Genomic DNA, 72,089 nt, shown 5'->3' on the forward strand with positions numbered 1-72,089 from the left:
CCTAATTAGATTTAATTGGAACCAGATGGCAAGTAACCTAGATGGCAGGGCGGTTCACGTTCAGGCCGAACAGGTACGCGAAAAGGCGTCATATCCTCTGCATCCAAGTTCCAAAGGAAGCGGGCTCAGAATTATGTTGTTGGCAGTTGGGCAACTTATTATTAAAACGTGACATGATGGTCGCATGCATGACTGGATATATGCACCATGTGTTAAAACTTAAAAGAAGTTAAAATATGAAAGTGTATGTCCCAAAACGGGCAGTGCGTGTGGGTGACTAGCTGTGTGTACACCCGCACACACGCACACACGCACGCACACACACACACACACACACACACACACACACACACACACACACACACACACACACACACACATTCAAATTATTTTCTCTGAGTACCCTAATTAATTTATGCCTATTTGGAAACATGAATAGCCTACTTTTTGAGTAGCCTATTTGGTTTTGAGTAGCCTATTTGGCTATTTCCTTTTGTATATACTTTATACACATTACATTCCTTTACCATCTGCAATATCAAAGTAATTAACACATTGAAGTGTTATTAATGACAAATTTACAATTCAATAATATATGTGAAATGGGGGTGGGGGGTATTCATTTACAAGGCCCATCTACAAGCTCATGTAATTGCAATACCGTTGTTGCAATGCAAGACTGACACGTCACGTTGTGAGTTTATATTTCAGCTATTTGTGGTGCCAACAGATTACTTTGAAAATAACAGTGTATACAGTCAGTCCTAAACATCAGATTTGAAAACAACTACATTTATTTTACCTATGTCGTCTGACTCTGAACAAGGCCAAAGAGATCACATGATGGAGAAAAGGATCAGAATTCAGGAGCATGCACCACTCACCCAATGAAAATACCACACTCTCTCTGGTTTTTAATTCACTTTGGCTGTCATGCTAAATCATCTGCTTTGTTGGGTTCACACATGCACAGAAATCTGAAATATGGGAGAAGCCATGCATCCTCCTGGTTCAGATAGTTGTGATGTTTGCCAGATTGTGGCCCAAACTAGTGGTGTACAGGGTTTTGTTCAGATGTCCTTATTACCTTTCTCTACACTCTTTCCTGTCTCTTTTGGACATAATGTGTTAACTGTTAAGACATTTTTGTCAAATAAATTAACAACTTAATTATAGTTGGTATAAAATTTAAATAAAACAACAACCTTAGAGACACTACCCAAGTAAAGTGTCATGGAAGTCCGGCTTTGACTGTCATGTAGGTGATTACTTACAGTAAATCAATGGTTTTCCACACAGACAAGTAGTTATTCTACGACACAGTAAAATTATCAGTGCTAATGACAGCGTACAAATGGAATCAAATAATGTGCTATACAAATAAACTTGCCTTTGCCTTGCCTTAGAGATCCATTTGGTTCTGTTTATATACTATATACACAGGATTTGATCATTTATTTTCTTTAGTTCTTTTTGCAGTTCATTTCTTTTGACGTGCGAGCACTCAGTTGACTCAGTTGGGTGCATGGTTCTGGCAGAAACGGTATCTTAGAAAAGATCACCAGTAATGAGTAGCCCCAGCAGCAGATCACTCGTGGACGTTTCGGCCTACTCAACAAATCAGAGATCCTAATGAGTGAGATCTAAATAAATCTAAAGTAATGATAAAATATACTACATTAAAAAATAAAATACTACATTACATAGAATACGCAGAATAGGATATGCACAATTGGAGGATCCCACTGGGTCTTCTCCTAGAGCTGTCCTTTTCTTCCCTGACCACTATTGCCGAGATCACTCAGGTGGAAAAGTGGTAGTCCCTGTCCATCACCAGAGGTTGTAGGTTTGAATCCACCGTGGTGCATCCAGCTTTGTTGGGCGTCTGTGCGAACACCCGTGTTCACAAGAGGGAAGCCGGGCAAGGAAAGTGATATTTGTCTTTGCATGTATTTCCTATGGACGGCACCTGTCAGCAAGGAGTGTTGGGCGGGAGGAGTAGGACGAAGGCTCTATGTCCTCCTTTTGGGGGCTCCTCACAGGCAGGTGAGTCAGTAGGATACAACAGCAACGACAACACAGAAATGTGTGTGGGGAGGAATTAATTGGCATAACTAAATTGGGGGGGCGTAAAAGGCCCATTGGTGGACATTAAGGCTTCTGGCTTTGAGAACCGCCCTTTCAGCTTCTAATCAAAAAAGGTTATAATAAATTCTGATCAATAGTTGCACCATCTCAGTGACAAATTAATACAATATCTAGGATCACACTCCTCGGCTATGAGATATCATTCGTGTCATGTATATTATCGGTGTGTGTGTGTGTGTGTGTGTGTGGGGGGGGTGTTGATAGACAATAACACCCTGTCATCTAAGCAGAAGGCATATATCAACAGACAGGGGATGAATGAGCATGTATTTTGTCTTAAAACTGGGATTGATGAGTCTTGTAAATTCTATTCTGTCTTCTTGGAGTTTCGCGATACTTTCGGTACCCTGACCCATAATGTCATGATTAATGCCTTAGAGAAAAGACAGCTACCTCAGGTATTTATCGACATAGTTAAGGATGTATAAAACAAGTTCATCTGTGGAAACTCACAGACCCCGATACCTCGGCATTAAAACAGGCTGCCCATGGAGTGCCATTTACTTGGTACTTTCCATCAATGACTGAATTAAGTGGTTGTGCGACTGGCCCACCCAATGTATTATCCCCAAATCCCATCCAAGGTTACAATTTTAGCATTTAGCAGACGCTCTTAATCCAGAGCGATTTACATTAAGCAAGAACAAAAAAGCTTATAATGAATCGTAAGCTAAGAATGTAACAGTGGAATACCGGTATCTATATAATGAAACTACCGTATGCATACTGTATATATACTAACTATATAGTGCTATGTTTACATAAAATATAAGTCTACATAAAAATCGATCTAAGATACATAAATTCAGACTTTGCATACGCCTGTAGGAGGTCGAGGCTAGGGCAAGTACTACGGCAACTCAGCTAAGATGGAGTCTGAAGAGGTGCGTTTTCAGACTGCAGCGGAAGATTGGGAGTGAATCTGTAGTTCTGATTGCAATAGGAAGTGCATTCCATAGTTTTGGAGCCAGAAGGGAGAACTCTATAAAATAAATAGTTTCTCCTGAATTTCTCTTTATTAAGTGCTAGAGAGAACAGGAGACCCTTGCCACTGAACAATCTGTAGCATTGTATAGTTTAATACCTTTAAAGGACCACTACACCACTTTTCAACCTCTTTTCATATAATCATAACCTCACTAATGTTCATGATAAAATGCCACAATGTTTTTCTACTCAGTCTGTGTCTCATAGGAAGGCTGTGGGCAGTTCAGAAACCCATCCACCAGTGAAATCATCGGTGGGGAATCCAAGATAATAGAAACTGCAGGCTTTCTATTCCTGAAAGCATCTAAATCTAAATATATATATATTTTAAATCTGCCTAACGATGATGTCACTGCACTGGTGGATGGGTTTCTGAACTGCCCTCCTTTCCCTCAAACAGGAAGATAAAGCCGAAAAGGAATGCTTCCTTTTCGGGTTTATCTTCCAGTTTGAGGGAAAGGAAGTTCCAGATGATGGTTCCCATAGATATACTGTATATAAGAAAGCTAGATGGCTCACCCACGCTCTGGCCAATGGAGAGCGACATTGCTACGTGGCGGGCCATCTTACCTCGGGGCAGCATAACATTGTGTCAATGGGGCATGTACTTTTTAAATAACCATAACTTGCTCAATTTTCAACCGATTTCCGATTTCGGTTTGTTAGAAACGTCAGAGACGTCTGCATACTTTATACGACTTTCATCTAAACTATGTCAGAGACTCCGTCTTGAGCCATCTAGCCTTTATATATGTCTATGACTAGAATTTCGTGGCCGCTACGCGGCCACTCAATCCCAGAGTTACTTCGCCACGCACTATGGGAAGAAGGAAATGGCGGGAGTTGACTCCACATCGGATGGGTTATTAGTTATTATTATAGCACAATGACAATGATAACGTTGTGTTGTAGATTGTGAGAAAGGGATTTGAAAGTAGCTCTCAAGTCCATAAAACAAACTAACATAGGCTACTTCTCTATAAGCAGAATCATGAATAGGCCTATTTAATTTATAGAAAAGGAGAAGAGAGAGAGAGAGCAATGTGTTTGTGGCTCAAACTTTGTCCAATATTGTTGAAACAGAACACAAAGATGAGTAGTAGCCTATTTTTTTTTAACACGCAGCACCTCTCTCTCTCTACGTCTCTCTCTCTCTCTCTATCTCTCTCTCGTGTGTGTGCACTGCTGCGCAATGTCACAGACAGACACAGACGCGATCAATAATATATAGCAGAAATAATAGGCAAAATATAACACTTTTCCTCTCTATCTGTGACTGTGATCAGCTCCTCACACATATAACTCCTCTCTCATTCATGTACGCCTGCTCAAATTAGCAGCAACTGTTAGCATAAATTATTTTTTCCCCGTTTGGGGGGGGGGGGGGGGGGGACGCTGTTGGGAGTCAGGTTCGTTGAGGCCCGGTCGTGCTGTCTCACCCCCCGGCCCGGCCCAATGTTGTTCCGCCACTGTAGTAACGGATGGGTTATTGGAAAAGCGAGTTGTAGTGTGTGTAGTTGTGTTGGTCCAAAGCAAACTTCAATTGAAATAAAAGAAATGGTTTTTCATTGTCAGGTCATTAACGCTTTTCATGAGTCAAAAATAAATGTGAAATGCAATGTATAGCCTATTATAAAATCCCAGGTTGATAGAATACACAATCCTCTGTGATCACCAACTCACCAGAACATCTCTCATTAAAAACGTTTGGATTGTCATGTTTGAAAGTATTCTACATGCAACACTGAGCCTGTAAGCTGTGTGATGCTAACGAACTTAAATTGAAATAAAATAAATGGTTTTTCACTTCAATTGAAATAAGATAATTGTTTTGTCATTGTCAGGTCATTAACGCTTTTCATGAGACAAAAATAAATGTAAAATGCAATTTATAGCCTATTATAAAATCCCAGGTTGATATAATACACAATCCTCTGTGATCAGCAACTCACCAGAACATCTCACATTAAAAACGTTTGGATTGTCATAAGCTGTGTGATGCTAACGCGCTAACACCGTTAGCATGGTGTGTCTTAAAAAACGGGCAATCAAGACATGCAAGGTTAGGTTACATGAGTTTATAAAGTTACATCGTGTGTTTTTGTGGTAAACAACTGACGTTAGGTCTGCGCACACTGTACGCTGCTATGGCAACCTGTCATCAAATGCTGCTAACGTTGTGTTCACCACTGTTAGCATGTGCTATCATCAAGCCAAAGCTGAGACAGATATGAAAGTACTACTGGCCAAAATGTCATAGAAAGCACAACACCTAATTTCGGAATGTTATTGTGACCTATTGAGCACAAACAGACCATGATTTGCTTGCTGGACCTATAATTAATTTATTTGCATTAAAATCCTCTGTGATCACCAACTCACCAGAACATCTCACATTAAAAACGTTTGGATTGTCATAAGCTGTGTGATGCTAACGCGCTAACACCGTTAGCATGGTCTGTCTTGGTCAAATAAAAAAGGGGCAATCAAGACACGCAAGGTTACATGAGTTTATAATGTTACATTGTGTGTTTCTGTGGTAAACAACTGACGTTAGGTCTGCGCACACTGTACGCTGCTATGGCAACCTGTCATCAAATGCTGCTAACGTTGTGTTCACCACTGTTAGCATGTGTGCTATCAAGCCAAAGCTGAGATAGATTATGCAACTACTACTGGGGAAAATGTCATACAAAGCCCAACACCTAATTTCGGAATGTTATTGTGACCTATTGAGCACAAACAGACCATCATGATTTGCTTGCTGGACCTATAATTAATTTATTTGCATTAAATGTCCACTCGCCCATCAAAAACGGACAGAACAGAGCTGGTGACGTATGAGGCAGGGTGTTGCCAGGTTTGCGAATTGTAAGCGAGTTGCAGTGTATGCAAGTAGCGTGGTTAAATTCCTTGTTTCTCGGCGTGTTGTGGCACCCGTTTATCTGCTGGCTCGATCATGATTTTCATAAAAGTAATATTTGCCGAGCAAATAAGACACTTGAACGGCTAAAAAATAGGCTATGTCAGTTCGGGGAGCGTGCCGAATTTATTTTGCATATAGAGATGTGTGGTGAAAGTGTGGTTCGGTCGGAGATAGAGCATGAAGAATGAGTATGGGTACACCTTTTCACTTGTATATATAGATGGTTCCTGCCTGATGACTACAAAACACTACTACTACAACATGACATAACAATATCATCCGCTCCAGACCGGTTCGCACTGCTATTTTGTAACACAGAAAGCGGGGTTAACTGCCCACAGCCTTCCTATGAGACACAGACTGAGTAGGAAAAAAGTGTGGTATTTTATCATAAAATTAGTGAGGACCAATTATATGAAGATACGTTGAAAAGTGGTGAAGTGGTCCTTTAACCTTTTAACAACCCCAAAATATCGCTTACATCTTTTTGATTCTGTATCAATCTAACTTGAGATTTTAAAGAAGAAAAAGAAAACAATCCATTTGCTTGTTTATATTGTCTTGAAGAACATCCTTTCTACCTTGACTTGACTCTCAGTGCTCACATTTATTCCTATAGCAATTTTCTCATGTGATTATTCTAGGTTCACAGGGATATTGTCAAAGAAGCTTTTATCTTACATTTGCTTTTCTGTAATATTGGTAATCTAGAAATGGAAGCTTCTTCTCATTAGTCGTCCTGGGTGGGAGCACCAGCTGACTCCCTTGAATTGTAAATGTGAAATGTTGATTCTGCTTGAATAATTAACAGCTCTCACTCATCATCGTCAATCATTACCAGTAAATGCAACTCCTAGACCATGTCTTTTGAAAAAGCCCATTGATTTATTGATTTTTGATCACTACAGAATTTGTTTTTGGGGTGCAACACATGCCACATGTATAAAAGAACAAAATAAATACAGTCACTTGTGTTTTAATTCTTCATATTAGATATAAACATTTACTAGACAAAATTTTGGACATGACAATTGGATCAGACTGTATAAATACTAAGGATGTATGAAGAGTATGGGGTTTGGTCTCAGTTTTGCTGTATACAGAACAGTGAAAAGCTTTTGTGACCACTAATGTAATGCTTAATTTGAACTCTGTCTTATGATGATGTCGCTCACTGACAATAGCTGATCTACAAGTTCACAATGTGTTGCGATGCAGTGAAATGTAAGCTTGTAGATTGGTTATTTTCGTCAAGCGACACAATTGTACAAAGAAGTATAAATCAGGTTTTAGTGGACTATACAAGCAGACACTCTTCGTCAATGCTTGCATAGCCTAGAATTGGGCAAGCTAAACAGCCTTAAATTATAACATAACCTGGTTGCCACCCTACACCAAACACTCTTTCTGAGGCTTTGCCAAGCATTTCTCATGAAATGCCTGAAAAACGGAATAGATTAGAAGATGAAACCTGCAACAATAAAAAGTTTTTCTTTTTCTTTACAAAAATCTTTGTATGTAGGAATGCAGTGTGTCCAGTAAACATATGTAAGGCTTTTTCCTTTTTGTTGCAATGGAAAAAGAGCCCCTGTCACCAGGTGGCCTAGAGGATGGGCTCCACGTATCACGATTGTATTCATTTTGCAGTGCTCTTCATTTCTGTAAACATACTGATATGTATTGAGTAATGATACTCAAGTTGAAATCAAATAGGCAGTCTGTAAAATTGTAAAAATCAACCAAATCTGAGTTTCGATGGGGGATGATGCATCCAGCATATGGGTACTTTTCCTATGGCTGGTGGTAATTTTAGCTTTTGCCTAATTTCAGTGACAGCAGTACAATTAACTGCAAGACAGTGCATTATAAACTACTCTCTTCCCAGATGTCACTGAATTTAAATTCAAAACAAATATTTACGTATAGCTCTCTGTCTGAGATGATTCCAACACCATTCCAAGCAGTCTTTCACAAACTCAGTGGCACACATACACATGTATCAATGGAAGGAAGCATGCTCCTGTGGTGGGTAAAATAATAGAATCACATACTGTACATCCCATGCAACAATACTAAACAGATTTTTTGGAGGGCTTCTCTTTTGTTACCCACCTAAGGATGCAAAAGGTAAGAGATTATATTTTTTTCCGACACATAATATATGCATGCAAATAACCTACTCTTCTTGTTCCATTTGTATGAGAACACCTGGAACAAACAGGAGCCTCTCTATTCTCCAAGAGCTCAAGAAGCCTGGACAGTATACAGTTACAATTATCATAGGAGTTATTGTTTGTTACTATTATGCAAAGCATACGGTAGCTGCAGCAGTGAAAATTGGGGTATCTAAATACTGCAGAAACATAATTTAATGCAGTGTTCCACCGATATACAAGCTAGAGTTGAATGAGAAATGTATAGGATTTACTGTGCACAACTCACATTGGCAGGTTTTTTGAAATATAAATGTATGATATTGTATAGCTAGATTCAAAATTATTCAGCATTTGACATTCTCATGCATACAACCACAAGAAGCAAGTCCATTGAAAAATAGTCCAAGCATAATTAGTATTATTTTTTTTCCTGTGGAAATGGCAGAGAACTTAATAAGACATTAAAACATGTGCTGCTGTCCAGTGTGTAGATACAGACAGGGAGACATGAGCAAGCTCACTTCTGCATGTCACATTGCAAGAGGAGGACAATGGACGGGTCGCTCTTCGCTGCCTCTTTGAATTCGTCCAAAGAGATCTGTTGATCGTTGTTCTTATCCATCTTGCTGAAGATCCTGTCCACCCTCTGCTCAGGTGTCAGGCCATCCTCGTTCATCTTCATCATGATCACAGTGCCCACCATTTTGTAAATTGCCTGTGCACAGGGGGTGAGGCACAGAGAGATGGTACTGTAGCTCAGTGTTGAAAGAAAAGTTGCATTTGTTCAGGACATTTAATGATTCTTATGGTGCGCTCCCTTCAGATTGTTAACCTTTATTTATCAGTCTTTCAGCAACACTCTGCTTCACATTCATGCAGGTAGTTACACCAATACACATTGCACACCTGGCGACCGCCTAGTTAAACTACAGCCTCCTGCTAAATGTCCATTGAGCAATTAAGGAATTGCCGTTGCTGTGGCAGATATAGATGTAGCATGGTGACAAAGGGGATTCCATCATGGATTGAGGATTATTGATCAGATAATCTCTTACCTCAATTATCTCCAGCATCTCCACCCTGGTGATTTTGCCATCACCATCCAGGTCATACATGTTGAAGGCCCAGTTGAGTTTCTGCTCAAAACTGCCACGGGATGTGATCGACAGGGCACAGATGAACTCTCGGAAATCAATGGTTCCATCGCCATTTTTGTCAAAGGTTCTGAAGGCATGCTGTGCAAATTTTGATGCATCACCATAGGGAAAGAACTGAAAAAGAGATAGAGGGGGTTTAATCATGTGTTTCTATCCAAAGATTCAGCAAATTGGACTACCAAAAAAGGTGATATTGAAAAACAGTTACTGGTAAAAGAAAATAATGGTTAAATAAAAAGTCTAAAACACTGTTGAGAGTGAAGACAGTAACAGAAGACATTACAAATGGCAATATGGTATCATAATTCTTGGACACTTCGACAGACCTTCAGGAAGCCAAGGGATAAGGAGTGTTCACAGACCTTGACATAAAGCTGCTGGAACTCATCCAGGTTGAGCCTGCCAGTAGGACAGTCCTTCAGGAAGCCTTTGTACCACTGCTTGAGCTCGTGTTCATTAAATTCTGTGTTCTTCACAAGATCCTCCATCACCTCAGGAGTCAGCTTGCTGTTCTGTTTACCCATGGTTCCTGTGGGATGCAAGAACATGTTAATAACGCATTTATGTAGACCTATGCTTGAGTGGTGTGACAGTATGAAAATGTTCTCTGCTCAGTGAGAGAACCACACCTTTTCAATTCTTGTGAATGTGTTGGCTGTTTTTGATGAGCACCAAATGGTTCCTTGATTCCACTGATCTATTTCTGGTTCCCTGAGCCTGTTTTTACTGCTCTGAATGACAGTACACACTTACTACACTGACCTGAATCATTACTGTCAGCAGAATCAGTTCATCAAATGTTCGATCTGTGCTATCAAGTTTCTATTACTACCACTGTCCTATAACCTAAAGTACATGCTGTACATGCCAATGACAACAAAGTCACTGCACATTTGGGTGTCCTATATGAGCTGCAATAACGCTTGTCAGCCTAAGACAAACACTGGCCCCTCAAGGAGCCAGTGTAGCCTTTACTGTACATGTGAGTCAGCTCACAGCTCTTTGCTGCATAATTGATTTGTCAATCAATTTACCCTAGCTTAATGATTAGGTAATTCATCAAGAGACGAATTAGCTGATTGTATCAGTGAATCCACAGACCATACCAATTGGTCTGCAGTTGTTGGTTCACACTGCAGGCAGTGCAGGCATGAAGGTCCCTACAATATTGACTAGCCAACATTGTCTGGGTTCATGCATATGTGTCAAATGAGATAATGTGGATCTGAATGCGTCAATTCTCGATATGTACCATAATGTGGCAAATGAGACTGCAGAATCGCGGTGGAACCCATAGAGCATGCGATTGCAAGGTTGTCCACCACCTGAACCATATTATGATCCAAGTCTCTGGCAGCAGCAGCAGCAGTGCTGGACAGCTCTAAGCACACTGCAATGGCTTGGGCCTTTTTTATAGCAAATAGCAGAAATGCGTTGTGTAGCCTAAAAAAACCCAGTAGGCTATAAAGCACATTACAGCTCTTGAATTACATAAGCTATCAATTGATTATGACTGACGAGGCCAAATTATAATTATAAAACAATCAATTCTTAATCTTTTAAACAGGCTACAATGACCTTGAGGGGGGAAATCTTGCAGGAGGATGACAAAACGAAAATATGCTCTGAGCTGGAATATTGGTTTGTCTAAAAAGAATGCTTGTCGTTCACGAAATTTGCGCATTTCGCGAAATATATCCGCTAACTCAACGCGGTCACTCAACGCAACGACTTATAAATAGAGAAAAGTGGCAACAAATGTATTACATCATTTGAGCCACATCATCCCAGTTATGTTGTTAATGCTAACTACCTCAGATTGGGGCAAGAGGGGCGCCACTGCATTCCGATAGAAACGACGCAGTGAGAGAGAATACTGCTGATAACAGCCTGCCATCCTTTTTTTAATTACATCTTTCCATGCGTGCATCGGATGAAAAATATGTCAACATTTCATTTCCAACGGCACGGACATAAAAAAAAATACAAGACAGATAAACTCAATGTCTTTATAAAATATCAATATATATGCAGATCTATTCTAATCTAATAAAACAATTTGGATGTCATTTTGTTCATTCCCACAAATTATATGTCGATGTTTTTTGCTTATTTTCAAGCGAAACGTAATGCTTTCATTTTAAGGAATGCGCAGGTGGTAAAACCTCTCCCCGACTGCATGCCAACCCAGTCTTCACACACTCATTCAAGGGGTAAAAAACCCCAAATCTCATAAATTAGAAATAATCCAACATAAACGCTCAGTCAAATCAAGTATAATTTGACATAGCCTACATCCCACTGCCGATAAGATACATCTGCAGGCAATTACATCTTACTTACCTTATTACAAGAGATTCTATATTGCTATAAATCTGCACTGGTGCCTACAGAGGAGAATGGCAAGCCCCGTCCGTTGAATGCGTTTACCCAAATGGGATTATTCTCCCCCAAATCAGCTTCTTAAAATGCTGAATGATTTCTTGATTTCCCGACGTTATTCCAGATGAGGCGCAGCAGCCAGGGACCGATCCCACGCTTGTCTTTGGTCTTTAGGCTCTGCGACTATATGGCACATGTACGGCGTCAACCGTGTGCATCACATTCACACACAGATCATAAGTTCACTGTTGCTCTTCATGTGCTATAGCCTCTAACACCACACATCTATACGGGCTGACGTCCACAGCTCCTTGAGCAATGCAAGGCCCAAGTTATATAATTAGAGAATGATCGTTGTTGTTGGCCAAAAATATAAATAGTCTATACATTGCAGGTCAGGAAGAAGTTTCACACCTCGTATAGCGACAACTATTATGGCCAAGCCTGCTGGCTCTATAGTGAACCGGTGCTTGGGGGATTGAAGGCAATGTTAAGAATGTTTCTTATAGCTATCATTTAGGTTGAATGGAATCACAATCACATTTGCATAATCCATTCTACCATAATTCTTGCTGATAATGCGCAATGCTCAGATGATATCCTCAACCAATTGTAACTTTGGTGGCAAACATAACACACACACACACACACACACACACACACACACACACACACACACACACGCACACACACACACACACACACACATTTTTTTTTACTTGATTAATTAATTTAATACTCACATACAGTACAGTATACACATGGTTTCATTTACATTTCACAAACACAAAAAGCAAACAGTCAAATACATACAGTAGATAACTTTAGCACCAGAATAGAATATGATCCACTCAGCTTCCTCTAAAATTCTTCATAATGATTTTTCAAAATAAAACACCCTAGGTTGATCTCACTTGGCATGGCTTACATGTATTTCAGCATCTTACAGCAGCATTCACTTACAAAGGTTATTTGATTAAAAAAGGATGCATACTGTATGCCACAAATGGCATACAAAAGCAATACTATAGCCTTTAGGTTCTTGTGTGACATTTATGGTGTTTGTCAGTCATTCTTTACCTCGGCTTCAACACTAATGCTCGTTAAAAACATATAAACATTGGAGATTTAAAAAAAATCTGTTTTTCATGAGTATACATGATAGGCTATGGGGAGACACTGTAAAATCCTGAGTGTTGATTTAACCAAATACTAGTTAAATCACCCAGGATTTTTGCAGTGGAGTTGGTCTGTATTAATCTTGCATATTCAAACATAGATATTGTATAACATTCACAATGCTCTCCCTTATATCACGAGAGTACAGTATATCAGAGAATTCCTTTGTCTTTCTATATTGGCTATCATTTGTCTTGTTTAGGCTATATTGTTTTGTACTAAAATGATATTACAAAGAATGATTATTTCACTAACCAAATGGCCTTTCTTTTTTACAGTGATGTGAAAAAATAGTATCAAAATGATTTTTTTAACCTCTTGATAATAAAACCACCATAGCAAACAATGTACGGCTTCCCATTGGATTGTAGAATTGATGCGTCTTGAACTTAATAAACAAGGTAAACCTTGTGAGTTTTCAGAAAAGTGAACACTTGAAGTATAATTTGTATCGTATAATACATTATCTTGTCAAGCAATAAAAGCACCGCATCACAAGCAAAGTAAAATGTGCAGTGTTAATTTAACTGTAAATGAACACACACACATATTTTACTGTGCAGCTGTACTGTAAGTCTGTGGTACTGAGTTACAGTAGGAGACCTGCAGGGTAGTACTAATAGACTCTTAGACTTACACTGTTCTTGTCTCCTCTGTTACATGTGTGTTGGGTATACAATCCACAAGCTGAGAATTGTTAACTCCAAATCTGTGCTAAAATCATACAAAAATGAAGACTTGAATTACTATTAAGAAAAACAAGGCTGAATATTTGGATCATCAACACAAGACATTATGAAATGCAAAATTGTCAGTGAAATGTATTGTTTGTATCATTCCACATCCACTTTGTGAAAGAAAATGATGAACGGGGTGTTTTCAGAACTTCGTCTGCTTTAGTTTATCGATGTGGTAGCAGAGTTTCAAAGCTGGCCCCAGCTTCAGTCCAAGGTATTTCATTATCATGTCGCTCTTAAGGAGCAACAAAGCATTACCGTCAATTTCCTGTGAAAAACAGAGCTTTGTGTTAAAATAATGAGAAATATACTGTATCACAACATGTGCTATAGGTATATGTACATTCACTCATGTATGCTCTGTTGAATATTTATTCTAGCTGCAGGTTAAATCAAGAGAGACATGAGGCATCTTGTTTTTCTGCCCCGACATGTTCTGTTATCATTTATACTCTGTTCTATTGTGTCTCGGCTTGTCATCTTGAATTTGTTGTTCCTTATTCTGCTCCTTTTGTACTTTACACTTAAAAGTAAAGCAATTTTTTTATCTCTTTTTTATGAATTAGTAATGAGCAGACCTGCCCCGTCAAATAATTTATATCGAATCTGATTGGCCAAATGTTACCTATATAGTCGACTGGTAGTCGAATCATGAAAAAAGGAGAAAAGAAAACTGATTGAATGATGGGAAAAACCCGTTATGCAATAGAATAAACAGAGGATCATTCCATTTTATATATATATATATATATATATATATATATATAATATTGCATGATTTGACCGATTAGTCGACTAATCGAGGTCAGGCCTATAATGAGGATATTTCTTTTTATTTTGATCATTTAATGCTATTATTGTCTCCACCAGGCCGAAGGCATGGGGAGAGAGTATGTTTTGCACTCCGTACGTGTGTGTCCGTCTGTTACCAGCTAACCAGGTCGATGCCAAACATTGCACACACACTCCCTAGATGCAACATGAACCTCTGACCCAAATTCTCCAGAATGGCCTATTATAGCGCCACCAGGAGGCCGAATTTTGTAAAACACATTTTTTTATATTACTCCTCCAAAAATCCTGCAAAATGTTACACAGTATCTCTATAGTCATGTGTTCAAGACGGTTCTGTCCGATATTTCATATTCTAACATTAGCTTTAAAAAATTGCAGGATTGGCCCGTTTTGAACAAAAAGCCTCAAATCATGAACGCTGTGTGAAATTTACATGAAATCTTTCATGCACTTTCATACTAGGCTGAGGAATATATATCCCACCCTTTTCACATTGGCCTGTTATAGCACCACCAACAGGTGGATTTCAGCAAAACACATTTTTGGAACAAAATGCCTCAAATGTAAGAACAAATGCTACCCTTTTCACATTGGCCTATTATAGCGCCACCAGGAGGCCACAACCTGACCTGGCCTGGTGGAGACTTGTGCCCCGAGGGGCACTTTTGCTAGTATGGCAATGCAATGCATTGCCATACTAGCAAACTTCTTTTTACTCTTTTTACTCAACTATAATATTTCTCAATACTGTAAATTACATTCTGTGTATCAAAGGTGCTATTATTATATCATTCATTCATCACAAATTCAAGTCTTCCATAAACATGGTAAAACCTACATGCTTTCTAAAGACGTCTGCATGAGGGCCCAGGGCCTGAGGGTCAGCATCTCTAATAAACCAGACAACATCCTCCACAGACCAGGTAGATGGGTCCTTACTAGGAGGGGCCTTGGAGTCCTGGGACTCAGAAGTTGCATTATAACCTCCTGGCAGGACAAAAGGGGAGAGGGGGTTAGATAGATAGGCTACGCTAGATGGAAGGAGGCAGAGGGAGAAAGGGGATGGAAGGAAGCAGAGAGAGTCTATTACAAGTGGTTCTCAAACCTTTTCATGTCGAGGACCACAAATTAATTATGTATTTGGCCACAGACAATCATCTGAAAAGGTGTGAACCCCCATGAGAGAAGCTTTGTGTTGTTAAAATATTCAATATGAAAAATATTCAAGATTTGACACATTTATTATTATTATTCCATTTTTTGGGGGCCTTTATTTGATAGTGTACGGTAAGTTGACAGGAAATGGGGGGAGAGAGATGAGGAGTGACACAAAGCAAAGGTCGTAGGGATCGGGAGTCAATTAGCAGCCTAGGTGACCGCGGACCAACACATCAAGATTGTTTGAAATTTGTAGATCTACAAGCTCACAACGCATTGCACGCATTGCCGCACGCAGTGCCGCGTTATGAGCTATTTCCAAATAGCCCATGTACGTATATAGGGTTAAAGTGGCTGGCTATACTGTTTCTGATGCTATATTAATTTTAATTAATTATTATTTAGCTGGGGACCCCCTGGAACCACTTCAAGGACCTTCCTGAACCCACTTTAAGGACCACTGGTCTATTATTACCGTACACATGATAACACTGCTTCTCATGAACCACTCACTCACCTGTCCTGTTGTTTTCCAGGAACGTGTTGGGGCTGCTGGATGTCTGCCTGCACATGCCCATGGGGGCAGAGCCGTTGGAGAACTGCTGTGATGAGCGGAACCCATAGGAGGGCTTTGGTGTGTACGAGGAGGTTATGGAACTGAAAGCAGAATCACCTGGATCCACCGAGTAGCGCTTCACATCTGATTGGTCTAGATGGTACTCCTCAGCCATAGACGTTTCAGCTGTGTGTGTGTGTGTGTGTGTGTGTGTGTGTGTGTTGGAAATAAGACAGAAACCATTAACTTTGCAATAAACTTCATACTTCATAGATACGTTTTAGTTTTAGATCTGATATCAACTTAGCATTGAATTGTCTTCTGTGGTATACACATTTACAATTATTAATCATTTATTTCTGATGTGCGTATCTCTATTTGTTTAATTTCTATTAAAACAACTTTGCATTGAATTTTGTAACAATATTTCCCAGTAGATTCATTGCAGTTTGTAGAAGCACTGCAGGGATTTCTCCTTTAAAAGACTAATCTATAAGGACAGGATAGTACACCGTTATGCTGTGTGATGGGCTGGTCACTGAAGAGGTTTTCACAATGCAAGCTGCGGCATAGCTTCTTCAGAAAACGTAGCACATAGCCGATACTGTTCACTACAGGGAGACTCAGAAGGTGCTGTTTCCCATCAAATGTAGCTGGAAAAAGCAAAGCATATGAACACACAAAATAAACCACATTAATCCTGGCGTCCCAATAGGTGAAAATTCAAAGAAATAGCCTAGGCCTATATGCTTAATTAATACAATTCAGACGCTGGTGTCACATGGTGAAAATTGCAGGCTCACCAAAATGACAAGTTCACCATGCTCTGCCCTTTTTGTTGTACAACGGTGTCAGGCTTAAACCACTTTAACCCTGGTGTCCCAATTTTGTCATTATAGGGGGAGGGCGTAGTGACGCGTTCAGTAGGATTTTGGCTTATTGGGAGCCATCTTCCTGCCTACATGTAGGCTAGTAGGATGCTAGGCTACTTGGCTGCCAGTCTGTAGTTCGTAAGTTTGCTTGTCAGTGACACTGGTGTGTACACTACTGCAGTACGCCATCTTCCATCTCTCCTATCTTTGACTTGTCACAACTCTTCTACTCTATGGCTCTGGATCGACAGGGGTATTATTATTATTCGCCGTTAGAAAATGTTCGGGTGTTCTGATCTGATAGCCGCCTCCCCTCCCCTCACGTCAAAACAGTTCTCAATGTTTACATCTTACTTGACGAGAAGACATGTGGACATGGAACCAGGGAGAGAGGGAAAAACACCACGAAAGTGACGAGTGATCAGTCAAACATGTGTAAATAAATAATCTGTCTGTATGCGATCTGACCATTATTATTTTGAATACACTGTCATGCTCGTTTGAGGACAGGTAGAGAGCAGAGCATACATGTATTTGGACTTTGGGAATGGTGCTGAAGGTTATGTTATTTTGTCATCTGACACCCAAACCATAGTGTTTATTTAATTATTTTATATCTACAATGGTATATGTGAGGCTGGAAAATGTAGCCTAGCAATAGCAGCCTACTACTATAGCCTACTAGCCTACTGGTAGGCAGGAAAATGGCAACCAGAATAACCCGTTCTGAGCGAAACTCCTCCCTACGCTAGGTGGAAATAAAAATAGGAAAACAGACAATTTGTCAATTTCTTTTGCTGATCTACATGCTCACAATGCATCACACTGTGATGCAGTGTGCTTGTAGATCAGCTATTATTTTTTAATCTTTTAGACATTTCTTTATGGTTAAGTGGCTCAGTGGTTAAAAACGTATGGCTCCTTGTGTGATACCTGATATCTTCTCTCCCCCGTAGCCTTGTGTAAGGAGAGTGAACACGGCTTTCTGCTGGAAGGCGCTGTCGATGCAGCCTTGGACGGCCTGCTGGAGCACCACAGAGGGCCTGTCTGGCCCAAAGTGATCCGGGAGCTGCTGGACCTTCTTCCTGTCCAGGTTGGGGCCTGTGTTGGCTTGCTTGTTAATGTAGATACAGACTGGAGGCAGTAAAGTGGTAGACGGAGGGCAAAATAAAGTACAGGAGAGAGATGGGAGGAGAGCATGGTCAGAGGGTGAGGGAGAAAAAACAAGAGGGAATGGGAGAGAGAAAAAGATTAAGATGGATAGAAAGGAATGGCGAGAGTTTTACTTAAATCTCTCTGCTTGATTTTTATTTATGAGGTCCTAGTGTTGTGAAAGAAATCCTATCATGCTGTTTACGTTATACACATACACACACTATAAGGTTGCATATAAGTTGGGACAAGATGAAAGCAAAGACAGTGGCTAAGTATAAATAAGGCTTCAAATGAACACCATGGTCCATTCTTCTTTCTATTAGAATGTGAGTGTCTTCTGTCTTACCTGTAAGCACCTGGGGTGTGGCAGAGTGGGGGATGGTGGCAGCATCTTGAGGAATGGAGCTCATGTCAGGTTCAGGGGTGCTGCTGGGTGGAGAAATGGCCAAGGGTGTCATTACCATCCTGGGTTTCAGCTGTAGATGGAGAGACAGAAAGCAGGTTATTTATTTTCTATATGTGAGTGCAGGATTTGACCAACTACTACATTTGCCCAAAGCTAACACACATAACACAGTTTTATACTTTGCTGTTGCAGATATGCATCCACTGACAAGTTAAAGGGCTATAAGATTAGGGATAATCTTTCCATGCTAATTTCTATTTACTTACAGAAGTATTTGAATACAGAGGCTAACTGCCCGGAATGTCAAAAAAATCCGAAGTGCAATGGAGACTTTGTGTACACATGCATTTTTAACAAGCTGTATGCACAGACTATACATCTCATCCCCCTTTCCCCCCATCTAGCTGACCTTGAAGCCCGGCTTTCTCCCCCTCTTCTTTGGCACTTTCAGGGGAGGGAGGGATTCTGGGTAACGGTTTGGAAAATCCATTTTGGCGACATTGCGGAGCGGGGGTCTCCCTCGCTTCCTGCCTGGTATCTTTCCTGACTGGCTAGGGATGAAGGAGGGAGTCACTGCGGCCGATTGCATCTCACTGTTGCTGTCTGCTTTCTGTGCTGTTGCCGCAGGTACACTCATTTGGAGCTGGAGACATGGGGGAGAAAAGCAAAACACATTTCCCATTCAACCTAATCCATAACAAACCAAATAGGCTAACCAATCATATTATTACAGTGCCCTGTTGGCATTAATGCAGAGCAATAATGTGCACATTTTAATGCCGTGACCGGGTGGCAATAGCAACACAACATCAGCAGTTTGCAGAAAACTCAGCGGAGCAATGCAGAGAGAGAGAGAGAGAGAGAGAGAGAGAGAGCCAGAGAGAGAGAGAGTGAGAGAGAGAGAGAGAGAGAGAGAGAGAGAGAGAGAGAGGGAGAGAGAGAGAGATACAAGAGAGAGCACTTAGTGGAGCACCGTAATCAAACAACACAAAGGGGCAGCCATGCATAAGCTCTGTGGAGGAAACAGCACCTCCATCCATCCTGCTATGATAACACACCATATACCATGGGAGCTTCCATTACCTGCTGTCTTCTATTGTGAATGCCTCAGAACCAAGCCCCTATTGTTTCAGGTCCCAGGAGCCCAGAGGATGAGTATGGAGCAAAAGAAAAGCTCACAAGGCTGTGAAAGCCATCTTTTGCTGTATGTGTTTCTCCCTGCCTGTGCTCACGATCTCTTTAAGGTCTATGCTGCCGCTGCTTGCTGCTGCCGCTGCTTGCTGCTGCTCGGCACACTGGCTGCAGACATCTCATTAGACTAATGCATTCAGCAGCAGCCACGGGAGGGGGTGAAATTGACTTCACCATGGCTACACAGCTATGAATTACCATTACGATGACAGCTTTCAGCCTAATCTTGGAAAAAAAAGAAGCCTCAAGGAAAGAAACATGTGGCATGTCTCCCGTTTAGCGGCACATATCGCAGGGGTGAATGAAATGCACTTTGAATCTCTGAAATGATGACATGCTTGTTATGTTGCATTCTCATTTTATTTCTCATGCAAACACAAAGACCACAGGAGAATAAGTAAACAAATTACTTTAGATCATTATGCACTCACCATCAAAAAATAAATAAGGTCTGAAGAGTATCCCTTTTGCCTTTCTGTTATGCTTCCAATAGCAGAGCACGAATCTCAAGGCAAGGCAGATTCTACTGTAGTGTATGTGTGTGTGTGTGTGTGTGTGTGTGTGTGTGTGTGTGTGTGTGTGTGTGTGTGTGTGTGTGTGCGTGCGTGTGCGTGTGCGTGTGTGTGTGTGAGAGAGAGAGAGAGAGAGAGAGAGAGAGAGAGAGAGAGAGAGAGAGAGAGAGAATTGAGGGGGACAGTAAAGTGTGTGTATCAGAGGAGAGGGGGAAGAGAGAGAGAATGGCTCCTCTGTTGTCATGGCAACAAGCCTGTAAGTCTGTAACACCCTGAATGCTATCTCTTATGTTTTGTCTGCAGCTGAAGCTCAGGGCTGCGTGTATATATAGGCCTAATTAGATTGAGGGCAGCCTTGTGCTGCTAGTGACAATGTAAAATGTAAAAGTCTAAGACAATAGAAACATTAAATGGAAAGTTTACAAGTTGTGTATCTTGTAAACAAGGCCCATTGCAAGTTGCTGGTACTCTGTCCCCTAAATTAGTTGTGGGTGTGACTGTGAGGCCAAGCAGAAGCCTGACCAGTTTGTTTTGGGATGTCTGAAGTAGGGGTGTAACGATATATTTTAACAGGGAAACGATATGCATCACAATACATGGGTGACGATACGATACGGACAATATTGGTACATTCATGGGGAGACGATACAATATGATTCAATGATTTAAAATCAATACAATAACTATTTAGCAAAAATAAATAAGTCTGTGTGAAACATGTGGATAGTGCAGGTTTTTTAAGTAGAAAAGAAATATGGATATAATTTAGTACACAGGGTGATTCTCCGTCAAATACATTGTATCTGAACACAACTCACACCTTGACATGAACACAAATTATAAGAACAAGTGTAGCGATATGGAATGGAAAAGTAATTAAACCCCTCTTTCTTTATTTGTTGTTCTTAAAATAACTAAATACAACGCACAAGTACTTAGTATTGATGCAATCGATTGTTTGCATTGCAAAACGATACGATACAAAGTGAAACGATACGATATGTTGCTGTTTGCATATCGATACAGTTGAATCGTTGAAATTGAACCCATTTAGACCTGAGGACAATTCTACAAATGTCTTCTATATCCTGACAGTGAAAAACCTATGTTTCTGTATCAATGGTTCTCAAAACTATTTAATGTCCAGGACCCCCAGAATTATATGTATTTGGTCCCCTGAGCCCCATCTGAAATCTAAATAGCAGATCTACAAGCTCACAGCGCAGTACTCGGTGCCGCGCAACAAGTTTTTTCAGCTATCTAATCAATCCAATCCACTTTATTTATATAGCACGTTTCAAAACTTGCCATTTTCTCACTGGAAAGATTTCGTCTAAAATACAACACAGGTACAGTAGGTGATTTCCTCTTTTCTTGTGATAACATTGTCAGAATGTGTCACCCACTTTGACTGTGAAGCCATTGGCCTGGCAGAGGTTTATTCTGGACCCAAAGAGAATTGATGTGTTCTGTAGATGCACCAAAGGCAAAGGTAATTTGATTCAAAGACATGAAAATGGTAAAAACATGAATTATGGCAATCCATAGGCACTTGAATGAAAAGCCTGTCAAATACTTCTAGTCTCAAATCTCTCAGCAGAAATTAGTTGATAACACGATCAACTAAATATGATGACCTGGCTTTGAAAGCCTCTCATCAAGTTGCATTGAAGGCTTTCTAAAAAAGAATATAGAACAAAGTTTTATAAGCAATACAATTGTATACAGTATAAGACTGTAACTTGTTCCTGTTCGCAGATGACTCGGCACTGCTAATCTTGGTCAGGAACAAACTGCAGGTTGAAAAGGCCCTCAGCTCTGAACTCGGTAGAATCTGCACCTGGCTCGCTGATAACAAACTATCTTTACACCTGAGAAAAACTGAATCCATTCTCTTTGGATCTAATAGTAATCTCAGCAAGGCAAATGACTTGAGTGGGTGACAATGTTATCACACATAAAGATGAAATTACCTACCTAGGTTCCATCCTGGAGGCTAATCTTTCCAGTGATAAAATGGCCACCAACGTGATCAAAAAAGTAAACGAAAGAACAAGATTCCTTTACAGGATCTTCTCACTGGTCAACAAAAACACCTTGAAGACCTTAACAGGAGCCCTCGTACAAGGTTTCTTTGACTATGCATGCACGTCATGGTACCACAGCACCTCAAAGGCCCTTAAAACTAGGCTCCAGTGTTCCCAAACCAAACTGGTCAGGCTCCTACTTGGCCTCACCCCCCGAACCCACCTCACCTCTGCCCACTTTGACAGGCTGGAATGGCTTAGGGTCGACGACAGAGTACAGCATCTTGCAATGGGTCTGGTCCACAAGATTCGATACACCACCAAGATAGTAGATACCCATGTACCTGTCTAGATACTTCCTTAATGTTAACGAAGTCCACACCCACAACACCAGAGGGAGTGCAACGAACTATGTACAACCCAGATTCGGCACAAACAAGGGACTCAATTATTTTCTCTCCTATGCCACCAAAATGTGGAATGCCCTACCAACAGTCATTAAGACATGCAAATCCCTTGACTCCTTCAAAACCGCTCTCAACAGTCAACAGGCCCCTGTAAAATCTGAATCCCCCCACCCTTTTCCCCCCTCACTGTATATGTTTCTTTTCCCTTTTTACCGAATTCCTGTTCTGTTCTTTGACTATATAGAAGTGCCTATTTACTCTAAATGTTTTGATGAATTGAACAAGGTGGACCCTCTTGTAAACAAGTGTAATGCTTAATTGGGTTGTCCACTCACAGTTAACAGTCTTTGTATTGAGTTTGTGCTTGAAATGTACTGTAATTCTGCAAACTGTTAATAAATATTTCAATCAATCAATCAAAAAGATCTTATTGTATAATAATATTGTGTAATTGTATTACTTATCAAGACCCCATATAATTTATTATGTTTCAACCAATATTTTGTGGTGGGCTAATCAATTCTACTGTGTAAGGACAAGGCCATTTTATTTTTTTCATTGCTAAATTAAATTCATGGAGGCCACATAACTAACTAAGTGCAGTACATTGAATGCAACAGTCCCCTCTGCTGGCGAAATAACGAGGCCCTGCTTTGTTTTGTTTTGCTAATAAAGCTTTTCAACGAAATTGTAAACCAAGATGGCGACGTGCATACCGCTCTCAGTAAAGATGTCACCCTCAATTGCACTAGGCTTACGATACATGTTTAATGGACGATATTCTTCGAGAACGTTATTAAAGTCTTTGTCAGACCTTTCCAGACGAGGTGAGACTATTATTTTGGTGAGTTACTTTGATGGTCACATTGTGACAAATGTTTTGTTTAGTGGTTTTGAGTGAACGATGTTGTTTAAGTGACAGTGAGCTACAGTAACAGCTGTATAATAACGTTGCTAAGTTTACGTCAACACATCTCTGAATATTTAAACTTCGGAATAAACTTACCTCGTAAAGTTTAGCCACCTTGATGTTCTTCTTGTCCTCAAAGTAGGCCTACTGGTGGTTATAGTTAGTGGTAAGATGTCTGACTCTGTACTACTTTAATACGCTATTTAACAGAACAGTCGATATAACCTTTGGACACCGTCTGTCTATATAGACTAACGCTGGAATGACCACATACATATAAACGCCACTTTGTCATACTGTGAGAGGGGAAAGAGACTTGGGAAAAATGGACCTTGTCGTCATGATCTTTGTGGTTTTATTCCCAAGGTTATTCTGCGAGTGCACCGCAGGCGGTTGAGGACCTGAACGCAAACGGCAGCTTCAGCGGGCCACTGGAGCACTACAACGGTCTGATCAGAGACGGCAGCCTGCGGGAAGACGAGCATCAGAAAGCGGTGGTGCAGAAGTTGGAACAGATGCACAAAACCCTGAGAGGGTACACCAACACACCAACATCTTTCTTTTCAAGGGTATGGACTATGGTCGCTATGGTGGTATTAAGGCTGCATTCTTAGAATACTGTCCTGGACTAATATACAAATGGCTCAAATATTCTTCATAAACCACAACTAACCGAGAGCATAACATAAGTGTTTTGTTTGTATTGCTTTTTTTCTTTCTTCCCCTGACAGTTTTTCACAAAACCTAAACCACCAAAAGGTTACTATATCTATGGAGATGTTGGTAAGTAGTTAACTTGAGGTTATCAGTATTATTCGTTATATAATAAAGTTGAGTTTTTAATGTTCCTAAATATGTATTCTCTGTATTGTATTAGGCACAGGGAAAACAATGGTAATGGACATGTTTTATTCACATGTTGAGACGGAGAAGAAAAAGAGGGTTCACTTTCATGGCTTCATGTTGGATGTTCATAGACGTGAGTATTACTAATGTATTACAACAATCTCTTTGAAAATGTGACTTGAATGCACTGCCCGTGGTGAATTTTGATTGGTCATGGCATGATAGCCAATCATAATGCTCCTGTTTTGATCCTAGATGATGTCATATCAAATTATGGGAATCATATTTAAGCCTTTATGCTTGGTTGGACATGTGTCATGCACCAAAAATAGCCTATCTACAAGCTCGGCATTGTGAGGTTGAAGATCTGTTGTTCGTGCACAACTAATGGCACAACACTGTGTGTTGTGCCATTTCAGCCAGCTGCATAATGGTATATAGACTAAGGCTAGAATGGATTTTATTTCTGCATTTGATTGTAGGGATACATCGGCTGAAACAGAGTATGCCAAAGAGGAAAGCAGGGAAAATGGCCAAATCCTATGACCCAATTGCACCTGTCGCCGAGGAGATTAGTGAAGAGGCTTGCCTTTTGTGCTTTGACGAGTTTCAGGTAATGAATGAACACAGACCTTTCTATGTGTAAATTGTGTATACACACCATGCTAGTATGAATGGCTTCTGTGGTAATGGAACCTTAAACTTTGTCAGTTTTGTGACTATACTCTAGCCATTAAGTTACTGGATAACTGATAAAGTATTGGGTGAAAACAACACAATCTTACAGGTCACGGACATCGCTGACGCCATGGTTCTCAAGCAGCTTTTTGAGAACTTGTTTTTGAAGGGCGTTGTTGTGGTAGCCACTTCTAATCGTCCTCCTGAAGGTAAGTAAATATTTCATAGGTTAATTATATTGGTTATTTTATGACAAATAATCAAAGCAATAAGAAATCTCATAAAGGTCAATTCTTCTCCCTTAGACTTGTATAAAAATGGACTACAGCGGGTCAACTTTGTACCTTTCATTGCTGTGTTGCAGGTAAGGAGTTCTGCAATTGTCATAAATTAGGCTGCATCTTTGTAGAAGCATAATACTGTTCATATACTGTACATCCAGTTTGCATTTACAGCCAGTTGGGACAGATTGCTGTTCTAACACCTTGCATTAGAATGCCTCTCAAATGTGTCTTGAGTTACCGCTTTTGATTTGGTCTAAAATCAACTCACTCAATATTCAAATAACCACGGCCATAGAATCTCACCATGTGAAGTTGTAAACTGACTCATTAAATATGTTTGACTCTCAATATATTATAGGCTATACTGGAGTATGAATTGAGTTGACTGTTGAAAGTTTACAGGGCTGAAAATATTTAGTTCGTCTTTGTGATATGGTTTCATGTAAAAGAAAATAAAGTTACCTTGCTTAATTGAACGAGACCCTTCCACAATTCCATTATAATGAATGCAAGAATTGTTCACACGCCACAAGAATCAATTAAGTGTAATTGGAGTTGCCCTTGCAGACATCCCCTTATAATCATGTGCTTGTTTTGTGAACGAACATTAAATAGGGTATTTTTTTTAATGCATCACTTGCATTTGTTTGACATTTCACCATAAGCCATTCTACTAATGGTATTGAGAATGGCTCGTGTTGAAAATGTTGTATATTTACTGTTTTTATTTTTGTTGTAGGTCTCCCTTTTTGTTCCAAAAAACTGATTATTAAAATGGAGAAAACAAGGAACAGGTTTCTCATAGGAACATAAAATGGCATGGAAATGTCGAGTGAAAGATATCCAGTGCACAATGAAATTACTTGAACTGATTTATTTATTTTAGCTCGGGTCCACACACAGCAGATCAGTGAAAGCATATGCATTGTTTGCTCCTGATTGCAGGCATGAAATAAATATTTAAAAACAAAATCTGAAAAGTAATTTCAGTGTGCTGTGAATCTTTACACTGTGCACTTTTCAACCGATGTATTGTATATTGTATTGTATTTTAATACAAAGTCTGAACAGGCCCACGTTAAATACTGCAGTATTTATAAAGATCTGGTTCGTCCCTATTATTGCTCAAATGTAGGTAGCATTGCTGAAATGTATTTTACTTTTACCAAAATATAAAAATTGTTTGTTAGTGAATACGTATTTAATGGCAATCTTTTTTCTCTTGCTTACAGCAATATTGCCAAACTCTTCGCCTGGATTCTGGAATTGATTACCGGAAAAGGAATCGTCCATCAGCTGGAAAACTTTACTTCCTGTAAATTGAAAATTATGCAAATTGGTAGATTTGTTCTGTTAAGTGGAGAATTTCATGTAAACATCAGTTTGTGTACAACCAAAAACAAGGCTTCATAAGTTGTAAACCTGCTTAAATTGCTCCTCGGCAGATGTTATGTATGACAAAATCTAGACCACTATGAATTGACGAAGTAGTGATTTTCTTTTAGATGGTACGTAATAGCTAGACATTTAAAATGGGCAAAGAAACGTAAAACTGTGACACTGGAACATGATATATTCTCTCTCAAACACTTAAACATGAATCATGGTTGAACCCTAACCAAACAAACAGCCTGGGATTATGTCTTTTTGACAGTTAATAACCTGCAAGTTTACCTCAGCCATGGGTTCCCACTGAAAATGTTCAATGGAATTACTGCATTGTGTTTTGGATACTTCCTATATAATAATTGGCTAATGGGAGGGCCGGCTGGCGGATGGACCACGGCCACGTCTCTCTGACTCTAAACAAACCAGACCATATATAACCTCTAGTTTAAGAAAACCAAACCATATATAACCTCTAGTTTAAGAAAACACAACTGTTTAAAAATGCATGGCTGAGATAACAGTGGGTGAGAGAAACTCTTAGGCTAATTATAACCAGAGACCCTATTCTCTGCGGCTCCTTTTCCACTGGTTGGTTCCCAATGGGAACCGGTTCAGTTCTTTTTGGTTTTCAGTCCATGAGCCAGGGCTCCAAAATTGGAACGTTAATTATGAATTGAGTGGGCAAAACCATACCTATATTAGATTGTTATCACCATGAAACCTCCCCAATTGAGTACTTACACGAAGACAATGATTTATTGTATTACAAATTTAAAAATTTTAAATATGCAGAAACTAGTAAAAGGTGCTGGGTTCAAAAAGTAACATATGAAAAGAGAAGGGAACCCGCACACTCATATGCTCCAAAAGATAAATGTATTGACAACGTTTCGAGCCAAGGCTCTTCATCTGGTCAAACTCGTTTTAAAATATGCAAATGAGGCATTATGTAGGAGAATATGCAAATGAAAATATGAAAAAGATACTAATGTGTAAGGGTTATCATGTATTAATTTACTTTTATTGATCCTATAAACAATTTAATATTGGTCTAGTTTTTCCCACCAATTTTGGAGCTCTGGCTCATGGACTAAGAACCAAAAAGAACGGAACCGGTTCCAATTGGGAACCAACCGGTGGAAAGGGCGTCTGCATGAATCAAAATCCCTATGGTAACTCACTTCTGGGTTTTAGGACTACAAACTGTAGCACCTTCTGTAATGCATATACTTTTTTCCCCCTATATATAAATCCTGTTTTATTACTTTTTATTGCAGCTCAAGTGAGCCTGATGTAGAGGACACACTGGATAAGATGTTTGATGAACTGGCCTTCAAACAGAATGATAGTAAGTAGAGTTGCCAGTATTAATCAATCTGAGATTTTGTGTGTTGTGTACAATATTTTGTTTAATTGCAACTTATTACATCACAGTGCGTTTCTTTCTACAAAATACTTTCTTATTCCACATCAGTAACGAGACCAAGGGTCATGAATGTGCATGGCAGGAAGGTAGGCCTGGACAAAGCCTGCGGGACCATAGCTGACTGTACATTTAAGGAGTTGTGTGATAGGGTAAGTGCTTTTGTGAATTACGTATATAGTCATTGTATGATGATTACCAAGGTATATCACCTGAAAAAAGTACTTAAGAACAGCCGGGGTACTAACAATCGTTGTATTAAGTTGTATTATTTGATCAGTCTGGTACACAACTAGAAAAAGGCACTCCCTGCGCCGAAAAGAAAGGGAAAGATAATGCAAACTCATATAACCGCAGGAGTCATTTGTGACCTCTGATCTCTAATGACCACATCTCAGCAATAACACTGATCTGGCAAGTGTATCTGTACTAGCCAGTATTAATGACATGCACAGTACTTTTAAGTACAAGTCCTAACTTTATTGACTCTTCTTAATTTAACTGACCCCAGGCTGTTATTTAATGTCATGCTTCAGCCTTTAGGGGCCAGTGACTACCTGGAGATATCTCGGCTGTTCGACACTGTCTTCATTCGACACATTCCTCTCCTGACGCTTAACAAGAAATCACAAGCCAGGCGGTTCATAACACTCATAGATGCATTCTATGACCAGAAGGTAACATTATGCAAGGTTATGTATTATCAAATTTATCATATATATAAATGTGTGTTTGTGTGTACTTGCACATGGGGTTTTTCTTTATGGTATTGATATCATTATCATTTGGTATATGTACCGTATAGATACGTTTGAACTTAATTTTAATAAAACTTATTTATATTTATTAAGGTGCGTGTGGTGATTTTGGCTGATCACCCATTGGAGGATATGTTTGTACATGATGGTGATCATGATGAGAGCCATGAGAGCCATGTTCTCATGGACGATCTGGGACTGAAAAGGGTAAGCAAAGTTAATTGGTTCTTGAGTAACCTGTTTTTCATGGTTGGGGATTCCTAAACGTAGCGAAACATACTGGCTGAAGAAGTTTGCCCCGCAGAACAAACATGACTACAAACAGGAAGGCATGACAAGGGGGAGGGTTTGAACACTACAATTGATATAGCCTCAAGACTTGCAACTACTCGCAAGACACCAGCACTTCTGAAGAAAAAGCTGTCTCAACTTTCTCACTTAGACTAAAATGACATTAATTCAGAGTAAAGGTCACTGATTGAAATAATCTGACAGATAGTGCACGCATGTAAAATGGTGCCATGTTATTGTTCCGACAACCCATTATTCCAACGTCCCGTTCGTCTGACTGGCCCCTTTACTAACCCTAACCACATGCGGAAGGGATGTCGGATTTATGGGCAGTCCCCTATTCAAGTGTGCCAGGTGTAGGACAAACAACACTGCATCAAATAAAAGTAAGGTCTGCACTCTGCACATTGTTTTTCGCCAATATTATATTATAATTGAAATAAACAGGAAGGTATTTGGCCAGTGTGCGGTCCTTACTTTTATTCTCTACAATGGATGCAGTTCCATTCAGACCGGCCCTCCAGATTCACCTTTTTAAGACTACGAATACCTTGTCTACCAGCACCTCCACAGTGAAGGGCATCATGACACTACCTCAATAACTTCAGAAAAGAAGATATGTAAACACCATTTAACACACTACTATTTGCAGACACAATACAAACCAGTAAGACGCGCAAACGCGGGAAGCGAACGCAGCTGAGACCCTGCAGATCTTGTCTGTCTGTCTGTCTGTCTGTGTGTCTGTCCTGCTGTTACTGTATATGTGGACCTGGCCCCTTTTGTGCCCATATATGGAGCTGAGTGATTGCTGATGCAACACACTCCATATTTGGACGTATAGCGGGACAGACACACACACAGACAGACATGATCTGCTAGGTCTCATAGTAAGTGCTCACTGCATTCGCAATCACTGCGTTCGCAATGACTGTTTGCATAATACAGGTTACAACCAAACTAATAACGAATTAAATAAATAAATAAAAATATATATTAAAAAAAATATATATATATATATATATATATATATATATATATATATATATATATATATATATATATATTTAATTGGTACAGTCTGACATGATACTTGACACTCTTAACATCAGCTGGAGTGGCCGGTCTGACTTGAATTACAGGAAACATGGACTGTAGTCCATTGTAGTTAATGAAGAACAGATTTCCCCCTTTACTTAGTGATGTCACAGGGGAAGAATTAAAGAAAAAAACCCAAAACACACTCCAACTTAAAAGTCGGTGAACTGCCTCTTTAACATGTTTTTTCTTGATAAAAGAAAAGGAAACCACCTCCTTCAGTTTTGAAAATGCACCGCCACTAATCGTGCTGCTTTATTGTTCAACAGGACTCTGCCAGTGACCTGACCATCTTCAGTGGAGAAGAGGAGGTCTTTGCCTTTCAGAGGACAGTGTCTCGTCTCACCGAGATGCAGACAGAGGAGTATTGGATTGAGGGGGACAGGAGCATAAAAACCTAAACGAAATAAGGTGTTATAAGCTCAGTAACAAAAGCTGCGCTCTCAGAAGCTTACCTCTTCTATCGGAACACTAGTCTTACCACATCTCATCTGGCAGAATCCGCACAAATAGAATAGACCTACAGGGTGTTCAAAGAGTGTCTGGAATCATAGAGAGAATTGATTTAAAAACTACTATATAAAAATCAGATGTACCTGCCTGTACATTGTACAGGCAGGCATTGCTGCTTAGGTTCTGATTACAATGCAGAGATAGCTACTGTATGAATGACTACCAGCAGAATATGGCGTATGTATGGGCCAGAGAGGTTATTTACTCTTGAACAAGTGTTCACTCAGAGTGTTCACTCTGATGGGAGTTGGAGGTTCTTGAAGGCCCTGGTCATAGTACCTGCATGACTGCATTCAAAACCTGTTCTGTGACCCGCAGTGGACCACCGTAGAGGTCCACTTTCTGATGTGGTCCTCCCATCCAATGTTACATCAAGTGCCATTCGTTGTCGTCTTGTGTCAACAGTCAACTGAATCGTTGATGGAAGTGTTGGATGTCGGTTGAAGAGTCGAGAGTGGAGCACTGATACGCTATTATAATCTCTCACTATGACCTTGGGTGCTTATACAATCTGGCACTGACACTTTTGTCGTCACGATTAGTTAGCCATTCTCAACCCCCTGAATTCTGGGTCAGACTTTCCCAACTATGATGTAGCTTAATCTCAATTTAATCCCTAATGATTCTAAACAGTTTGAACATCCTGGTCTGTGGTTAATGTACATGCAGTATGTGTGTACATATTGTACAGAGGAATGCAAGAAGATTAATATATTATGTTTTATCTTTTCAAATTATTTAAATTTTACTCTGCACTTTTACATAGTGAACATATGTACAGATCAAGGATGAAATGTTATCAACAATATGCTTATCGTTCTCAACTCCACTGTAATGGTCCAACTGTACTTTTATACACCCCAGGAAAGAGGGCATCTAAGTATGAAAATGTGTGGATTTCTTTGGAAATGAAATTCCAAATGTTTTTTATGAAGATAATGACATTTTAAATAATCTCTATTGAGATGAATGTATTTATGGTTTTGGAAAGTTATCCATTTTAAAGTTATGTTGCTTACAACACTGTAATAAATCCAGTGACTGCAGAACAGTCTGGTGTGGTGTTTTGAATGTCAAACAGTCCCTAATATCTGTTGGAATTTGTCAAAACATAAAAACGTGTGATATGTTTAATTTCAGTTTATTTAAGTTTATTGTGCTGTGACTGAGCCCAGAACAGGGTTTACCCTGAGGTTAACTTGATTTTGTTTAATTTTTTTAAGGTTCCAGGAAATGTGTATACATATTATTAATATAGGCCTATATGTGCTATCATGGTTCCTTCCTATTCAGACGTACCGTAAGTTACTGTATATCGATTATCAAGTCTCGAAAGTTTTACAGCGAAATACCACAGGAAACAAAACAGGATTATTTATTGTCAAGCTAAAAAACAAAATTCTATAATATATTTTACTGTTGTGGGTGCTGCGCAACAAAATGTATATCCGATCGACGCGTTAAACTTGTGAGCTTGTAGATCGTCTATTTTAGCCACACGACACCGTCGTACGATGAAGTCTGAATCGGGCTATACACTGTCGCTTTAATTTGATTCCAATCCAGGGGGCAGGTCTCTTCTCTTGGCCAGAGCGTTTGCGTCTCTCCACACAGCAATGATTGAATGAACTGGGTTTCACTGTTTCACACACTGCTTCTCGCCACAGAGGTTGCCTTGCTGGACAATGGTCAAGATGTGAAAGGTTGTACCGATCGAAACAATTATCGATCATTTTTCGAGAGATGGTGGCTTGTTGAGTCTCGATACATTTCTAGGAGTGTTTTTTTTTTTTTTTAGTTGGGCCTATTGAAAAGAATCTCCGCCTTGATGGTATCAGTGCTGCACACACAGGCGACTGTATGGCAGCTCTCTGCACGGATGATAAAGAACTTGGGGAAGGATCTGGTCAAGATGGCAGCTATATATACGGAATGATGATAAGGTGATGCAATGACATTCGTGTGGTAGCAATCATTTTAAGACATGCATGGCGTACAATCGACGGGCGCTTGTAAAGGAACGCCGTTTGGATTCTTCCCAGGACTCTTTTGTGACTCTTCGTAACTACACGTTTCAGTGAATTGCAATGCATTGTCCAGGGGGTGTGGGCTGTGCACACGGAATGGTAATGTTTCTGATAAATCAACAAATGGATGACAACTGGCACGGTCTATAATTGTGTAACACCGCCAGACTGGAGCTTCAGTGGGACGGAAGGCGCACGTGAGAGCCGTGGAAAGGTGTTAATTTGCATATCGTGCATGCATAGCAAACTGTTCTCGAAGCAAAACACACAACATTGATGGAATGCGACTCGGACGTCTTCGTTCGTTGTAATTCTACATCCCTTTGTGCAACGACCAAGATAGCACGAGAAACATGGCCGAGGCGTCGCACAATGAACACCCTCTAAATGTTGAAATAGATCCAGATTTCGAACCCCAGAAAAGGCCACGGTCCTGCACATGGCCCCTGCCTCGTCCAGAGTCTGGTGCGGGAAAGGCTGGAGCCAATGACACTGACGTAATCCCAGAGGAAGAGGATGATGAGAATGACCTCGCTCAGAAAGACAGCGCTTCTCCCAGAGAGCCCACCACACACCCCGTGGAAGTTCAGAGGACCCCCGTTAAAGAGGATTCCACTGATGGGTCCCCGTCAGCATCTACACAAACCCCTGTCACGGGTCTCGGTGGGTTGGCATCCCAACAGTTGAGAAAGTCCTCTGCCCGCAGGAATGCCTGGGGCAACTACTCCTATGCAGACCTCATTACCCAAGCTATTGAGAGCTCCCCTGAGAACAGGTTGACATTGTCCCAAATCTATGACTGGATGGTGAAGTCTGTGCCATATTTCAAGGACAAAGGCGACAGCAATAGCTCTGCAGGCTGGAAGGTGAGTGGTACTAGTAGTGACATGCTTTCTGTTGTCAAAACAAAGACCCTAGTGTAACGCTCACTATGTGACAGCCTTTTATTAGATCCTTGTACAGTAGACAGGGTTTAGGATGATCTATTATTCGCAGTGGCATTTTATCAAATAGGGCTAATCACTAGGATTAACACATTGAATACTTTGTAGAGTGATTATATGGTCTGTAGACTGTAGCCTACTGTGTATGGCTGTAATGTGGACTTTCCTATTGCATGCACAAAGCCAATTGTTCTCCCTGTCCTTTTGTGTAAATATGTACTTTTGTCACAGTATGTATTCGTCCCTGTATCTGTCAATGTATATACCCTGTACCAATGTCACCAAGACAAATTCCTGCACAGCTACAGCACAGTGTTTGCTGAATAAAGCAGGTGGTCAGATTCGTATAATGACTGCATGCAAAACCTAAGAGTGATGTTTGAAATTGAATGCTTTATGGTTTAATGTCACTATGGGTGTCTGTGTATGCAGCTTTAGGATAGTGTGCACTGTTGATAACCAGCAGTGACGTGGAAGACATGTTGCAGTCTGATAGACACAAGGAGAGTTGATACAGTAATGCCAAATTATCCAGATCAGTATTGCACAAAGCCTAGCTGAAGGCATTGCTTTGAGTCACCTTAGGAAACAACAAGGAAATATAACTTATGACTTACTGTCAAATCCAGTCCAGGACCTCCAGATAAAGCTTCCTAGGGCAGCAACTAAAACACCACCATAATGCGTAATTGTTATGTTGTGTGACATCTGAAAATAGCAGATCTACAAGGCCTGGGAAACCAACTAAACTGTCATGCTCATGGAAATGTAATCAAGTCTGATGAATGCTGTGAGCTTTGCAGGATTAAATTGAGGCTTTATCATTCTGTACAACTAAGAAGTGTTTGGCTGTTTGTGGGAGTAGGTGGGGGAATATTCATGAGAAAATAACATTAATTATGGTAATGGTAATGTTTTTCAACCTTGATGAAATGTTCGTCATAAGATGCGCACAAAGTATATTTGTGAGCATCAAGGACAGTAATTAATCTAATTATGCAATACTGTATTTTAGTTATATAATGTATACAGCATTGTTTTGCCTATTTTAATTCAACCTTTACCAGTATCTGGCCATTGAGATTTGCATCTTCCCTTGTGAACTATTCTGCTTGCATAGTAAAGGGTTAATGTTAGGGTTTCAGAAGTGCTGACATCAGCATTTGCTAGGAGATGCTATTTTAGCAGTGTGTGACATTCAGCAATTATCTTTAGGTTGTCCCATCGTTTCTCTGTTTGGGAGGGGACAGCCTGCATAATTTTCCTTTTAGGTTATGGGTATGATCATCTGTAATCATGTTCAGTCTCTGACTGGTGTGTTGTAAATACAGATAACCCCCCTATCTCCTCTGGGAATGCCATAATAACATACATTCTTCCTCCAGTGATGCCATTTGTGCATTGCAGCAATGTTTGGCTTAATCTTGCAAATTGAAATCAGATTGACACTGAATTGAAACAGACACATTACAGATGTGTGCTACTTGACAGTTGTCTGCGCACAAGGTCCCAGATTAGAATTATAACGCTAACATCACAGCCTGGCTAATGCCATTGGCTGCCACTCGGTCACCACACCATCTTTCCATGTGGACCCGGCACCAAGAATCAATCAGCTGACTATAAATTATGTAGGTCAATGTGTAGCAATGTGAGAGAAGCTTGCAGTTTCACTTTGGATGTGGCCTTGGCTAAACTGGCATGGCTCCAGTCCCCTGCTCAGAATGAGGCTTTGCTCAAAGGGTGCTGCAGCACTGCTGTGGCTGTGTGGGGGGAGGGGGACAGGCAGGAGTTGGCCCTTTGTGATTTATCTTTTAAAATGCTTGCATGCCATGTACCCACCAGAAAACACAAAACAAAATGGGACATTTCTCAGCAGCTGAACAAATACAATGCGGCATGTCATTTCTACTCTGCTGGCCCTGGTAGATTTAGCTACCATGCACCATTTTTTCCTTTTTTACCAGTCAGAGAATGCAGAAATGTTATGTCATTGGTCATAGAAACTAACTGTATAGCAATGCTATGGGTGCAGCAAACATCAAGCTAAAAAAGTACATGTTAATGTTGGGTTGAAATATTTTTCCTTTAACAATGTTCTTGAAATTAACTCAAATGTGAAATATTTGCAATATAGTATTTACTGTATTTCCATATCTAATGACAGGCTTCATGCATGTTGAAATTCCATGATGCACCTTGAAGTGTCCTTTTAAATAAATATACTAGTATATTCTTACCCTTTTTAAGGTTTGAGGGAAACACGATGTTTACAGTACTGAGGTCAGCGCTCTGTGAGGTTACTATCCTTGGCTGCTAGACAAAATGGAGTCTTACCTATATGACCACATCGACTATGACTGCATCCAAAAGTATCCAGCAGATGATTTCTATGTAGTGCTTTAGTAAAAATCAAATCTTAAAATTGTAGTTTTGGCAAATTTGTCTCTTACATTAGTTATTGTACTTTTAAATTCTAGTTGTCTGTATTGTACTTTGAAATTCTAGTTGACTAATACAGACATCATTGGAATTTGTTGACTAATCGATTAGTTGATTTAATCAACAAATCTATACTGTTTGCTGTTGCAATCATGCAGATACCAAGAATTCTACTTCAGATTTTACAATGGCTACTGTCTATTCAAAGTCAGAGACTGGAAGAATGAGTTATAATAGGAATATGTATGCATTGCTGCAATTATATATGCATTGCATACTGTATTAAAATAACAAAACCTACGTACCGTATGTAAATATTTTAGTAGGAAATGTGAATTTGGAGAACGCAACTAATGTACATTGTAGCTTCACAGGAGGAAAGACCATGGGGGTAAACTTAAGTTTATCTTCATGTGAGCATGAAGGCACTGGGCAAGGTTCACTGCAATCCACCCCTTGGATTATTAGGGTTAGGGCAAAACGTTGTTATTGTAGGTTTAAATAAAAAGGACGGGGAGCATAATTATATCGTGTGCAGACATTCCACTTTTTATTCCACAGTTAGTAGACACCCTTACAAACACATTGGTGAAGAAAATTCTTGTTAAGAAATGTATTCCCAGATTTTATTAATATCCCCTGACTATATGAGATATTGTGCTGGTGTTACTACAGAAAAGCCATAAGGTCATCAAAATCGGTACTGGTCCTCCTCTGCAGTGCATGAAGACGTACATAGCAAATTCCATGGCAGTTCAGCAAGTAGTTTTAGAGATGCGTATCTTGTTTGGGATCAAGTCCTGGACAGATGGAGGGACGGTGGGACCAACCAACATCGATGTCCTTTGAGTCACGTTAGTGGGGATACAAATATAAAGATAATACCGTGTTTTACTTTATGGTTGGCCTATGTCAAAAGCAAATTGAGTGTTTTTCAAAAACTTGCAGTTTGTGCCATTTGTGTTCTCACAATATCACCACAAAAACATAGGCAAGAACCAACTCACCATTAGCACAATCAAATGAATGGCACAAATACACATACAGTGTAGGGATGCAAATTATTGATAAAATTATCAATTGATAATTGATAACCTTCTCCAGACGTCTTCATAATTACACCCGTTTGGCCTTTCCTTCTTCAGAGATCTTGTGTTTTGTGCATGTGCACTACCGTTCACTTCCTTGTTTACTACCCGACTAAAGTGGCTCATTCATTACTCTAAATCTACGGCACTCTCCATGGTTTTGATCGAAACGGCAATGTTCTGTCTTCATTTCTGACTTAACCTAGCATCTCGTTTGGAATATAAACGCTTCTAGAGAGAGTTTAGATGTGACAGGGTGACGTAATAATGGAAGATTATGTCTCCCTGTTTTGGGGCTTTTCAGAGTAAAACCTGCCTCATCTGCTGGGCACTCTAGCTCCTTTATTCTGAAGGATTCATGGGCAAAGAAAGTGTTAAAGGACCACTTCTCAACCTATCTTCATAATATAATAGGTCCTGACTAATAATCATGAAAAAATGGCTCAATTATTTTCTACTCGGTCTGTGTCTCATAGGAGGGCTGTGGGCAGTTCAGAAACCGTCTTCCAGTGACATCATCGATGGGGAATACAAGCTAATAGAAACTGCAGGCTTTCTAGTTCTGAAAAGTTGCAATGTGAAAATGGAAGCCATCGTTCTCACGATAATGAAAATCTAAACATTTTTGTAAAAAAAATCTTTAAAAAAAAACATCTGCCTAACGATGATGTCACTGGAAGACTCTTTCTAAACTGCCCACAGCCCTCCTAGGAGACACCGACTGAGTAGAAGAAAATGCCATTTTATCATGATTATTAGTGAGGACCTATTATATGAAGATAGGTTGAAAAGTGGTGAAGTGGTCCTTTAAGCTGTGTTTTTTTTATCTGAGAATCTTACTTCCCTCAATAATGTAAAAATCTACATTTTGCTGATATACAGAAAGAATACAAAAAGGGATATTATATTCTTTAATCTTTGACCGTTTGAGATACAGGGCCAGGTAATCTTTTATGAGGAATAAAATTAAGTGAAATGTGTGCTCTCGTCTATCACATCACATGCAAAAGCAGAGACGTTTCTGTGGCTACCAAACCAACCTGGGGTTGGTTGGACTTTTTGATGATGAAAGGGTGGCATTTCTTCCTCAGCCTATTATGTTCAAAGCGAGCCACTCCTGCAAACTTTGGAAGCCAATCTTAGCCAATCACGGTGGAATGTGAAAAATCTGACAGATCCATCGTGCTCACCCGACTATAGAGATAATGTAAATTGATGATGTAATGATATAGTAGTAATATTAAGCTTTGCAGAGCCATGAGGCCCATAGGGCAGGAGCCTATCTCCTGTTTCTGTAGCTTGATGTACACCCCCTGGACATGAAGCTAGTATGTCGCAGGGACCCAACGTGCTTCACAGATTACAAATATAAGAGACATTAAAAGAAAAAGAAAACAAAGATGTGTGATATTTGGACAAAATAATTGTCCAAATAATAATTTAGAGTAATTAAAATGTGTTTCTGCGCAGATTGGTTTGATTATAGGTAAAAACTAACTCTGGTCCATAGCGTTAAGCAGTTTTCCTTAACGCTATGTTACTTTCGATCTGTTGCTCACACCCCCTGCTAGAGCAGCCTCTTGTCTTTAGTAAGAAAATAAAAAATACACCTTCGCTACTCACCAAAACAAAGACGGTTTGTAGTTAAAAGCCTACTTTCCCTAGTGTACCCTAGGATACGGATACACACACACACACAAGGACGGACGGACAGGGGCGAAAACATAGTCTCGGCCACTGCTTCAGCCTGGCGGAGACAATAACACACATGACAATCATTACATGGATATGAGTGGGATTTGCAATATACACTGTCAAATCCTGTGTATATGTGTTCATTTAACTGGGAGTGTAAAAAATTAACCAAAAGGACCTGTGAATAAACACTGCATGCCTCTAGAAAGATACAATATTCCCTCCACATTGAATATGTGTTTGGTCCAAGAAATCATTAGGGATTTTGGCAATGTCTAAAAACCTGTGTTACCATGCATCGTTTAAAGAAAAGTATTCATCCTTTTGTTCCAAGAAGTGGCCAAAGTTAACACTATACGGGAGTTGTGATTGGAAGATATGCAGTCATTATGCAACAGATTCGTAAAATGTTTCTTCAAATAGATCGTTAATGTGTTGGCTCATTTGAGTAAGTGTATCGGTGTAACCACTAAATCAGTCATATACAAAACAAGTTTTTGGAATCCAGTCTTTGGTTAGATTAAAAGCGAAGTTACCTTGGATCTCTCAGTTGATCTGTTCTATTTGTCATCCAAGCCTGTTGCTTATGAGAACACACTGAAATTTGGTTTAGAACTAGCCCATGTTTAGTGGAAGCCATCAACCCACAGAGTAGTTGAAAAAATTGTCAAAGATAGTTTGAGTGAGAAACAGACAAACTAAATGACCATAGGTTTATTCTGAGTGCCATAGGTTTATCCCATCAACTGTGCCAGTTTACGTAGAGGGAACACATTTTTTGAAAGTACCTGTGTGTTGGATATAATAGTCACGCGTGTTGTCCTAACTGATGAAAGTGCTCGCCAGGTGACTAATCCTATAATTAGCTTTGAGCAAGGGCTTTGCTGGAAGTTTGATGTCAGCAGGCCAGTTCATTGACTCATACATGAGAAGACCATAGCCAGTAATCACCAGTGATGTACCACCATTAACAAAACCAGAGAGCTTTCATTCATAGTTACGTTTACAAATTGCCATACCTATTTGTTGTACAGGTAGGCTATGCCCAAATTGCCCATTGCAGACCAGTCTGATTTGAGTTTCCAATCAGGGCTGCATGGTAATGACAAAAAATGGTAAAACTGATTATGTGGCTAGATATTGTGATCAGTTATTATTCAGGATTAGTCTCAATTATCATTTAGAATATTATAATAATATAGTTTTCTATAAGAAACAAAGCGTATGTGATATACATTTGGATATGATATAAATTTGCAATATACAGCCTTAAGTGGCATATAGTTCTTTATCTTTGTCTTGATCCCTTTTGTGATGCTGGGCTATGGACTTTGAATAGGCCCACCGCGGACCCACGTTAATAACATTTTATGAGAATTATACTGGCCCTCTCCCAGAGCCCTCCTGAAAATTTAGTTTTTGAGTGGTGCAACCACTCCATTACAGAGCTATGTGTGTCCCTGGGTCTGTCCGAGCACGAAAACAGATTGTTTGGTTTTCACCATTTCTCAACCGTTTCGGAAACGTTCAATGTAAACAGCCCGCCCCCCTGGCCGCATTCCTGGGGGTCTGGATGTTCCAACCGGGCCAGCCCCCTGTGCACATTCCTGGTGGTCTGGATGTTCTGGGGACCCCCCCGGGGACCCCCACATGGTAACTCTGTAATTTCTCGATCGTTTCGGACACGGGGCGGCTCGCCGGAAACGGCCCGCCCCCTTGGCCGCATTCTTGGGGGTCTGGATGTTCCAGGAACCCCCCCCCCCCCGGGGACCCCCACACGTTAACTGTCATTTTTCGACCGTTTCCGACGCGGGGCGGCTCGCTGCAACCGGGCCTGCCCCGTGGGCACATTCCTGGTGGTCTGGATGTTCCAGGGACCCCCCGTGGACCCCCACATGGTAACTGTCATTTCACGACCATTTCGGACGCTGGGCGGCTCGCCGGAACCGGGCTGGCACCCTGGCCGCGTTCCTGTGGGCCTGGAACTTCCACGGACCCCCCCCCCCCCCCCCGGGACCCCCACACGGAGTTGCACCACTCACTTCACACGGGTGTGATTATTTTTTCTTCTGCAGAGATCACTGCAGTTTCTTTTCTGCTGCTGCAGTCTCATTTAGTTGAGACCAAGCGCGCAGGCTACAGCTGTTTAATTTTGTACAGTGTTGAGAGTGTCTCTGGGGAAATCCTATAGACCTTTCACAGAAGCCAAAAATAGGTCATAGTGTGAGGTGCAGAGAAACCTCTTCTTAAAAGACAGACGCTTAACTCACACTGCAGTGGTTGTATTGTCCCCATAGGCGAGTAGTTATTTTTCTTCAGTGGTATTAAATGGGACAGCGCCATTATATTACATTTAGTAAATTTGTAGTCCTCTGTTGTTGAACACACATTACACAATACTAGTATACTACCGAAAACATGTTACACAAATTACAAAGATCTGGATATTATGAATCACTACTGTATTGTAGCCTAGCTATTCCCTATCTTTTAAAGATTTTCATTAAGTATGCCTGAACTGAAGCCGCACCCAGAACTGTTGTATGATAAAGGGTTAGGGGATGATATTGTGATTGTAATGTGGTGTATTTCGATTGGGCCTTTTGACTCAAAGGCTTTTAGCTTTCAGGAAGAAACAAAAAATACACAGGGAAGACATATTTCAATATTCTAACCACACCCTGGTATGGGGGTCTATTAGTAATGTTAACTTCATAGACGCATACAAAACGAAAAAATTTTGCCCAGATTCTTTTTTATTTCTTTCTTATTTATTAATTTTTCATAAAAAACAGAATCTGCTGGTCTCCCTCTGTGTTAATGTAACTCCAAGAGTTCATTTGGTTCCATTTGTATATACTCTGTCAGATTGAGTCTACAGATTTTACTGTGTTTGACCTCTCTTCATTCCCATTTGTTTCAGAACTCCATTCGACACAACCTGTCCCTCCATAGTCGTTTTGTCAAGGTTCAGAATGAAGGAACGGGTAAGAGCTCCTGGTGGATGGTCAACCCAGAGGGGGGGAAAGGCGGTAAAGCTCCACGACGACGGGCCGTTTCCATGGACAACAGCAAATACATAAAGGGCGCTAGGGGGCGTGCCACCAAGAAGAAGGCATCGCTGCAGGCCGCCCAAGATGGCAGCTCAGAGAGCTCCTCCAGCCTGTCCAAATGGACGGGCAGTCCCACCTCCCGCAGCAGCGATGAGCTGGACGCCTGGACGGACTTCCGCTCTCGCACCAACTCCAACGCCAGCACGCTGAGTGGCCGTCTCTCCCCAATCTTGGCCAACCTAGAGCTGGACGAGGTGCCCGATGACGATTCACCCCTTTCCCCCATGCTTTACTCCAGCCCCAGCAGCATGTCCCCCTCCACAGGGCCCACGGGGCTGTCGGACCTGGCTGGCACCATGAACCTCAACGACGGACTCTCTGACAACCTGATGGACAACCTCCTGGACAACATCAGCCTGACGGCATCCCAACAGCCTCCTCCTGGTGAGGAAGAGAGCAGCGCCGATGGGGAAGGGAGCTCCGTGTTTACCTTCAGCTGCGCGGGAAGCGGCCTGGGTAGCCCCCCTGGCAGCTATGTCCCCAACTCTCTCTTTAGCCCTCCATCCATCGCGAGCCTCAGGCAGTCGCCCATGCAGACCATACAGGAGAACAAGCAGACCACCTTCTCTTGTGTCTCCCACTTCAGTGAACACCAAACCTTGCAGGAGCTGCTCAACTTGGAGTCCCAGAGCCCCTCCGATGTCATGCTCACCCAGTCGGATCCCCTGATGTCGCAGGCCAGTACCGCCATTGCCCTGCAGAACTCCCGTCGAAATGCCATGCTACTCCGCAAAGACCCCATGCTGATGAACCCGGTCAGTGCGAGTCAGGCCCAGGTTTCATCAGTGCCTGGTTGGCAAGCTGGCTTGCCAACTTCCACCAATGGAGGCTTGGGGTTGAGAGCTGCTGATGCCAAACCTCATCACCTAAAGTCTCCCAGCAAGAACGCCTCTATGCAGCTTGGTTCAGCCATGTTGGCTCAGGACCGCTTCTCTGCCGACCTGGATCTGGATGTATTCAATGGCAGCCTTGCCGAGTGTGAAATGGACTACATTATACGCAATGAACTGATGGATGCGGACTGCCTGGACCTGAGCTTTGACTCCAATGGCACCTCTTCTCAGAATGCTAACAGGAACACAGGTAGCTTCTCAGGCTCGAAACAGACCTCACCTCAAAGTTGGGTTCCGAGCTGAAAGGTAAGAGGTCAAAACGGTGTGAGGAAGGGAAATGTATATTAGCTTTCATCGTCCTGCATTAATTGTGCAACTAGAGGGAAGAAAGAATATGTGAAGGTGTATTCATGTAGTGTGAACCCCCTCCCCCCCCGTTTTCTTTCTTTAATGTCACAGGCATTACTTTTGGTACTGTATTTTAGTGTCAAAGACGCAATGTGGTGTCTTCACAAAAGAGGAAAGGTTTCTTTAAAAAAAAAAATAGTGTCTAGGCAGTATGAACAGCATTACTGACTGGTATGTATGGAAACGAAGGACCCTCTTTTGTTTTACGCAAAACATCAACTCTTGTTAGTCTCAGGGAACCATTCATATTATCACAAAGTGATAACACAAAACTGATGACGATGATGAATTATGTTTTCACACCCTGCTTCTTCTCCAGTTCCACACCCTTTTCAAACCTGCACCAACAAAGTTTTTTGCCAAACCAGCTGTCAGCCATTTGGGGATGACAGCCTGTTTACAGAACAAGCTGCAGAGAATGTTACATGATGTTTCCTTGAAAGACACTTGGTATGTTTTTTATTTTTTTCTTGTTTTGTTTAGTATCTTTGAGAGACATAGCCTAAGAGGACTAAATGTTTAAGAAGTGTTATTGAATAGCTTTCTTTCATCAATGCACCACATCATGCACCAAATATCAATCTGTAGAGGTGGGGGGGAAAAAGTTTAATCAAGATGTGACGCGATATACATTGTGTGGTTTTGTATGTAATAATGTTTTCTTATTTTGAGAATTTAACCCTGTGATTTTTAGTGATATTACTGTGAATTCCGTTCCTTATAAAAAGAAAAGATAATGAGCTGCATATCGGACATCCTGATTATACATGATTCCTTCTGCAGCTCCTTTTCCATGTTTCCTGCACCCTCGTCCTCCCTCTGCAATACCCAAACTACCGCACAGTAATCAGAGTTTAGGACAGATAAGGACACTATTAATAATCTACAAGATCTAAGCTAGTGGACACAAATACTGGTCCTCAGGTACTACTGTTTTTCTATCATATCAGACGGATAATTGCAATCGCCTGGTGTCCCAGGTCTAACTATAGCTAACCTAAATGAAATGGACACCAGTCGCAATCCTGGTTATATAGGAAACTAAGGCCTGATTTATGCTTAGTTGTGCGCTGGTGATGTGCATCGACAATATAAGATCTACAAGCTCACGATTTGTGACCTTGTATATCGCAAATCTTTGATGCGTGACACACTGCATCCATGTATAAATGGGTCATTCGTGTCCCTGAGGATTAGGTTTGCTAACCGTAAATATAAGCTATAGTTGCCATCATTTACATTAGCAGTCACCTAAGATCATTCAGTATGAGAATAAAGATGACCATCACACTCTGAGATTCCAGAGCACTTAAATATAGTATTGTAGTGTCCATAATAATTTTGGGAGAGTACTTGGTGCTATAAATAAGATAGCAGGGTGTGGCTGCATATAGAGCAGCATTAGTAGCCTCCCTTTGTTATCAGCACTATAGCAGGTGCTGGACAAATGGTGTTTTTGTGTTGTTTTTGCTTTGTTTTTGCTTTTTTATGAGTTGGAAGTTGTATGGTAACTTAGCATTTAAATGGGTAAAAGAACAAACGCAATATTTAAATTAAATATTGCCAAATGTTTCTGCATTTTAAATAAGTGGGAACAGGGAAGGAGAGGGTATGCAGTCTATAGATCCAGTGCTAAGGGCAAATAATTTACATCAGCACAGTTTTTGTAGGAACAGGAGGATAAAGTTTGAGTTTACATGTTTTGAAAGCTGAAAATGCAGCTGAAAATGACTAAAGGGTCATTTTCAGTGAATTCTTTATTAAATTTAACTTTACCATCAGTGTTTCAGGGAAGACATTTATTGAATGTTATTTTTATTTAATGTTCTTACATTTAGATAAAAGCATTTCCATTAAGGATGTGTGGTTGTACTATGGTAGGTACTGTGTGTACGCACTTCTGTTTAACTAGGCCTACATTGTGACCATCTATTTTAAGCATTTATTAGCACATACATAACAATACAGACAATAGTCTGATAAACTGTTAAATATTTAATTTGGCATTTTTCATTTACAGATGCTACACTTTTTAGGGTTAAGTAACCCTAAACCAAAGGGTTCATAATATTAAGTAAATCCAAACATGCTGCATTGAATCAGATATGTTACTATTGTATATCAGACATTTTGGATTGATTAATTTCATTAGTCCTAATTTTCTTTCAATTAGATTTATCTCCATTGTATTTTCAGATCTAGACCTTTTTGTATTGTACTGTGGTGTATTTCATCATAAAATGCAACAGCCAAATATTATTTTCAAGGTCACATTCTCTGATCTACAGTATGTTTGAGTAACACTCACTGCCAATGTCCATACTGTTCTTTTCCCTATTGCTCCTAACAATAACAAGAGAGAACAGACTTTACTGGGTGAATTTCCTATTGCTATCTTGGTTGTATCAGACGGTGCATGTAAATAAAGCTTGAAGAAGCACTGAATTTATGCCCTGAGTTTTTTTATGTACATTTTATTTTTATTCATACTGAAAGTACCACACAGCTGTAGACATGATTCTGCCACTGAGCAGGTGATTTGCTGTTGGATAATTACATCATGAGCTGAGCACCAATCATATGCTGTATCCAAGAAGACTGGACATGCAGTAACTAAGTGAATATATATATATATATATATATATATATATATATATATATGTGTGTGTGTGTGTGTGTGTGTGTGTGTGTGTGTGTATATATATATATGAAAGAGAAGTTTACTGACATGAACACTGCTCAACGATCTCAATCAGCAAACGTTTATATAGTACATTCATAATCATTTTAATATATATTTTATCACTGCATATTGTGCAGTATCACAAAAACCCCAAAATATTGGAAATATGTTGTTAGGCTCAGCAAAGGATGGCTCTGATGCGACTTGAGAGCCATCTACAGATCAAATGGAGTCATGTCTTGCTGATGCACAAGTGTCCTCAGGAGGAATGGGGAGGAGGGTGTCTGTTGTAGGGCAGTCTCCATGGATACCCTACAACAGTTCAGTAGTAGCTGCAGAGATTTTGATGGAGCCCATGGAACAAAGAAGCTGAGTTTTAGAACGTTGGAGATTTTGAAGATCAATCTTATAACATTTTAAATTTTGCTGATTAATCTTAGAATGTTAGGGATGTCAAAGAGATGTATCTTAGAACATTGCAATCTCAACTGATATAGATCTGTTGAACAGCCAAAACGATTCTGCCATGCCTAATGTGTACAAAGTTTCTTCCACTGTTAAAGTGGAGCAGATGGAAGCTGAGCTGTCTGCTCAGCTTTCAGCTCTTAGGACGGAGCTAGAAGAGAATGGAGTTCCCTTGGGAGAGGCACCCACCAAATCGTACAGGTATGAAAGCAGTTCTGGGTAAAAGTTAGGGCTTTGATTATGTTATGTGCATGTACATTTGTGGGTCAAATAGAACTTATAGAAGCTAGTATTGTAGGGAAACTCACATACAGTTCTTGTTGTTTTTGCAGTCATACAAAATGATATGAATGATTTGGTCTGTTTGAATTGAGTCTTTTCAAAAACGGTTAGATCCAGGTTTGATCCTTACTTACTTTGAGTTTTGTTTCAGTTCTGTTCCACTCCCTAAGGACATTTCCTTCTTCCGTACTGAGAGGGAGCAGGTCCTTAAGAGAGGCCTTCAGGTGAGGATGAAATTAATGGTTGATAATAATATACTGAACATACTGTAGTGTATATCAGCCTTATATCCACTGTCAATAGCATAGCTTTGTACTTGCATTATACTCTATTATATTCAGTAATTTGTTCATTCATTATGCTAAAACTCAGTGAGTTCAATTCAAGATCTTATATTTTATTTATGTTACTCTTATCATACACAAAAATATTGGGGTGTTTGAGGTTCCATACAAAGAACCTGTTTACCAATTTATTTAGACCTGATTCTACATATTACAAAATGTCATCTAAATCATGACAGTTCAGTATCAGTGGTTCTCAAACCTTTTCATGTCAAGGATTCCCAGAATTATATGTAATTGGCCACTGACCCCAATCTGAAAATATGTTGTTCCAGGGACCCCCCCTGTTGTGAAAGAATAATATATTCAAAGATTTGCACGTTTTCAAGAATTTTCTAAAATAGTGCCACGCTATGACTTTGTAGATCTGCTGTTTTGCAACAAATGTTTAAAACAAAGTGGTGAAAAGCTATGAGGTAACACCACTGAGTTCTCAGGTCTAAATGGGTTAATGGTGCTTAACCAAGTCTACTGGTTCTGTGCTGGTTCTTCAACTTTAGTTTAGGCAGCTCTAAATGATTCTATAAGCATCATTTGATGTGTTCTACACCTTTAAATAGGTGCTATTCCAAAAGAACTACAAGCCAAATAACCACTTTAGGTGCTACTTGAGAGAACAAAAAAATGTGTGCGAAAAATGTGCATAATATGCTACTTTGGGTAGTAGCATAAATATACTTGGTATCTTTCTTATCTGTATCTGTCTTATCTTTCATGAGTACTTCATGTATAGGATGATGCCTGCCCTGAATTTCCCTAGGGGATCAATAAAGGTCTATCCATAGCACGTTTTATTTAGCTGAAGCTCAAATATACTGTAGAATAAAATGATGAACTAAGGTTTAGCTGCAGGGGTTTAGTTTTTATATACCATGGAGTACGAGCATTTTCCATATTTTTCCAAACCATATGGGAGGAAGGTGTCGGAAGCGTTACCGGTGATGTCTCCAGCCCAGGTCATACAGACAGAATTGGACAGTTGCCTGAATATGGAGTATACAGCTGAGAGCCTACCTCCTTTACTGCACCAGGTAACCTGCAATTTATGTGTACAAATGGTTCACATTTGTATACTTTAGGAATTACAAAGGGATAAATGAACACTGAAGATTTGTATATAAATTACAGAATAATATTAGTCAAAGAAAAACAAAACGCACAAAAATAAATTGAAACCACCTATTCTAAGAAAAATGGATTTAAGTTGTTGTACCAAAAATAGCCAATATACAACCTTACAACGTTGTGACACGTGATCTTGTAGATCGGCAATTGTTGGCGAATGTTCCCACCAGAATAGGGATGCTGGGGTTCCAGTGAATTCAAGAAGGATTTGCTGTGTTCTGGCTTTTCCAGTTCTATGCAGACAGATCATACCAGCTGGCTCAGCTCAAACATCAGCTCATGCTGAGATGGACGAGATTCTGTCGCCACAGCGTTGTCATTGAGAAGATGTATCCACACTACAAGGTGACACTTCTATAATAAAATGCATGAACTTAATGCTTCATTTAAATTATACTCTTCAGGACGACAGTGTCGCTTGACAAGCTGGAAAGTGACACCATCGATGGAGTATGAATTAAGATGAAAGCTGCATTGTGTGATATTTCTGAGCACAAGCCATAAGGCCTCAAGTAATAATTCTCTATGAAGGCTTCATTGACACACTACTACTGACCATTATGTGCACTTGATGGTCTACCATGTGTTTTTTGTGTTTTAATGTTATAGAGCAGTAATTCTTTGTTTTATTTCAAGTACAATTTGATAATATATTGGTCTACTGTGAAATTCCTTTAGTGTTAATATAACTATGATCACCTTTTCGCATAGAGTGTATTTGAGAAGGTCAGGCAAGAATTGATCATAACATGAAACCTTCATAATGATTATGATTGTTTTTCACTGTGTGTACAAGCTAGTACTTTCAACATCTAAAACATGTTTCAATACATTTGAAAAGCTTTGGATTTGCAACTCACTTTTGTTGTGGTCAGGACCAAATGTCATATATGATGAATGAGTATGAGGATGCCGTTCAGAGGGCACGTAGGCTGGCTGTGTCGAGAGAGAAGATCCTCACAGATCGAGGAAACCCAATCAACGTGGTCACTCAGGACGACGTTGTCATTTACCTGAAATGGCTGGTCTGTCACCTGCACTCAGTGAAGACCATTCATAACTTCCTGCATGTAAGGACCTCAAGTTGGTCATCGTTATTATTTTAGTTTTATTATTCCAATTAAATATTGGTTTGCTTGTGTGCGTGTGTGCGTGCGTGTGTTGCTTGCATGCATGTGTGTTCTGTTTTTGTTTTTTACATTAAATGTTTGTAAAACATACACAACTTATTTCACTTGTGTCTGTTTTTGGTTTACAGGTGCTACACTACATCCCATCATGTGATAGAAAGGATAAAGGAGAATCATCTCAGCAAACCTTCCCAAAGGATCAGTTAAATGAACCTCAACCAGGCATGTGCACACATAGACATCAAAAGGGGCTTCAGCCCCTGACATTTTACCCGTCTGTAAAACAACTGCCCTTTCCAGACCAGGAATGCAGCATTTACTTTTTTTTGTTTTTATTCAAAAGTTTTTTGTTTTTTTTTACACTAAATAATAATGAATAATCGAACACAAGTAAAACATACAAATCAATGAAAACAAAAAAACAGAAGAAAGAAACAAAAAACATAACACACAACAAAAACAAACAACAGAAAAACAGCTTGACATAACTACTATAGTACAGCATTTTCCAAGTTGAGTTAGGCAGGAGAAGAGCTGGAGACGTGACTCACAATACACTTCAGTTATATAAAAGCATATTTTTCAAACACAACAACCACTACATGACACTTTTACAGACCCAACAACCTCTACACATATATTGAAACACCCAAATACAATATCACAGAAGTCCATCTAAGTATGAAACTTTCCATTTTTAATTGTAACCTTGCGGTCATTTCTTCCATTATGGAATGCAGCATTTACTATGGTGAAAGAAATGCAAATGCAACTCCTTATGCCCTACCCGAAGTAAGCGTTCAGGAGAATTGCTTTTTTCGAACTTTCCTGAACTTAAATGCAGCATTTTCTTGACATAATTTGCTTAGAAATCCATGTCGGTTGCCACGTCTCCAGTAGATAAAGAGTGCTCCGGAAATAGCCGATCTACAAGCTCTCATCGTGTCGCAGCACGACATGTTGTGAGCTTGTACATCTGCCATTTCTGCAGTTTTTGTCCAAAAGTGCCCTCTTACGGAATCTCAGCCCCTGCCTCTCTAACACTCTCTGCATGTCCCTGGACTCAACATCTTTATGGTCAGGGACAAATCACCACCAACCTCAATATCTAAATTATGAAACATTGGCTCTTACCTACGAAGTCAAAGTGCAGTTTGCAGTTAAATAGTTTTCTTAGTTAGTGCACACTAGGCTTTGTAGGGCATTTAATACCATACAAAAATCCTGGTCTAACGTCACCCTAATGTTTTTTCCATTGCAGGACTAGTAGAAGATCTTCCTATACATACTGTTAAACTGAAACATTTTCGTGCTGAACTGCACTCCTTGGTTTCCTATTTCCACCTGCCTTACAACATTGTAAACCTCAGGACCACTGGCGATGAAATGGAGCTATTCAGCATGGTAGTACAGTTGTTTGATCCACATATCCACTATACTGTATATTACAATATGACACCACTACAGAGACATCTCTTGCAATATACAGTAATTATTCTTGGAACAACCGTGGGCATCTATCTGCCATCAAGCACAAACTGTGAATACGGAACTGACATTCAATACTACCACTACTAGACACACTACGGAGTGTTTGCCATTAGAATATATCATCAGAGCTGTTCTTTGTACAGGTGTCAAGGGAGTTCAGAACAATCTTCAGAAAGCAGGAGCTGATGAGGACCTTTCCCCAGTGTGACAGCACAGAAGTCAAAGATAGCCAGTGGGGGAGGAAAAGTCCAAATATGGCTTTGAAGAAAGAGGCAAACTGGATCCCCTTCATCCAGGTCTGGATGAAAAGATCTCATAACCCAATACTTTAAACGTTTAGATAATAACAATAAGACATTATTTAAAGACTGATATGTTTTCATATTAGGTGTGGTAGCTTTGTGCTGTGCCTGAATACGATTGCCCCCCACCCTCGGCTCTCCCCTCCCATGCTGCTCACCTTTCACATTAGTACTATTGTTCTGTACCAGAGTACTTTCTGAGTTACTATGTCTTCAGGTTTTAAAGGGCATTTCAAATGACATGGCATTTCAAGAAAGCAGTTTACTGTGTTTTTATGCAGATTAAGCCCTTGAAACAGGATCCGTGGCAGAAAAAACTCATCACAAAGCTTAAGGAACATAATTCTGTTGATGAGTTACTGAAAATGTACAGCAGATTTCTTCAGGTAATGATGGCTATGACAATTACTCAACCAGGAATTTGGAATAGTTGAAAAATAATGATTAATGATTGATGAAATGAATGAAAGTATTTGAGACTTTATGTATTGCTAGTATTGCAGTCTGCACCTGCTGACACATTTTCAAGTAATATTTGGCCAGAGGTTTGCAAATAATTTGTGCATATGTCCGTCTCCGTACATCAATGTTTAGCTCTGCATATGTTTCCTTCTGATTCTTATCTATTCAGGCCTCAGATCTGCTCCAAGTATGTGAAGCTCTAAGACAACATGGTGCTCATGTTTGTGAAATGCAAGGTGGAAGGTCTTCTTCAGTGGCATCACACACAAGCAGACCAAAAGAACAAAATACTTTGCAGATCTGGGCCAGTATTTATAATGTTGCTGCTATCTCTGAGGCATGTATCAGTACTGTTATTTATAACATGTTGTTTTGGAAGGGAGGAAGTACTTGAATTCTCTCAAACCCATCTGTGTCAGACTTTTATAATATACTTTTGTGTCCCCCTTAGGACACAAAAATGGTCGGCTCATCTAGACTCGGAACCACGAGAGGCCCGGACAAAAGGGATTGGAAATGCAAAGTCACGTCTGTAAGCACAAAAAGTAAAAGGTTTGTACAATGCACAGAGAAAATCACAATCCTATAGAATAGGAATAGAATGAAGAAAGGCATGTCTCACTGTTCTAATTACAGTTACAGTTATATGGACAGCGTACAGGTCCTGGGACTAGATGGCAGCCCAGAGGAGGGTACCTCAGACCCCATCATAACCAGGGGGGCTTACCTGTCCCTTATTTACTTACGCCATCTCAAGATCCGAGAGCTACAGGTGAGCTACACAGGTCCCTTTTCCACCGGTTGGTTCCCAGTGGGAACCGGTTCAGTTCTTTTTGGTTTTTAGTCCATGAGCCAGAGCTCCAAAATTGAAACATTAATTATGAATTGAGTGTAGCAAAACCATACCTATATTACATTGTTATCACCATTAAACTTCCCCAATTGAGTACTTACACGAAGACAATGATTTATTGTATTACAAATTTTACATTTTTAAATATGCAAATGAGGCATTATGTAGGATAATATGCAAAATAATCAAAAATATGAAATAGGTACTACTGTGGAAGGGTTATCATGTATTAATTTACTTGTATTGATCCTATAAACAATTTAATATAGGGTATAGTTTGCCCACCAATTTTGGAGCTCTGGCTCATGGACTAAAAACCAAAAAGAACTGAACCGGTTTAACCTTTATGGGTCAATTTGGTTACATTTGCACACTCTCATCGGTTTAAATAGATGGATTAACATTGAGGATATTAATGTGTATATAGTTAGTTAGTTTCTTCCAGGAAAATCCTATATTCTGTTCTACAGAATAATATTCATCTTTTTATGTGAACTTCAAATGTTGGTTTAAATTCTAATCCATTATCCGTAATGGAAATCCGTAATTTACAGTTGTAAACAATTTTATTTTAAAACAGATTATATACATTTATTGACCTAGTCTGACCAGCACATTGTATGTGCGTCAGTAGAATCACATTCATATTTATAAAAGTTAGTGTAACACCTCTTCCTTATTAATGTATTTTGTGTCATACAACCAGCACATTCAAGTAAGTCACCATATAGTTCAGCCTTATTGTTATGATTCTCTAATATTAATGTTCATAGTTGCTCTGTGTGTCATACTTTGCATCTAAACTAACCCAATAAGCCCTGGGAAACGTGCTAACCACGTGACTGTCAGTTTGCTAAATTATAATGACTAGTCCTTACCCGTTCTGAATATATGAACAGCAAATATATATATATAGTAAATATATATATATAGTAAATATAGTAAATATATATATATATATATATATATTTATATATATATAAATTGCATTGCGTTTAAATGCTTAAAGGTAGAGTAAGTGATTTCACTTAATTCAAATATCACTTATTTTTTTGTTTTGTTGTGATAATCCTCTCTACTATAGAGTGTGCTGACCATATAAGGAGTTCCTCCCTGTCCCCAGTTAACCCCTGGGGGTCAAAAAACCTTAGGTTTCATTTTTGACTCTCTATCCTGATTGGACGAAGGCTTAGGTCCCACAGCCAAAAACGAAACCTTTTGAGTGAAATCACTTACTCTACCTTTAATCCTTCCTGTCCGTAGCGTGTCTCTCTGGGAATGCTCAACTACCTGCGCTCTGTGGAGAGGACCTTGACGATTGACCTGGCTGGTCTGAGCTCAAGGGGAGAACAACTGGTCGCCACTGCAGACGAGACAGGCTGGATGAACGCAGCCAGAGGGGGCAGTGGGCTGACTGGAGGTCTAGGCTCCCTCCATTACAGCCACAATTCTCCTGTCGACTACAAAGTGTGTACTGTGTCTGCCAATTGTGTACACTGTAAGGTCCTTAGTGTTTGTTTCACTGTAGGTGTACAGTTTTATGTAAAACTTCCCAATATTATTATTATTAGTAGTATTATTATTTGCAAATACTTCTGTTTTTGTTTGTATGGAATATATATATTGAAACATGAAACAGAATTATGGACCAGTAGGCAGCCCCTCATAAACTATATAGAATTCTTCTACTCTATTGGGCTTTCGCAGCTCTCCACATTGTTTTTTCTTCATCTTTATTTTTTTTCCAGGTGCAATGCTCTGAGTTCATGGAGTTTCCTGAAGTGGAGAACCTTCATGACTTCTACAGTGCAGAGGGGCGTTTCATCCACACTCAAGACCAGAGAGGCCTCTATGTGGTGTACGATGTTGCCTTGCAGGACCTGGAGGAACAGGAAAATCTCCTGGCTATCGTTGCCTCCCAGTTCATCCAAAGGAACAGGAAGGAGCAGTCGGGGAAGTTTGAGGGCTCCGTACCTCCCGCAACAGATGTTCACTCCTGGGGTAGGATGGATGTAGACCGTGTGGCGGTGCTACTCGACTTGTGGACGTGTGAGACAGAGTTCTTGGAGAGCAAAGTACAGGTGCGGAGTGGTGATAATAATGGGGAGATTTACTTACAGATATCTTTGTTGGCTTAGCTCTTGAACACATTTTCAGAATGTAAAGCATAATGACTTTGCTGTATTATTTACATGTCGTATTTCTCAGCGGGCATTCTGGCCTACTTAACAGTACTTAACCTTTATTTATCTGGGGAAGGGTTTTATTGAGGCATGCAGGTTCATTTGCAGCATTGTCCTGCTTTACATTCACATCATTACACACATTCTCACCTGGGAGCTGCATAGTATAACCACTCACTGTCTTCTACTGCTAAACACTGAGTCGCATCACTGGACAAACTGGGGGTGAAGTGCTTCTGTGACTCACTTTACAATACTTAATTTCACAATGTAACATTGTGTCTTGTCTATTTTCAGCTCCTGAACTGTTACTATGAAGCCTACCAGCATGTGTCGGGGGGTGAGGAGAGGTTCGCCATGGCCCAGGTTATCACTGATATCATGCACAGAAGGCCACAACTGGACCTGGGCCATAATCACTTTGTGCAAGCCTACAGGGCAGAAATGGCTTGCCTTCAAAGTCACCACAACCTCATCAGAGCAGTTCTGGACTGTCAGGTAACTGTTTAATGGGGGATGAAATTGAATTCACCATTGTTGGCACAATTAGGACATTGTTCGAGGAACCTCATACTCTATGATTGTTGGTACAGATGTGGAAATCAGCAAAATAATGTAATGTAAAAGTGTTTAATGTAATGTAATGTGTGAAAGCAACAGTGCTTGAATGACAAAGGCAGATGCCCCTTTCACAATTTTAGGTTAAAGGACCATTTTTTTCAACCACGGTTCATGTTTTAGGTTGTTATTAGAGAAAGTAAACGATGAGTATTACATTTTATTCGTTTGCTGCTTTATTTCGTTTGAATGATTTTAGCTATTATTGACATGCAGGCATTCGAACAACCTTAATATGTATTTTCTTACAACATTTTACAGTGATTTCTTTATTGTTATTTACTATAGTTGGCAGGTTATAAGTGGTTAATTATGCCTCATAGAATCCCTGTGTATGGGACTGATTAAACCTCTTGACCTACAGTACAACTCTGACTCTCATGTTTCTGTCCTTTGACTTTCTCAATAACAGGGACACTGAAAATGAAATGGAGGCATTCCCTGTAGTAATATTGTCATTCAATCTGCTTATATACTGTATATATATATACACTGCACCGCCACAAATATAATCAAGTATTGTGTGTTCATCCTCAGATTGACCAACAGCGCCAGTATATCCAGCGCATATGGAGAGGTGGTCAGACAGGCTCAGTTAATGAATATGGCCTTCCACCAAACTATGTGCCCAAACATCTGGTCTCACTTGGTGGCAGCAGGCAAGTGATACACAGATAGCTGAAGTATATTTATATTGGATTTAGTGTTTGAAATGCATTTGATGCTATTGTTACACAATGCATTGTATGTTTTCCTATCGCAACCCTGTTTACAGCCCTGCACTGAACAACATATTCCTTCTGGAGGTTCATCCGTCCCTCTGCCTGGCTGCTTCAGTGTATCACACGTTGGCCAAGGCTCACACAGAGCTGTGTCAGCTGCAGGGGGCTGTGGGGCTTGCCGAGAGAGTGAACCTTGAACACAGGCTCTTACAACAGGCTCTACAGAACTGGAGCACCCTGCCTTCACCTGGAACCTCCTACAGCTCTCAAACACAAAAGGATGTACGTTTTCTCTGTATTAGCATTATGTATGAATTTTCAAATAAGTTTTCTAAATGAAACAATGTTTTTTTCATGTCTCACCTATGAAACATAAAGTATCACATATTCTATTTCTTCCCCACTGCAGTTGTTTTCAGATGTGTTTTTTGATGACCCAACTCTGGTCCACGGTGTTGGTCTGTCTTTGATAAGGTCTGCCGAGGAAAGGGACATGAGGCAAGGGAAGGAGAAGCAGTTCCACGCTGTGGACACTCTATCCAAGTTGTTGGAGCTGGTGTCCATCCGTCATCGACTGCTGGAGTCAGCCTCTGAGACTGCACATCTGTCACAGTTGAGCTAACACTCACACACCTCGGTCAAACTAGAATCTTTTTCAACATGGTTGTTTTATTCTTCCTCAGAGTGCCAGATGGGTGGGGGTTGCCGTACTGATGAAGTCAGCCTCTGAGACTGCACATCTGGCACATTTGAGTTTCAAATGGGTCATATAGTGTGGCAAAACAACCATTTTAACCCTGTTCGAGTACAGGATGTGCTTGTGTTTTCACATGTTAAAACTTATACCTCCGGATCAGACAAGTTAACGTTTAGGTTTCAGGTTGCAACAGTGTTTTCAAGTAATTCCTCTGTTTCTGACTGCCACATGGGTGGGGTTTACCAGATGGGACAACACAACAAGTTCCAGGAAGTACAGTATAAACGACTTGTGTACTTTTCTATGATTAAGAGAACGTGTGATGCAAGCCTATCCTGATGCTATGAACTCCACCCTTTTGGTGAAAGGGTGATGTTAAAAATAGGTTGAAACAAATGCAACAACAGAAAGCATGTACTATCTGACCCAGGTTTGCTTATATTACACAGAGAATATACTGCATAATTAATTCAGTATAGTGTCTCAGCACAGCTGGTTGAAATCAACAATGTTTGACAGTTTGAATTTTAAATCTTCCTTCCTGCATGTAAGTGAAGCTCTGAAACAATGAGTAATTATTACTTTGACCCTCATAGGTTATATCGAAACCTGGCCATAGAGCTTGGCTTTGATGAGTTCCACCTGTATTTGAGGCCTGTGCAGTTTGAGCTGGCTGTTCATAAAGACAAGCTAGAACATGGACCATTGTTTATTACCGCCCTGCTGGAAGACAATAGCTGTGTGGACAGGTCATTATCAATAGTCTTTCTTCTTTCATTCATTGACATCTACTGTCTACTGACAGCAAAGAAACTTGCCAAGACTAATATCATGAAAGGCAGATATGAAAAAGATGTTCACTGGCAATCAGAAATAATTTGTTTATGAGCTGAAGATTAGATTTTCCCAACTTAACCTCACCCCTCATTGTGTATATGTTGTTTCTACTCTCATTACAGTAATTATAATATAACTCTGGTGGATTGCATATTATGTAATTGCATTGATGTAATCCACCAGTAAAGCATTGTACAGAAGGAAGTAATGTTCATCACCCGTTTCAGGTACATCCCATCCAGTCTGCCTCTGAGCATTCAGGAATTCGACGAGAGCCAAATTGGGAGGTTCAGCTTCAGCTCGGAGGAAACTGTTGTACATGTACGTTCAAATAAACTACAGGGGTTTATCAGTGAATCAATCAATCAATCAATGAATCAATCAATCAATCAATCTGCCTCTCCTTAGCTTATGAGCAGACAGAGCATAGAAAACCTACAGGTGACTTTGGCCTGCCAGGTTTCCCAGAAGAACGCACTGGTCGCTGTGGTGAAGCAGGTTTGTCTTTGCTATTGGGCAGAGACATCAGCAGGCCCAACAGAGGTTTGAACATTATGCTGCATACTGTAACTTGACAGAACAGCATTAGCATGGAATTATAAGGTTACTTCCAACTGTGTTCAAAGTAGGCTGAATGTTTAACCCAACAAGTACCGGTATTTAATATCAGCCACATGTAAAGAACATGCTACAGTTGAATTAATGTTGATTTCCTGTTCATGTTTAGGGCCAGGAGAGCATTCCTTCTGACAATGAGACAAAATCCTACACAAGTTTTGATTCACAGATTTGTAGGGACAATGACAGCATAAAGAAAAAAGCTGAATCTGTTCCATCAAAAGCAGCTAAGAGTTCTGTCATTGGAAATAAGGACAGGTAAGCTTAACTGCTAGATGGGAAATTACATGTATGATGATTGGTAGTATCCATTCCATTGAGGATGTTGGATGTGCACAATTAAGGACTAGAATTTGTTGAACTGTGATTTATTTTGTTCATGCAGGCTAATGGAAGCGTTTGTGTCTATTCAACTGGAAAAAGTGGGTTTGCGTGATGAGATGCTGAATTCGTTCTTTAAGAAGAAACAAGCACTCGGGGGACTTATCAAAACTTCAGTGAGTTGCACAACCTGCACTGCAGTATAACTAAAGCTATTCAGGTGTTTCAGCATGAAGATAAACATGATTAAAGAATGACTTCACTTTTCAACCTATCTTATTATTATAATTGGTCCTCCTCACTAATGCTCATTATGGCACCATTTTTGTCTACTCAGTCTGTGTCTCAGAGGAGGGCTGTGGACAATTCAGAAACCCCTCTACCAGTGATATTTCGCAGTTTTTTTTTAGTACATTTAAAAAATATGCAGGAATAGAAAGCCTGTTTATTAGCTTGGATTCCCCATCAATGGTGTCACTGGCAGGTGTGTTTCTGAATTGTCCACATCCCTCCTCCTCTGAGACACAGACCAAACTACAAAAATACCACATGAAGATAGGTTGAAAATGGGTGAAGTTGTCCTTTAACTACTCACAAATTAAAACTAACTAGCCCTTACCCGTTACAGACAGACATTCAGACATTCAGATAGACATTGTCAGAATTATAGTATGAGATTATGAGATTATGAGATTATAGTATCAGATGATGAGATGATGATGATGATGATGATGATTATGATGATGTATCTGTCTCTCTCTCTCTCTCTCTCCCTCTCTCTCTCTCTCTCTCTGTGTGTGTGTGTGTGTGTGTGTGTGTGTGTGTGTGTGTGTGTGTGTGTGTGTGTGTGTGTGTGTGTGTGTGTGTGTGTGTGTGTGTGTGTGTGTGTGTGTGTGTGTGTGTGTGTGTGTGTGTGTGTGTGTGTGTGTGTGTGTGTGTGTGTGTGTGTGTGTGTGTGTCTCTCTCTCTCACCATAGGAGGAAGTGGCCACGATCAAGAGAAAACTAATTCTGGAGTTCTGTAAAAAGTGTGTGTGTGCGTGTGTGCATGCATGCGTGCTTCATACATTTTTATAGAATAATTAAGAATTTCAGGTTTTCCTAGTCTTATACTGTACAGTGCCAGTCTACCAGTATAGGCCTATGAGCTAAATACCGAAAATGTAAAATGATAAAATGTTGTTGTCTTTGCCATTTGTTCTACAGGTTCAGCATGCACATGTCTCAGTACTGTGTGAGAGCACAGATTATTGCATATTGCTACAGCCTGACCTCCCTCTTGCATGGCATTCCCTTCATCTGCCAGTCTAACTTCATGATTGGCCAAGCCAGTGAGCAAAAAGCCTGTTTGGATTCAGAAGTTGACTTTTGTCCTGACCCCAGGTAGAAGTAGAACCAACCTGAAGTAGGGCTCTGGGCTTTTGTTGCCACAAACCACCTGTGTGAAGTGAGGGGCGCTTTTATCATCATACATCATCATGCATCATCTCATACTGGCCAATCAGAAAGCCTGTTGCCTGTGATTGGTTAGCTGATTTGCTCGTTTACATATGATGTAAATATTCCCTTCAATGTCAATGACGTTTAATGTTTTGATGTTTTATTTACTTAGTGGATTTTTGACCTAATTTCTCTCTTCATTGTCAATGGCAAATCTTGAGACGTGTGGGGACAAAAGCTGTATATAGGAGGGGATAGCGCCCCTCAAAAAAATGCACATCTACAAGCTCACACACACACACACACACACACACACACACACACACACACACACACACACACACACACACACACACACACACTGCCATGAGATCACAGAGATGCATTGTTTTTATTCAGTGTCAGCCAGAGTCTAACCCAACTCTTCCTCTGAACAGGACCTTCCAGCGTCGCCTTCGAAGGTTGCTCTCTGCAGACGGCAAAGCACTCATCAACCTGTGGTTCATCCCCCACTGTTCTGAAGTACTACGCATGTTCAAAACCATAGACGCTTCGGTGAGATACAGCACTAAATCCAATCAATGTTGTGTAGCCACGCCCTATATATACTTGTAATTTCTCATTTCTAATGTACAGGCATCTGCCAAGGGTCTCCATCACACTCTAGAGATAATGTCTTCTCTTCATGACATAGTCTACTATCTGGTCAGCTTTGCCAGACTAGGAGACACAGGAGAGCCCTTCTCCTCCCTCTCCTGGAGGAGAAGCCCAGAAGAAGCCCAGCCGCATCTGTCAGCTGATTGGGGAGGCACTGAAGGCATTGGTAGACAGATATTAGGTTGCCTATGTCAACAGGTTGTCTATGTGCTTGCCGCACAAACATTATTCAAGCTATGTATTGTACATTATCTTCGTCCAACCCTGGGTGTTTTATAGGAGCAGAGCTATGGGACATCCAACGGCAGGTTGACAGTCTGTCTGATCCTGGCAGCCCTGAGGCTGTAAGCCGTCTGTTGCAGCTCCGGAGGCAGGTTCTCTTCCTGCAGTTTGACAACGCTGTAAGACATCTCATCAGGTGAGTGCCAGGCTGGACAAACGTCACATTGTTGTGTTGAGAGGATCAATAGACCCACTGTGTGCTGATGATCGGTGAAGGTTTACAATAATTAATGATAATGCTGATAAACCTTTTTGTGGCTTTGTGAGTGTCTGCGTTTCATGTTTTTCTCGCCTTTCTTTTTCTTCTCTGTCAGGGAGGCATTCCTCTCCTCAGGTGACATAGTATCTTATCAGAGTGTGAGTGATAACATGGTGGGCGCCCTCCCTCTACTGAGTGACAGTATTAGACCCACCGTCTTCAGTTCTCTGCTGTCCGTTCCTCAACCTCTAGAGCCTCAAAGCCTACGGGTTTGTTCAACTGTCTTACAATACTAACATGGACATCCCTTGTGCTAAAATGTACGACTAGGATCAGTGTTTATGTACTGTACTGTAGAATGTATAGAAAGAAAAAGGGGAAAGGGAGAAATGTTCAAATGGATAATTGTAGAGGGAATTCTTGGTCTCAATATTAATAAGCATAAGATTCAGGTATCATCATTCTTTATTCAAAGTTCTCAGTCGAATGTCAGTAGTACAGCAAAATGGTAGCATTACTGCATCCCAGTTCTCTCCCCAGCATCAATGAAATCATCCCATTTATTCCCCAGCACATCTTCATTTACAATAGCAAATAGACAGTCAGTAACAGGTGGTTTATTCAACATTTCCTTTCATGGTTGGAGTTAAGCAGAGATGCTATTCTACTAGTCCTAAAATGAGACCAACACACAAATAGTTACACCTTTGCTGACAGTGTTATATTAAGCATGGATACTCAGCTGTCAATCTGACAGCTGTAGTTCAGTTAGAATGTATATTGGTGAGAGTCCATTCAATTGACTGAATGGAAGACAAAGTAATGCTTATATATTTGGTAGTATAGTTTGGCATTCTAAAATTGCCATTACATACTGTCAAAATCGTAATTGAATGTGGCCCTCACCAAACCCATAGGAGAAGCTTCTGCTGCAGAAGTATAAACATGGAAAACACACAGATCTATGAAGTGTTCACTGTGTTTGCATTTCTTTCCAGGCTCAAAGAATGTATCCATGGAGATGTTTTCTAGCTTGTCATGGCCTGCATCCTGTGGATATTTGTGATATCCCACCTATTGAATATTGCATGCAGGTACATGTACCGTAGACCACATAATTTATTTCCCAGTGGAATAGGTGGAATAAACCCTTGTAAAACAAGATAACACTAGTAAATGAAATACACAAAACATTACGTTTACATACGTTATATCCGTACACTAAGGCAGCTACATGTGTGTTGCGTTTGTCTCCAGCTGTGCCTGAGTGGTCTCGGGGATAAAGGCAGAATGCAGGCAAACGCGGTGATGCTCGGGGTGTCTCTCCTTATGGAGGACGTCCTAGCCAGCGGACTGGAAGTGGAGCCTCTTCGTCTCCATGACAACAAAAATGATGACATCCACCATGGAAGATGTGATGAGGTACAAAACACGCTTGTAAGGTTATTTAAAAAATAAATTATGTAACATACAGTAAAGCCAACTAGATAGTAATTTATTTAGTAAACTAGATACAATCCTTATTGTTAATTTTTCCATTTGTAACTCTGGGAGTGTATAAATGTAAGGGTCCATTTGGTTACATTTGTAAGAGTTAATAACACATAATAGTAACACTGAAGTTGTACTTTGGAGTTAATAATATGGTCTTCATGAGAGACGGTGAGAACAGACCATGAAGTGAAAGACATTGACAGCTTTGTTAATTGGTTTCCAGAAGGACAAGCATTGTTTGGAACCTGGAAATGAGGAGCGGAGTGTCCCAGACTCCATGGTTCCTCTTCGGGATCCCATCCAGGTTCAGTCTGTGTTGAAGGGCTTCTTGCAGCTGACAAAACAGCTTCAGGTGTTCAAGGAGAGCTGGGCTCGAACACATTTGGCTGTTAAGAGGATCAGTACGCCCAGTCTCTACAGACAATTCCTGAAACTTTATAGGTAGATGAATCTGCAGCTAAAGTAGACTGATCTGGACACTTTTCTTTGGACAACTGAATGACAGATTTGATGCAAAAACTAGAAGAAGAGACGAAGGCACTCTTGTAGAAAAGTAAAAAGCCTTTAATAAGGTGGCTAATGCATTTCGCAAAAGTGCATCAACGCGTTATGGCACAGCTGCCTTCATCAGGGTGACTAGTCATTTTAACAAAATGCATTAGCCACCTTATTAAAGGCTTTTTACTTTTCTACAAGAGTGCCTTCGTCTCTTCTTCTTTTTATGCATCCAATATGTACTGTACCACTACTTTTATTTTTCATCAGAAATTGTTTTTTTTCTCACTTTAAAGGTCTGAGATCTTCTATCCCAGTATGAGAGCTTTGGCTCTGCATTTGGGAAAAGAGTGTGAATATGAGGCATTGATCTCCAGGAACCAGTCTCTGCTGCCCCCTCCTGGAGCTTCAGAGGTTGACGTGAAGGCATGGCAGGTATGATCTTTCTAGGTATTTTTGTACTATTACTTATTATTATAAATAATATATTAATAATAATATAAGATGGACTAAGATAATATATAATAAGATGGTATATCATACATTAAAGCACAAGAGACACTTGTGAGAACCATCAGGACCTTGTGGTCCTGCTTCCATGCTATGAAGTTTTGAATTGATTGAAACTTTTATTTATTTTTTACATTTCTGTGGATGACACCATGATAAAGCATTACACTTTTACACGTTTAGTGAATGCAGTTCATGTAGTAGGATCTAAACCAGCAGCAGCGTTGGTCCCAGTAGTTAGTAGTACAATGGCCCTGAACAACGGGTTTGGGACAAGCATTATTTACCACTAGTTCAGAGGACCGGGATTGGAATGGGAACCACTGCTAATTGAGCTCTTTTGTTTCAGCTGCACAGACTGCTGGAGTGCACTGAGTGTGATATGATCAGAACAGTACAGAAGAGAATCAACAGAGAGATAACCTTAGTGATGTCAGAGCGAACGCGACAAGATACAGGCCTCCCTACAGGTACCATCACAGTATATGTACTGTATATTAATACAATTTTACACAGTAGCTTCATAATAAAGTCTCATGTTTCATAAGAATATAATAGTATAAGAAGTAGTACAACAGAACTACTGCTTTAGTGAAATAATCTAAACCTAAAGAGAAACAATAATACAGAATAATTAAAAAACACTTTAAAAAGAAATAATGCATTTAAATAATCTGAGCATAATTCAGCCTTCCCATCTATGGTCAGAGCTGTGGATCAAAGCTCCGCTAAAGCACAGTCTGTCACCTGAGCGACCGCAGGTTGTGGAGATGTTCATCCATCAACTGATGGTGAATGCAGCAGAGGCTGATGGGCAGGTAGGCAGACCTGTTGTCTGAGATCAACAAACTATACAGTAGTGATGTTGATCTCTATACCTCAAACTTTGTTGTACGATCGTGTCAAAATGAGTCAAAAAGCTTTGTGCAGCTCAATGAATTTTCAATCTCAATTTAGTTCTGTAGTAAAATAACTTATGAATGGGGTGGTGGTGGTTTCAGGGGTAGAGTGGCTGGATGGTAACCGCAAAGTTGCCAGTTCGAACCTGGGCTCCCCCAGAGTTAGTGTCGAAGTGTCCTTGAGCAAGACACTGAACCCCTAATTGATCCTGATGTGCTGGTTGGTGCCTTGCATGGTTTCAGCTGCCATCGGTGTATGAATGTGTGTGTGAATGGGTGAATGTAATGCACAATCTATGTAAAACGCCTTCGATAAAGGCGCTATATATTTTATTTTTATTATGAACATAAAAACTCAATCCCCAATTCCTCCTGGCTGCATGTAGCAGTGTCCTTGAGCAAGACACTTACCCCTAACTACTCCCTCCTGGCTGCATGTAGCAGTGTCCTTGAGCAAGACACTTACCCCTAACTACTCCCTCCTGGCTGCATGTAGCAGTGTCCTTGAGCAAGACACTTACCCCTAACTACTCCCTCCTGGCTGCATGTAGCAGTGTCCTTGAGCAAGACTCTTACCCCTAACTACTCCCTCCTGGCTGCATGTAGCAGTGTCCTTGAGCAAGACTCTTACCCCTAACTACTCCCTCCTGGCTGCATGTAGCAGTGTCCTTGAGCAAGACTCTTACCCCTAACTACTCCCTCCTGGCTGCATGTAGCAGTGTCCTTGAGCAAGACTCTTACCCCTAACTACTCCATGTAGCATGTCCTTGAGCAAGACTCTTACCCCTAACTACTCCATGTAGCATGTCCTTGAGCAAGACTCTTACCCCTAACTACTCCATGTAGCAGTGTCCTTGAGCAAGACTCTTACCCCTAACTACTCCCCATGTAGCAGTGTCCTTGAGCAAGACTCTACACGTTTCACTACTACTACCAGGTGAGGGTCTCTACTACTACTAACTACTCCCGATGAGCAGATTGGTGCCTTGGATAGTTTCCTCCGAGTTGGTGGGTGAATGGGTGACCCTTCACAGTTAGACGTTATTAGCCTAGAAATGCAATGAAGAAATGCAGTCCATTTGCCATATATAGTCTACATTTACATTTACCTGTCCTCTTATTGTCCCCATGTTCTTGCATAGAAATGTGTTACAAAAAGCTTATATGAAAGACAGGATTGTCTGTGGATGACAGTGATAATCACACATGTTGATTCCAGGTGAGGGTCTCTGAGGCCCACCTACGTGGGAGTCTCACTGAGCTGGGCTGCGCAGTGATGGAACGAGAGCGCCGCAGCTTTCTACTCTACTCGCAGTTCTACGAGCAAATCCTGCAGCAGCAGACACAGCTGCTGTACCAGAAAGAACAGGTAGCCTACATGTAGTACAGTGCTGCAGGGATTTCCAATGGATTATGAGTATAGTGACAACACACTATCCATCATAGCTCGTTTCCTCTGGAACGCTCAACCTTTACATATCAGCAAATCTAACTCATTCGTCTCATTCAGAGAAGCCCCCAAAACCCACTTTTTCAGTATCATTTTCCATCTGCAGTAATTCTAATCTAATCTAATCAAACTTTATTTATATATTGACCAATTGAAATTGACCAAAGTTCTGTACATAGAAGGTATCAACAGAACAACAGAACATGTGCAACAACATAGTCACAGTCCGACATGCATAAATAGAAACATATGAACCAAAATAGAAGTCATAGACTCAAACAAGATTAAACGCTGTTCCAGAGCCTGGGGGCAGCAGCAGCAAAGGCACGGGGTCACCTTGTCAGCAGACTTCAAGTCCTTTAAATTCAGTGAGAATAATAGAAATTGCATCGTGACTACAAGCTGTGCGACCTCTCCTTCCTATTTTCAAAACATAAATACAGTTTAGAACATATATTTATGTTTTGAAAATAGGAAGGAGAGGTCGCACAGCTTGTAGTCACGATGCAATTTTTCTTTATTTATTAGGACGTAAAACTAAACTGTATTTATGGACATATTTAGAGCTATGAAGCTCGGTACATTTCATGAGCTTTTATTATGAATCATTTATTTGATTATGATTATTGTCTTATTATTGTCTTTTCCCATTTTTATTTCATTCTCAGGATATAAAGAATCTTGATAGTAGTGCCAAGTCACACACCCCTCAGAATGAGGTAAGTAACATAATAAGTATGTACGTACTGTAGGTCAGGGATACTCAAATAGATTTACCTGTGGGCCACATTACAAAAATGGCAAGGGGCCAGGGGCCAGTAGATAAAATTACGACATTAATGATACTTGATAACTTCTCTCTTTCAATTGCTTTATTTTCGCAAAATGTATCAAAGTACAATGTGCATGCACACAATATGTAAATAAATAAATGTGTTACATTTTCTTGCATAAACACAAAGAGCTGTTTCCATAACTGCACACATTATTGCACATAACATGAGTAGCTGTTATAATAACATAACATGAGTAGCTCTTTGCCTGCCTGCCTGCCTGCCTGTCTGTCTGTCTGTCCATGAGTATAGTTATTTGTCTGTCTGTCAATGAGTAGCTGTCTTACTGTCTGCCTGTCTATGAGTAGCTGTCTGCCTGCCTGTCTATGAGTAGCTGTCTGTCTGCCTGCCTGCCTGTCCAATTGTCCATGAGTAGCTGTCTGTCTGCCTGTCTGAGTAGCTGTCTGCCTGCCTTCCTAATTGTCCATGAGTAGCTGTCTGTCTGCCTGTCTATGAGTAGCTGTCTGCCTGCCTGCCTAATTGTCCATGAGTAGCTGTCTGTCTGCCTGTCTATGAGTAGCTGTCTGTCTGCCTTCCTGCCTGTCCAATTGTCCATGAGTAGCTGTCTGTCTATGAGTAGCTGTCTGCCTGCCTGCCCAATTGTCTATGAGTAGCTGTCTGTCTGTCTATGAGTAGCTGTCTGCCTTCCTGCCTGTCCAATTGTCCATGAGTAGCTGTCTGTCTGTCTATGAGTAGCTGTCTGCCTTCCTGCCTGTCCAATTGTCCATGAAAATAGATAGCTATAAGTGAAGAGCAATTTCCGCAATTTCCGCAATTACCATTTCCGCAATTTCCGCAATTTCCATTTCCACAATTTCCTCAATTTACTGTCTGCCTGTCTATGAGTAGCTGTCTGCCTGCCTGTCTATGAGTAGCTGTCTGTCTGCCTGCCTGCCTGTCCAATTGTCCATGAGTAGCTGTCTGTCTGCCTGTCTGAGTAGCTGTCTGCCTGCCTTCCTAATTGTCCATGAGTAGCTGTCTGTCTGCCTGTCTATGAGTAGCTGTCTGCCTGCCTGCCTAATTGTCCATGAGTAGCTGTCTGTCTGCCTGTCTATGAGTAGCTGTCTGTCTGCCTTCCTGCCTGTCCAATTGTCCATGAGTAGCTGTCTGTCTGTCTATGAGTAGCTGTCTGCCTGCCTGCCCAATTGTCTATGAGTAGCTGTCTGTCTGTCTATGAGTAGCTGTCTGCCTTCCTGCCTGTCCAATTGTCCATGAGTAGCTGTCTGTCTGTCTATGAGTAGCTGTCTGCCTTCCTGCCTGTCCAATTGTCCATGAGTAGCTGTCTGCCTGCCTGTCCAATTCTCCATGAGTAGCTGTCTGTCTGCCTGTCTATGAGTAGCTGTCTGACTGCCTGCCTGTCCAATTCTCCATGAGTAGCTGTCTGTCTGTCTGCCTGTCTATGAGTAGCTGTCTGCCTGCCTGCCAGCCAGCAAGTTGGTTAACAGAAAATAAATTGTTATGGCTGAGTAAAATAAAATGAGTAGTGATATGGCTGACTGAGTAAAATAAAACAATCTACCTGAAAATAGATAGCTATAAGTGAAGAGCAATTTCCGCAATTTCCGCAATTTCCATTTCCGCATTTCCGCAATTTCCGCAATTTCCATTTCCACCATTTCCGCAATTTCCGCAATTACAATTTCCGCAATTTCCATTTCCGCAATTTCCGCAATTTCCGCAATTTCCATTTCCATTTCCAACTATTAATGGCAGCTGGGTTTCATCATTCAAATAAAATAGAATTCTGTCCGTTTAGCTATAAAATTATGTCAGGGAATAGGGATACACAGTATATGTCTTTCATTTGCATTGCATCTCCCCCCCCCCCCCCCAAGCTTTTATTTTCGTTCGAGTAATAGTACAACTCTAATAGTATTACTTATAATAATGTAATTAAAGATAACTTCATTCAGATTTATTTATTTTTATTTCATTTTCCAGCTTTTTTTTTCTTCTTTTTTTTTTTTTTTTCATTGGTGGGCCAGTCATAATGGTCCCGCGGGCCTGATGTGGCCCGCGGGCCTGAGGTTGAGTATCACTGCTGTAGGTCACCCAGTCAAATTGTCAAAGTGTCCCTGAGCGAGACACTTAACACATTAACCCTGGTGTATGCATGTAGGCAAACATTTTTCAATCTTCCCCATTTTTTCCCATGCAGAGGACAAGTAAACACTCCCTTATAATCCTGTGTTGTGCATAACTGGGGTTTGCTCAGGTAGCTGCACTCTGCCGTGGGATGATGTTGGAGATGTCTGCCCTCCAGGCCAGAGTCACTCACCTGGAAGAAGAGAACAACACTCTAGAACAGCAGCTTGGTCTTAAATATAAGCATCGGTATGACGCTTGGGTCCGCCAGCTCCTCTCCACATGTATTCAACTGAAGGTATGACATTTCACCTAATTTGAATGTTAGATAGCTAGCCTACATAGTACACTTTCAACCTGGCATCCCTATTTTGGGCATGGCATTATGGCATTTTCTCTATTTTCAAACATTGTCTCTATTTTTTACAAATCTGGCTTAAGCAGGGAGGGTGGGGTATATGTGGTGTTGTATGTTTTTGTACTTTTCTGGAAATTATATAAATACAGTTATTTTAAAAAGAGTGATACTAGAGTATAATAATTTGTGTAATAAATGTATTAAAATATTTGGGCCCAAAGTAGTGAATGAACGTCTACACATTTTGTAAGATAATGTGTCACTCACAACACAGGCTAGGCTTGATGAATACCACCTACGAATGCAACAAGATGTCTGTCAGCTGGTGAGCAAAGTAAGGGGAGAAGGTGTGGAAAGAATTATCAAGCTGAGAAAGAAGTACTGTTCCACCCAAGAAGATGACAGTCTTTCCCTCTCACTGATGGAGGTACAGCACCCCACACCCCTATCGCTGTTTGCATGTGGATCCAGATATCCACATGATTCAGGAATGGTGTGTCTTCAATGTGGCTCTCACATGTAATGAGACCAGCCTACCTTTGATTATTACTTGCGCAAGCAGAGTGCGCAAGTAATAATTTTGCCCGGTCTCTTCAACGTGACAGCCGTCAACCACTTTTCTGTGTAAGCAAATCTGTGCCTGGTTTGCTGGGACCAGATTACACAGATGACCATTTCTCTTACGTCATCATTGAGAGCTAGTCATACATATACACACCATGTACTCTGGTCCCAGCTCTCAACGATGACGTAAGAAAAATGGTTATCTGTGTAATCTGGTCCCAGCAAACCAGGCACAGATTTGCATACACAAAAAAAATGGTTGACGGCTGTCACTTTTTGGCACCAAGTAACCACAGTATACTGCTAATCAAATTACAACTACATACTCTATATAGTATATGTATATGTACACGTATGTATACCAGAGTACGTGGTGTGTATATGTATGACTAGCTCTCAATGATGACGTAAGAAAAATGGACATCTGTGTAATCTGGTCCCAGCAAACCAGGCACAGATTTGCTGTTTTTCTTGCATACCCAAGAAAATGGTTGACGGCTGTCACTTTTTGGCACAAAGTAACCACAGTATACTGCTAATCAAATTACAACTACATACTCTATATAGTATATGTATATGTATACGTATGTCTAGTCATTAGTCATTGCTGGGACGGTGCATACGCATCGAAAAGGCTGGGACGGTGCATAGGGCGCAAAGTAACCACAGTATACCGCTAATCAACTTACAAATGACATATACATAGAGGCAGAAACTGAGATTTGACAGTTTGTAGCGGTTTGTATCGGTCGAAAGTACTTGCGCGCTCTGCTTGCACACTAGTAGGCCATTTATGGCCTACTTGTGTGCAACAAGCAAGTATGCACTCGGCAGAGTGCAGTTCTAGTCTTATTATATTATAAGAAAAAATATATTTTACTGTTTATGAGTTTTAATTAATAACTCACATTCCTTTCATTTGTACTGGTCCATATCCTTTACTAGAAAGATGACCTCCATGAGTTTAAGATGGAGAACAGTCAGCTGAACAGCCTGCTGTGTAAGGTCAAGGCCCTGGGCCACTGGAGGCAGGTGCTTCACCAGGGAAAACTACACCGACAACTCCTCCAGAGCCAACAGGTATGATGAGAAAAACCAAATTAACCAAAAACATTTATGAACTTGGTTGGTGTATTTTCATCTGTAAATAAATACAATCGTACATACTGGTATGTTTATATATCATACATTTTATGTTGTATATTCTCTGTCATTAGTTTCCCAGGGAATCCTAAAGAAACAAAATCCTAGCAATTGCTATATTCGTCTGTAATTACTTGCGCAAGCAGAGCGCGCAAGTAATAATTTCGCCCGGTCTCTTCACCGTGACAGCCAACCCGCCATTTGATGTGTATGCAAAAAAAACAGCAAATCTGTGCCTGGTTTGCTGGGACCAGATTACATAAATGACCATATGTCTTACGTCATCATTTAGAGCTAGTCATACGTATACTATATACATAATCAGTAAAAATAAAATAGCAAATTGTGCCTGATCTGCTGGGACCAGAGTACGTGGTGTGTATATGTATGACTAGCTCTCAATGATGACGTAAGAAATATGGTCATTTGTGTAATCTGGTCCCAGCAAACCAGACACAGATTTGCTGTTTTTCCGCGATTTCCATTTCCGCATTTCCGCAATTTCTGCAATTTCCGCAATTTCCGCAATTTCCATTTCCACCATTTCTGCAATTACAATTTCCGCAATTTCCGCAATATCCGCAATTTCCATTTCCGCAATTTCCGCAATTTCCACAATTTCCGCAATTTCCATTTCCATTTCCAACTATTAATGGCAGCTGGGTTTCATCATTCAAATAAAATAGAATTCTGTCCGTTTAGCTATAAAATTATGTCAGGGAATAGGGATACACAGTATATGTCTTTCATTTGCATTGCATCTCCCCCCCCCCCCCCCCCAAGCTTTTATTTTCGTTCGAGTAATAGTACAACTCTAATAGTATTACTTATAATAATGTAATTAAAGATAACTTCATTCAGATTTATTTATTTTTATTTCATTTTCCAGATTTTTTTTAGATTTTCATTGGTGGGCCAGTCATAATGGTCCCGCGGGCCTGAGGTTGAGTATCACTGCCATATCGTATGGCATACTATAGCACGCCGTTTTTCATAATTTTTGAGGATTTGAAAAAAATGCAAAAATGCAAAAAACATGGGCTATAACCCATAGTTT

At 40.4% G+C, this 72,089-nt stretch overlaps 4 protein-coding genes across 8 annotated transcripts; 2 read left to right on the forward strand and 2 right to left on the reverse strand.

Annotated features, from left to right (window-relative positions):
* Positions 1–8,734: 8,734 nt before the first annotated feature.
* vsnl1b (visinin-like 1b) lies at positions 8,735–9,898 on the reverse strand (the record flags this gene model as incomplete). Of its 2 annotated transcripts, XM_080783863.1 has the most annotated exons (3): positions 8,735–8,932; positions 9,273–9,488; positions 9,737–9,898. In XM_080783863.1, the coding sequence occupies 3 exons, from the start codon at positions 9,896–9,898 to the stop codon at positions 8,735–8,737; spliced, it is 576 nt and encodes a 191-aa protein (XP_080639989.1). The 2 variants fall into 2 exon arrangements, with proteins under 2 accessions (XP_080639989.1, XP_080639990.1); XM_080783864.1 differs by lacking the exon at positions 9,273–9,488.
* Positions 9,899–12,474: 2,576 nt separating this feature from the next.
* Positions 12,475–24,132, reverse strand: scml4 (Scm polycomb group protein like 4). 2 transcript variants are annotated; one of them, XM_080783233.1, is made up of 8 exons: positions 23,758–24,132; positions 19,024–19,257; positions 18,555–18,684; positions 17,987–18,187; positions 16,694–16,834; positions 16,143–16,367; positions 15,306–15,454; positions 12,475–13,940 (listed from the first exon to the last, which is right to left on the reverse strand). In XM_080783233.1, the coding sequence occupies exons 2-8, from the start codon at positions 19,249–19,251 to the stop codon at positions 13,815–13,817; spliced, it is 1,200 nt and encodes a 399-aa protein (XP_080639359.1). In that variant the 5' UTR covers positions 19,252–19,257; positions 23,758–24,132; the 3' UTR covers positions 12,475–13,814. The 2 variants fall into 2 exon arrangements, with proteins under 2 accessions (XP_080639359.1, XP_080639360.1); XM_080783234.1 differs by lacking the exon at positions 23,758–24,132 and adding an exon at positions 19,698–19,829.
* Positions 23,456–32,020, forward strand: afg1la (AFG1 like ATPase a). Of its 2 annotated transcripts, none has more exons than XM_080783232.1 (13): positions 23,456–23,595; positions 24,028–24,230; positions 24,393–24,444; positions 24,539–24,640; positions 24,990–25,120; positions 25,295–25,394; positions 25,491–25,549; positions 26,702–26,784; positions 28,136–28,206; positions 28,333–28,433; positions 28,818–28,958; positions 29,133–29,246; positions 30,698–32,020. In XM_080783232.1, the coding sequence occupies exons 2-13, from the start codon at positions 24,177–24,179 to the stop codon at positions 30,827–30,829; spliced, it is 1,140 nt and encodes a 379-aa protein (XP_080639358.1). In that variant the 5' UTR covers positions 23,456–23,595; positions 24,028–24,176; the 3' UTR covers positions 30,830–32,020. The 2 variants fall into 2 exon arrangements, with proteins under 2 accessions (XP_080639358.1, XP_080639357.1); XM_080783231.1 differs by having other exon boundaries at positions 23,457–23,578.
* A 526-nt stretch (positions 32,021–32,546) lies between these two features.
* On the forward strand, positions 32,547–45,912 carry foxo3a (forkhead box O3A). Of its 2 annotated transcripts, XM_080784705.1 has the most exons (3): positions 32,547–33,834; positions 42,061–43,389; positions 43,811–45,912. In XM_080784705.1, exons 1-2 carry the CDS (start codon positions 33,322–33,324, stop codon positions 43,384–43,386), a joined length of 1,839 nt encoding a protein of 612 aa, XP_080640831.1. In that variant the 5' UTR covers positions 32,547–33,321; the 3' UTR covers positions 43,387–43,389; positions 43,811–45,912. The 2 variants fall into 2 exon arrangements, with proteins under 2 accessions (XP_080640831.1, XP_080640830.1); XM_080784704.1 differs by having other exon boundaries at positions 42,061–45,912.
* The last annotated feature ends 26,177 nt before the right edge of the window (positions 45,913–72,089 follow it).

Source organism: Protomyctophum bolini (assembly GCF_963924005.1).
Source record: "Protomyctophum bolini genome assembly, chromosome: 15".
NCBI classification, from domain to species: Eukaryota; Metazoa; Chordata; class Actinopteri; order Myctophiformes; family Myctophidae; genus Protomyctophum; species Protomyctophum bolini.

Bases quoted from the DNA above. Each gene is read 5' to 3' on its own strand.
- scml4 (XM_080783233.1), bottom strand. From the start codon at position 19,251: ATGAGTGTACCTGCGGCAACAGCACAGAAAGCAGACAGCAACAGTGAG. The intron at 16,835-17,986 runs GTATCACACAAG...TGCTTTTTCCAG, and splicing joins CGGGGGAGAGAAGATATCAG to CTACATTTGATGGGAAACAG. The intron at 13,941-15,305 runs GTAGGTTTTACC...TGTTTTTCACAG, and splicing joins CAGACGTCTTTAGAAAGCAT to GAAATTGACGGTAATGCTTT.
- afg1la (XM_080783231.1), top strand. From the start codon at position 23,482: ATGTCACCCTCAATTGCACTAGGCTTACGATACATGTTTAATGGACGA. The intron at 23,579-24,027 runs GTGAGACTATTA...TTTATTCCCAAG, and splicing joins GTCAGACCTTTCCAGACGAG to GTTATTCTGCGAGTGCACCG. The intron at 24,641-24,989 runs GTGAGTATTACT...ATTTGATTGTAG, and splicing joins CATGTTGGATGTTCATAGAC to GGATACATCGGCTGAAACAG.
- foxo3a (XM_080784704.1), top strand. From the start codon at position 33,322: ATGGCCGAGGCGTCGCACAATGAACACCCTCTAAATGTTGAAATAGAT. The intron at 33,835-42,060 runs GTGAGTGGTACT...CATTTGTTTCAG, and splicing joins ATAGCTCTGCAGGCTGGAAG to AACTCCATTCGACACAACCT.